Raw genomic sequence first — 72,089 nt, forward strand, 5'->3', positions numbered from 1 at the left:
AGGTTATATTAAAATTTTGATTACAAAATTTTAACGTTTAAATAGTTAATTAATTGAAAATGACTAAATTGTAAAAGATGAAAATTGATGTTTATTAGTTAAAGGTGTTAAATAGTTAAATAAAGATAGTCATTGGGGTTTATGTGACAATAATACCATAATAGGAAATAGTTTGCACGGTTGGACCCATTTTAATTAATTAATATGTTATAATTTAATAAAATAATAAAGTAAAAGTATATTATCTTATATTAAACAAAAAGAAAGATAAAAATTTCTACTTTTATGCTCTTCTCTAGCCGAATATCACAATTGTTGAAGGTGAAAGGTTCGACCAAGCTCTCCCTAGTGCTTGGTTACATTTTTAAGCTTAGTTTTTAGTAATTTTTATGTTTTTGTTATTGTATTAGTTTAATCTAGTTAGTTTGGGGGTTAATTTGTAAAATTTTTAAAAATTTAGGGGCTCACCATGAATGGTTTAAGTTTTTTTGTGTATTTAATTGATAGGTTATTAAGCATGGTTGTTAAACATAAATATTTTGTTAAGTGATTTTAGTCGGTTTTAGCTAAAGGACTAATTTGATAAAATATTAAAATTGACATGGAATTCTTGTGAATTTTGAATAATTTTGGATTGTACTAAAATAGAAATAAATTTGTCTAGCATGGGTATTTGAGAAATTTTGTTAGATTTGGAGTTTCGTGTTTAAGGACTAAATTGAGTGAAACATAAAAAGTTCAAGAAAAATATGTAAATAATAATTTAAGGGTCATATGCATAAAACGAGTTGGAATATGTATTTGAATTTGATATATTGAATTTAATCATTATATAGATCAAGAATTTAATCGTACGGAGGTTAATCGAGGAAAAGAGAAAGTTGTGGATTCGTCCTTACGAGTCGAGCGAAAGTATAATTTAGGTAAGTTCATAGTATTTATATGTGTATTTCTTTATAATTATATTATTGTTCACTAGTTAATTGCACAAATGTGAAATTTCATTAGTTTGTAAATATATTATTATATGTTTCAATTAAGTGTAACTGGAAGAAAAAAGAATATTTAGTAATGAAATTTATTTGTGAATTGTCTATAATTGAGTGTAAAGTAAAAGTGTACTATTTGGAAGTTGAGAAATAGTTGTGAAATATGAATGAAATTTTCTCGAAATGGATAAAATAAATATATGGTATGTGTACAGATAATGTGGAAATGTCTCTAATTTTGTTAATGTGATGGATTCAGATTAAATGCCCATTTAAACATAGTAAACTTTTAGGATACGATTGACTTGCCAATAGAGATATTTGCGCACTATACGGGTTATATGTGATGGTACGAAGAGATTACTGATTATACCAGAATCTAGCATTTTTTACAAATTACCGAGTTATACTGGTGTGGTGGAGGGATGTATTGATACTGATTATATGATGCCTACGGGCTCTGCACTTCGGTGCTCTGGTGTGTTGTAGTTTGAGCTCTTACAAGCATTTCGATGTGGTGTAGTTACCCATGTATCTGTATTTGTTTATTATAGTTCATCGGGCCATATGTTGAAAATATGTAAATGTATTGAATTCATGAATTATTTGGAGATGATATGTTTATATGAATATTGAAATGTTAAGTGATGAAATTAAATAATTAATGATTAGGTGTTTAAGAGTTGTTCGAAATTATATTAAAACGACTTAAAGTTTATAATTTTATGTATGAAACACTTACCTTGTAAATGCGATATTGGTGACAAAGTTGTGTATGTATAAAAGAAATGGAATATGAATATGAATTGACATGATCAATTGGTTAATACGATTTATATGTTGATTCTTTCCTAATTGAATGATACTGAAAATATGTTGTATTGAATGATTGAGAGGTTATACAAATGATATATGAAGCACTCACCTTATTGTTGTAAATTTCTTGACGGAAATACATATTAAATTAGTTATATTTTTTTACTTAATTGTAAATTGAGGTAAGAATTTTGTTTAAGTAAGTATGAACTTACTAAGCTATATAAGTTTACTCTATTATATTTACTATTTTCTTTAGTTTTTGTTTTGTGAAACTGGTCGGACGGATCAACTTCAAGGCTCACACTATCAAGCTTTTGTTTCGGTATTTTTGACTTGGTTATTTCGGTTTGTGGCATGTATATAGGGTTTTGAAATTGTCAAATTTAAAGTTTTAGTTAAATATGTAAAATAAGTGAATGTTGGTACATAATGTAAACTTGAGTTTCATGTTGATCTTGTGATGAATGTGGAGTAAATAGTAGAATTATCATGTTGATCTCATTGGTTTGAGTGTTTTTTGTGTCATTTGAATGGTAGGCATGTTTTGGTTTTGATATCTTGTGAATTGATATGGAAATGGTCATTTAGTATTGGTAACTTGTGGTTATGGAAGTGAGTATATTTGCCTTTGTTAAGTAGCATGAATGAGTGATTTTGATAATTGGTATTTGAAACCTTATTGATGATGAAATAAGTTTCATATAATGATTGCATTTTAGTTAAATTACTTGTATGTATAATTGAGTTTATATTTAAATTTGTTTGTGATGGTGCCAAATGATATATTGGTTAGTATTAGGATAATGGTGCCTTTGCATACTTAGATATTAATTATAATAGATAAGATGATTAATAGATCATGGTTGAATCATAGCATGTTTGTAATGGATTGAATGAGTTTTATGCAGGTCATATGTCATATGTGTTTCTATTTACATTTATGAATTAAGATATAGGTTTGAGCATGAAATGAATTTTCAACTTGTAATTTTTGTACCATATGAATAAAAGTATCGATACCAAGGACCAAGGTATCAATACTTGACCAAATGAACAGTGTTTTCATATTACAGATTGCCAAAATGGTATAAATATCGAATTTGGTATCCTATCACAAAATATCGATACTTGTTTCTTTAGTATCAATACTTAGTTCAAAGTTTTGAAAAAATAATACAGTTTGATATTTTTTCATTCCCGAATCTAATCTATTGTATTTAAAATCTCGATTTAGTCCCATTTGCATTTTTAATAATTAATGTGTATTAATATGATCATTCAATGTTTTAAATTACACGTGATTGTTCCAGAATTATTCGTAGCATCTCGTAGTTAGGGTCCAACCATCGGACTGGGTATGGGGTGTTACACTCACTCTTAATAGGCTATACTTCATTCTCTTTATTGATCGTGAACATCTTTGGTCGCTCTAAACAGTCCCACATCTTATGCGAACCACAACACAAGAAGCACTTTACTGACTTCTTCTCATTCTTTTTGACTCTTTTGGCTTCGACAGAATGCACAATTGAACCAAGTCTCATTAATACTTTTTCTTGTTCATCACCCCCTTCAATGGCAAAAAGCTCAGATTTATTTAGATAGACCCTCACCATATGCGGACCATCACAAATGAAGCATTTCACTAGCCCATTCGGTCTATTGTTGGGCTTCTCCTTCCCATTAGGTGGTTTCTCATTGCCACCATTCTTACTATTGCCATTGTTGTCATTTCCATCTTCCTCATGGTCTCCCTCACCATTGCCCCTCTCTTTGGGCTTGGAAGACTAAAACTTGTCTTTCCTTGGGCCAAGCTCGACAAAAGATTCCGCTTTGACCATGGCTATAGTAAGCTCAATGATATCTTGTCGACACAACTCTTGTTTCGACCAAGGCTTCAACCCATCTTTAAACTAGTAGAAAACTTTTTTCTCATTCAAGTAAGAGATTTGAAGCATCAACTCACTGAACTCTCAAATATACTCTCGAACAGTGCCTTGTTGCGTAATTCGACGCAACTTAGACTAAGCCTCCTTCTCGGCATACTATGGGTAAAACTGCTTTTTTAGTTCCTTCTAAAAATCCTTCTAAGTTCCTATTGAGGTGCCAACTCGTCTCTCATCTGTGGACCTATGACGCCACCATAAAATAGCGACATCGGTAAAATAAAATGTAGCATTGCTTACCTTAGTGGCATCATCCTCGATGCCTATCACATGTAAGTATTGTTCCATCCCCTAGAGGAAATTGTCCACCTCTCTTGCGAACCTCGTCCCCTTGAACTATTTTGATTTAAGAACATCCATTCTATGTTGCTTCAGTCCTGAAGCCAACATCCCATTACCCAGAGCAACTTTACAGATAATGAGCTCCCCCTTAAGCTCTGCAACTTGTTCCTTCAAAGTCGTTACCATGACTTCAAGAGCATCATTCTTCTTTGTCAACTTCTTGGTTTGATCATCCATGCCAACATTGAGGGCCTCTCACATCGCATCCCAACTGGAAATGAAAGCCTCCGCAACATAGTTCCTGAGTTGCACTCTCATTGAGTCTAACTCATCAGTACGTCACTCAACTACCTCAAGTGTTTCCTTTGCACCACCCATGGATTTCTCAAGATTGGTCACTCGACATTCCAATGCTGACAATATATCCTTCAATCTGCTATTTTTCCTAGACCTCCTACGAGCCTCCATCGAGACATTTTGTTTATCTTCTCCTTTTGTCATCTCGAATGACACCTTTGAACCTTAGCTCTAATACCAACTGTCACAGGGCTAGAACTTTAGTTTGGCAAAATACGCAGCCTTAGGCTATTTCTTGGGTTCAAATCTTACCTAAGTCAACCTACTCTTGAAAAACGATAAAAAAAGTTACGAACTAACAAAAAACCACGAAAAAATAGTGCACACCAATGTTTGAGTAAATGCTCTCAAAAGTAATCTATTACTTTGGATGTTTACAGTTGAGCGAAGGGGTGAGCAAAATTCGATTCGACTCGAAAAAAAGTTCAAATTATTCGAATCAAGTTAATCGAATCAACTCAAATTATTTTTCAAATTTCGAGTTCGAATCAAATTAAATTTTTAAATTTGAATAACTCGAATAAACCAAATATTAATCTATATTCTTTTAAAATTTAAATTTATATTATACCAGCCCAAACCCTTTTACCTTATTTCCCTCCAAAGCCCAAACCTTTTTACTCTATTTTCCCCCAAAGCCCAAACCCCATCCCCCTCTAAGCCTGTCTACCCCCAACCAACCAACCCGACCATTTTCCCAATTTCCCCCAAATAAAATTGTCTATCCAAACCCCTAAATTTATGTTTCTTCTTCAAAAATCCTTAAATTAAACCCCCAAATCCATTTTTCTTCTTCAAAAATCCCTAAATTAAACCCTCTATTCTTCTTCTTCTTCATTATTTCATTCAACCCCCAAATTAAAATCCCTACCAAATTCATTTTTTTAATTTAACTCGAACAAATATATTCTATTCGATTCGAGTTCCATCTCACTCGGCTTGATTCGAGAAAATTGCAAATCGATTTATGATGATAAAATAGGATTCAAAAATTCGATTAACTCAAAGTTTTTTCATTCGATTCGATAGAACGTTCACTCCTAGCTGAATGAATACAAATGAGGGGGAAAGACTCTATTTATAGTTAAGCTCCCTCAAAACCAATAGTATAGATTAAGTTACATCAACGGTCGAGATTTGTGCCTATCTACAAGATGTTAGTCTTAAAGGATTTAAACTTTATACATTTTTATCCCTTTTGATTTTTGTTAACTACCCTGGTAACTCTAGTTTTATTAGACTATTTCTTTGGGCCACCAAGGCTTCAAGTTGATGAGCTTCTCTATATGTTGCACAAGTCAGGCCAGTTCAAGCGGGTCAAATGAACCCCATTTAGTAAATTGATCTCCATGGGATATTTTTTCCACAACGATCACGGGTTTTAATCTGTGGCCTGTGACGCTATGATAGAAAGGATAATGACAATGAGTGAGATGATTGAGATTATTCCTTACTTAGAGGTTGACTTTGGGTTCAAGAACGCTTGGGGATTGATTAATTATCATGTTGATAGCAAACCGCCCCTACGTGTTTATTAAAGGAGAAAAAATAGGACATGTGACAGAAAAGAGGGGGTAATTAAACTGTTATTGGGATTGCATTACTCATTTTGTCAATTAGAAAAAGAGGCCACGTTCCTAAGTTGTGGAAAGTGTGAGTACAAGTAGCACTCCTTTATTTTAGCCTTATAATTAGGAGAGTTATTCTACTATATATTTAGGGATTTTTCTGTTTTTAGTTAAGATTTATTATTGGATATTTCAAGTATTAGATTGGCCTTCTCCAATTGGACTCTTATTTGAAAGTATATACTAGCTATCTTTTTAGTCTTAAAACTTTTTATTTCCCTTCATCCATCACATGTCCTTAATCGACAAGCTTGGCAAAGGAAAGCGTAAGATTAGTAAGATTGTGACATTGTCAGACATATGTCTACCACAATTGTTGGGGAGTGAAAACTATGGATTTGAAGGTTGGTATGTGATCTCTAAATTAAATTACATTTGAGGTCTATAGTTTAAGGTTGAAGTCCAAAACCAAGTCAGAGGTTAAAGCTTAAAGGCTTGGTTTGAGGCTAGGGCTTCGAATTTAGGGTTTAGATTCTTGCCTTTAGGGTATGAGATCTAAGGTTTGGTTTCTAGAGTTCTTTATCATGGTATAGGGTTTGGGGCTTGATGTCCTAAACCAAGTGTCCAAGATCTAAGGTCCTAAGGCTCAAATTCTAATTTACGGGATCCTCGAACCTAGATTTAGGGTCTTAATTTTGAGGTTTTAGATTTGTGGTCTAAGGTCTAAGATGCAAGCCAGGAGTTTGGGTCGAGGCATGAGACTTGAGTTTGGGTTTTTAGTCTGTTACTTGGGTTTGGGCTCTTATCTCAAGGCCCAAGTCAGTAGTATTGGGCCTGTGGCCCTGTTCACTTGCTAGAACCCGGTTTCCATGCTTACAAGTGGAGCCATTCATGCCGTGTGCAGTATTTTATGGCCTCAAAATTACAACTGAGAATATGGGACACCACTAGGCGGATAACAATGGTTGAGAATAATGCAAGTGACTTATTCGCATGAAGAAAAATTGAAAGAGGAAAACCTTAAAAAAGCCATATCATGGACAATGAAATGGGGTATTGCTTTTACAATTGACAAGTAATTAGAAACCAAAGGGGAAAATAGAAAACCTATTGCAGTTAACGCTCTCTTTGCTTTTTTTTTTTCCTTAAAATTCTAGTGCAGGGGAGTTGAAGTGTCGGCTATTACATTCTGAGCAGTCATTGCTATAGCAGGGGACAGCATTGGATCGGCAGCGACTATTAATTCACCATTAACTGAAAGCTGTGAAACCATAAAAGAAATGTTAGCAGTGACATGTGCACAAATGTTAGGCAAATGGAAAGCGTTTGAACAATGAAATTATCATTCACATTATATCCTATGTTCCCCATATACATGATTATACGACCTCCAAAGATTCTCCACTCCAAATACATGAAAAAACTTTGAAAAATTTAATCATGCCCAAATTCGACACTCACGTACGAATCCGAGTAACTTAAAGTAAATCTATTCACCAATCAGTAAACTAAAACCACATTATTCAAAATAAAACACCTTTCTTTCTAATATCCGAACAACATATGCCTATGTATATATAGATTCTAGGTCAGAGGTTATTAATTATTATCGTTTATGAGTTTGTTCAAGAGTGTGGTTAACAAGGAATCCCTTCTCTCAGCTCGGCTCTCTTCTCTTCTCCTCATCTCCTCCTCCCTCTCCCTCCAAGCCTTTTCCACCATCAACCTTTCCCTCTCGAGCTTCTCCATCCAATGCTGCCATTCTTGCTCAAACAACTGTCTCTCCTGGGCACGCTTCTCCATCATCTCCCTCCACTGCATTTCCATCCTTAGTTGCTGATCAAAAAATTCTCTAAGCATTTCCTGGAGGCCTGTACTAGTGCCAGAATTTGGTCTAGGAGATTTATCCAATACAGTACTGTCAGATTTTTTCCTCTTGTGTGAAATGCCTCGAGCTGGCTTTTCTTCTTCACTTTCATCTTCGTCCTCGCCTTCAGAGAATTCATCTGAGGATCTTTCCGTGATTGTTCTCTTCACCTTTTTCTTTGCCTGGGTGGAACCGGAACCTGCTTCGGGTTCAAGTAGGCGGCGCTGCATAGTCTTGGCTCTTTCGGTGAATACTGCATGTAGTTCCTCAAAGAATGGAAATTGGCAGCCATTCTCAGGATCAGATGTCTCCTTCCCCTGCATAAAGATGACATAAAGATGACAAAGCAACATTTACACCTATGTTACCAAAAACTGCTATTTCCCCTGCATAAAGATCAAGATGACAAAGCAACACTTACACTTCTATTACCATAAATCACTATTTCCCTATCAATTTTCCCCTGCATAAAGATCAAGATGACAAAGCACGTTTCCAATCACGAACACTAGGGATCCAATTCAGTAAAACTAACATCCCATTAGCATATAATTTATTATAAAATTATTTGAGTAAAGCAAGCAAGTCACAAACTTCAAAATTTGTCTATCACAAAAACTATAGTATATATAAGTCCGAAGAAAAACATCTGTATTTCATTTACTAAACAAACTGAAGAAGATCACCATTATCGAATTGCATTCTGGGTTTTGTTTCTCATTCGAACCGTTTCAGGTAACACTGATTTATACAAACATACCTTCATATTTTTAAAATAATAATAAAATGAAAGGAAGAAGAAAGAACAATTTAGCATATTACTCTCGAGAGTCTAGACAACTAAACCATTCATTTTGAAAGCAATTTGGAAAGATTGCATGCAATGTACAATATTGATGATAGCAAAAAGGGGTTGTTTGCCTGGATGCATCCAATGCAGTGACATTACTCAATAGGAAGTTAAGACAGGTTGGGAGGAATGACAGGGAACAAAAATAAATATATTATGAGTAGATGACAAATCAGGAAACTATGATTGAGCTCGAATATTTTATATTCATCCTTGAATTCTACAAATGTTGCAGTTGGAGAGTAAGTAAAGAGGGGAAAGGGGAAAGAAGAATGAAAGGACCTTGTATCGATTGAGAAGATTTTTCCACTTGGACTTGCACTGATCAGGGGTTCGGGTATAGCCTCTATCCTTCATTCTAGCACTCACAATCTCCCAAAGGGTCTTGTTGTGCTTGGCGGCGGTGAAGTCCCTCTCAAGCTCACCCCGTATGAAGATCAGCTCCCGAGTCTCCTCCTGCCCCCACTGCCCGCTCCCTAACATCCTGCTCTGCTTAATCTACCAATCCGTCTTCCTTTATTTAGGGTTTTCTCAGCCCTTTCGCCAAGCAACTTTAACTTTGTCAAGGTCTACCTGATGGGCTGATCTTCTTCTGAAACTGAGTCGTCCAAGCTTGGGTGTTTTACCCATCACTGTGGTTGTGGAACCATGGAGGTCCCTAAGTCCTTGTTCCGTTTCCCAGCGCTTGGAAACTCCAATTCTATTTTGTTCACAGGTGCAAATTGCTGAAGCTAATTCTCAGATATGGTGGGTTCTTCACTAGGCTATGTCAGCTAGCTAGTCCATTCATTTATAGGCCCAAACTTAGATTACATATAAAAGAGGATAGGAAAACGTTGCTTATACACTTCCCACAGCTACTTTTTAGTTTTCATTAATTAAAAAAGGAAGAAAAAAAATGCTTAATTAAGGGTGGATTTGGGTGAACTTATCTGCTATTAGTGTATCAGTGAGTTTAAATACTATCAATATTATAACATGATATTAAATGCAATGCACTGCATCGCACTCTATTGCCCATCCAAACTGCTTTGAATAGATGTTTCTGGTGGAATATGCTAATTTAAGAATTCCAAGTAAAGGCTTGTTACCAAATTATACACCTTGTATTTATACTGGGAAGTGTAGATTTCATAGAAAAGCACCATAGTCGTCTACAAACTTGTAGAGAAACGGAAAAATGAATCAAACGTTTGTAGCCTCCGTTTTCACGATATTCAAATTCTTCCTAAAACACATTACTCTATTTTGCTTGGACCACAACTACATTCTCAATTTATGCATGTATGCAGCTACCAAGATCTTCATATTTGTGTTTGTATGCAGCAACTACATTTTCGATACAAAGTTCTACTTAACAAAACCAAAATGAAAGACGAGCCCCATTAAAACATTGTGCCTCCTGGCATTGCATGCCCTGAACCAAGCCAATCTAGTATATCTCATCATCTGGAATATCAGGGGTCAAGAATTTCCTAGGATCTTTGCTAATTTCCTCGTAGTTTAAGCTTGCCTTCACTCTTTCCGGCACTGGTTCCAATGGAATGATGCTATCTCTATCGATAACACCATCTATTATTCCGTATTCCACAGCTTCTATTGGAGACATATATCGATCCCTATCAATATCCTTCAGCACTTGTTCAAATGGACGCCCAGTAGAAGCAGAAATTATTCTTGTCACGTTGTTCTTGTTATGCATAATTTCCCGTGCTTGGATTTCCACATCTATAGCTTGGCCACTAGCACCTCCTAGAGGTTGATGAATCATTATTCGTGTGTTTGGCATTGCAAAGCGCTTGCCTTTGGTGCCACCACCAAGGATGATCGAAGCTGTTGATGCTGCAATGCCGATTCCAACTGTGGAAACATCAGCCCGGACAAGCTGCACTACATCATATATGGCCATTGTAGCACTGATACAAATAGCAAAAACAGCAGATCAGCAAAAAGAAAGGATAGGCAAGCAAGGTGATACAATCAGAAATCAAATAGAAGACAAAATGTTAAAATGGAACCATAACGGGGAAGTTTCTATTCTTTTGTACATCACCAATGGGAAGGAAAATAAATTTTTTTAAAGAAAAACAGAAAGAAAAGAGTAATTTAATTATTAGCCTTATTTGGATTGCACAAAGATAAAAACAAAGGAAGGTTGGGCAAGCAGTCTTATTTGGTTGAGTGGAAAGGGTAGGAAATGGAAATTTATCATGTTTACTAGCAGTTATAGTCTTCATATATTTAGTGGTTTTCTTTCTTCTTGTGTGTGCGCACACGTGCAAAGTGATTATGTCAGTACATTAGACAAATTATGAGGAACCGTTCACCAAAATCTTCCATTCCTTCCCCATCAAGTGAAACGTTTCCCTTGCAAAAGTGGGTACCCTTTGCTTCAAGCCTCAATGGAAACATAACATGTAAGATTGCATACATGTTTTCAAACATAAATTGATGACCTAAACTGCATATAATGCCAACTGCTCTAAGCTCCTAAAGATTGAAGAATATGAACACTTCCAACTGGCCCTGCAACAACCTAAGTTATACCCAAAGATTGCATAAACAGAAGGATCAGAGCTGACTCCTAATCCAGGAAACATCTATTGCGCATAATTTGCCCATTTTAAGGAATTGAAAAAAAATAAAGCACACTAAGAAACTTGACCTTGGTCATTAGAAGAAAAAAAGAATAAATAATCACACACAATTGGACAATAAGATTGTGAACTACCACACATGCTAATTTAATGATGAAGCAAGACTCTTTATGCTTGGACGAAGCAATAAAGTTTCCATCCTCGAGCTGATGCTGCAAACCAAGAGTTGTAGCTTGCTGGACATTTATACCATAGGCTCAGCCATGACCCAATATCCGTTTTAGGCTACTTGAGTTATTTTTAGTGGTTAGACTTGCTAGCTTATCAAGCACTAAGGTTCGGAAGCATTCTATAAGTACTTTAGAGATGCTACTCTATTAAATGGGGTTTACAAACAAGATAGATCTTTAAATCATTGCTATCATGCTCCTTCAATAAGAAATATCAGGAAACAATGATAATCCATATCCAAGGAGAATACCACTCCAATCAAATAAAAATTTCCATTTCGTTTCCAAGAACCTAAACAATGATGTGTCCTAGTTGAAGAACAAACAGAGAATTCATTATTCAGTTTGTTAGGGGAATATTAAAGCGATCAAGATTAGAGAAATGGTACCTTCAGCCAGAGTTTTTCCAATAAAGTAACTCACCCAAGTCATGACTTGTCAGTTCAAGATTCATAGAAAAATAATCTTAATTAAGAAAATGCCCATTGATAAAATCATCGGATATGAATTTCCAAGATTCACACGCAGACTAAAATGTTCTTTCTTTCCCAGAGAGAAAACAATTTCACGGAACAGAGCAGAAGTTGTAGCAACAATGTGTTCTTTGCATTATTATCTTTGCTTAGGGTTACAGGGCAGCAGAAAAAATATAAAATCCTAGAAAAAAAAAAGGGGGATACCTCAAAGAACCACCAGGGGAATTAATGAAGAGTCTGATATCTTTAGTGGGGTCCTGAGCGTCCAAAAGCAGCAACTGACTTATAATGGCATCAGCCACAAAGTCATCAATGTTGTTACCTAGAAAAACGATTCGCTCCCTGAGCAACAACCCCATAGCGTCGGCCTCGGCCCCTCGCATGGCGGTGGCGGGGCTCTGAGGGGCTGACAATTTGAGGGAATTCGCAGTAGGTTTCAGTTTGAGAGATGAGGAGAGGGGCGTGGATGTGGGTGCGGAGCACACAAAGGAAGGGTTTGGGAAAGTAAGAGAGAGTTTATGTTTAGGTTTGAGATGAAGAGAGGAGAAGGAAGGGGTTAGAGAAGATGAGAGGGATAGTAAACCCATGGCGCGTTGTGATGTTGGTGGTGCGTCGAGAAAACTCAGTCACAGATAAGCAACTACTCCGACTGAAGCCGCCACCCCTTTGCCCTTCGTTCTTGATATGATTTCTGGGAAATACCGTTCCAATATTATTATCCTACGCTATGATTGGATAGGCAAAGGTTTAAATATGTGAGAGGTCTTTATACTTTTGAAAAATGTAAACTTTAGTCCGTATAGTATTGAGTCTCAAATGATTTAATATTTTTTAATATTATCTAAATTTACCTAGTTACTTTATTATAAAATAAAGGATAAATATTAAAATTATATATAATTTTGGTTTAATTTATAATTTTATGCATAAATTTTGATTTTATGTAAGTTTAAACATGAATTTTTATTTGATTCGCTTCTCATAAATTATTAACATAATTACTAATATAGCTTCATTTTATGTTTATATATATTTCATACAAAAATACTTATATTTATCCATATAAAATATATCGATGTATTTATTTAAATATGTATGATTGAATCAAAATTAAAGTTTCATGTATACATTTGAACCACAATCAAAGTTCCACATATATAATTGTACCAAATCAAAGTTCATGTGTAACACCCCTATACTAGTTCCGACCTTCGGGACCTGGTATAGGACTATTACATTTGGTGCTAAAGTGATCTTGACTAAACAGTAAGCAATTTCAAACATTAATTATAGCATTTTAACTTATTTAAGTCTTTAATTTTTATCTTAAATGTTTGGGGTCATCATCGGTCAATCGTTTACGTTAAAAAGTGATTTAAAAATGATTTTTAAGAAAAACAGAGGCAAGTATTAGTAACAAAACATAGGGTATCGATACCTTAACAAGGTATCTGTACCCTTGACCAGTGTTGATACCAAAATGGCATTTTGGAACTCAAAATTTCAAAAATTTCATGTAGGTATCGATACCTATGGCTGAGGTATTGATACCAAAGCATGGTATCAAACCAAATTAGCATTCTATTTTTCAAAAACTCAATTCCAAACACCAAATATCGATTCCTGACCCCTGGTATCGATACTTTAGGTCAAATTTGTCAACATTGGGAAGTATATAATGATATATTAATTCAATAAAGGACTAAATCGCAAAAGTGAGAAAATTTTTATGGCCCAAGAGTAAATACTCAAAATTTGAGGGGTTAAAGTGTAAATACGAAAAAGTTGAAAGACCAATAGTTCAAATATTTTAAGGGTAGAATGATCTAGAAATTAAGGAAAATGGATGAATTAGGACCAAATTGAATAAGTGGAAAAAGTATGAGGGGTTAAATCACAATTTTACCAAAGTGAGTGATGAGTCAATAGAGGAATTTTAAAGAATAATTAGCGGCAAAATGGTCATTTAGCAAGGAAGATAATGTTGAAGAGTAATGATGATGTTAGTGATATTTTAGATTAATTAAATAAATATTAGGTTATTAATATTTTGATTTGATTTTTAATTATATTTTTTATTATTCTATTTAGTATATAAGAAAAGAAAGATGAAGAATTCTCTTCATCTTTCCATGCTACCAATGTGAGAAGAGAAAAGAAAGAAAGAAATTTTCTTTTCTTTATAATTTGGTCATTTTACCAAAAATTCACCATTTTCACTTAGAAATCAAAAGATTTTCCATAGCTACCAAGAGAGAAAATAATAAGGAGACTATGGGGAGCTAGAATATCAAGTTAGATTCAAGAAATAGAAGTGGAGGATAGAGAAAATCAAGTTAAAGATTTAAATCAATAGGACAAGGTAAGAATATAAAGATTTCAATATATTTTTAAGTTTGATATTATTGAAAAAACATGAAAATGATGTTAAAGTAGAGTTTTCTTATATAAGGTTCTATGTTCTTGATATGTTAGTGAAGGGAAATAAGAGGAAGTGGTGGGAAATATTGTCGAGAAAGGATAGGAGGGTGCTATAAACTTGGTTATCAACATTGTGCACTAAAACAGTTTTGGATAGCAGCAGTAGTCTGAATTTGAAAATTCACCAAAAATTGTAGAAATTTAACTAGAGGTTAATTAAAGTATTAAATTAAAGTCTATCGAGTCTAGTTTTACATAGAAGAAATGTTGTAAGTAAAATAATTTCATATTATGAGATATATGAATTTTTGTAAGACAATGTCAGATTGATTTTGGGTTCCCCTGTTCTGAATTTGGAAAATCATCAAAAATTTTAAAAAAATAATTATGGGTTTAAAATTATATGTTTAAATTCTTAATGAGTCTATTTTCAATAGAAACAAGCAAAAACATCATCCAAACCCCGTACTAAGAGATAATTAATTGTTAGTAAAGAAAGGTTGAAGTCACAAACAATGTAATGTGGATAAATTTAAAGATTTTACTGTACTTATTGGCTAAATTATAAATTCTAAAATTTTATGGTAGAGATATATTTGAGTCTAGTTTCAAAAACATCAAGAAGATCTTAATTTAGAATTCTGTAGCTTAAGATATAAATAATTTAGTGACTATGATTCAAGTGGACAACTTTGATATGAACATATAAGTTCATAGTGGAATTATAGATAATGTTACGTATAAGCATGTTATATACATTAAGGATGTGGAATGGAGAGGAGGAGGAAAATATATGAATATTCAACTAGCATGGGCTTACATTAAAAATAGCTAATTTACATGTTTTAGGCTCGGGGACTAAATTGAATAAAAGTAAAATTTTAAAGGGCAATTTTGTAAAAATGTAAAAATGACCAAATTGCATGAAATGATTTTTTATTGTATAAATTAATATATTGAAATAAAGTATTAATATCAAGTGGGTTTAGAGATTTAAATTTGTTGTATGGTGATATTATAAAGTGATTTTGTTAAATATTGATGTTAGGATCAAATTGCGAAAATGGTTAAAATATTAGGGTTTGATATTAAATTTATATTTTATTAAGGTTTATATGATAGCCTATAATATTTGGATAAATTATTAATTGAGGAAAATTAGTGATTTGATAGATTAACTAGTTAAGGGACTAAATTGTAAAAGTTGTAAAAGCTAGGGTAATTATGTAAATTTGAAAATTTGAAGGATATAAATTGTGAAATGAATTGGAACTTAAATATATGCTAATGAATGAGAAATTTTATATTTTAGATCAAAATTTCGTCGATACTCGTGAAAAGGGAAAAATAACGAAATAGTCCCTCAACTCCTACAATTATTACAACTCAATTCAGGTAAGTTCATGGGGTTTATAATTATATTGAAATGATGAATGATATTATGTATTTAGTATATTGTTGAAAAATAGAACATTGTTAAATTATCATGTATTTAGCATGTTGTTGAAAAATGGAATATTGTTAAATTATGAAATTGAATTGAATGTTCAAAACGAGTGGAATGCGGGATTGAGTATAATCGTTCTGTGGCAAAGGATGAATTGATGGTAAATTCAAAGGATGAATTAACGGTAAATGCAAAGGATGAATTGACAGTAAATGCAAAGGAAGAATTGGCGGTAAATGCAAAGGATGAATTAATGGCAAATTACCCAAGTAAACCGAGGTTCAGCATTTGTTGCGAACTTTCGTGTTTACTTTCTTTTTAGCTCTCATGAGCTTCCATTAACTCATATGAGTTTCCGTTCAACCCTTATGGGTTTCCGTTAAGCTTTTTTAAGCTTCAATTTAACCCTTATGGGTTTCCGTTCAGCTCTTTTGAGCTTCAGTTTAACCCTTATGGGTTTCCATTCAGCTCTTTTCAGCTTCAGTTTAACCCTTATGGGTTTTCGTTCATCTCCTATGAGCTTCCGTTCAACCCTTACGGGTTTCTAATTAGCACTTATGTGCTTCAGTTTAGCCTTCAGGCTTCTAAAAATGATTGTACTCATATCCGTAAGTCGTTCTTTGAATGGCAAGTTATTGAGAGTTGTCTTGGATGATATATGTATATGAAAAAACAGTAAAAGATGATATGTATCATGTAATGAGTATATATATCAATATCTTGATATGTTGAAACATGAAAATTATGTAAGTTGAGATGAGTAATAAACTCAAGTGTGACATGTTGAGATAATAAGGTTATTGATGTTGAAATTAAATGAAATATGTTCAAGTACGCTAACAAGTGTTGTTGTTTGATACTTAGGCAAGTGCTAAACTACTGGTTGAATGGTAATATGTTTAAATTATAAGATGCATTGAAATGGTAAGTGTTCAGATGAAAATATGCTTGTACTTATGAAAGAGTGGTAAGGTTTAAGTTATGCAATTTCTTATGAAATGATTTATCATGTGATTAATTCGAAAAAGGTCCATGTTTAAATGCACTAGCTTGTAGCTATGATGGAATGACATGTTTATGACTGATGTGTTATGCATACGGAATGAATGTGGAAAGTAAAGAAATGCAAATGAAAATAAAGAAATTTGGAAGAGTTAAAGTTGTTTAAAATCCTACTATGCTAAGAATAATATGTATAAGTGATACTGTAGATGTATTCACTTAGTGAGTTGTTAAATATAACTTCATGAGTATTGTGGTATCAATATTGAATTATTCTTGATATGTTTAAATTTCATATTTGAAAAGAAGTATTACGATTAAAGGTTATACGAGCTTACTAAGCATTCATTGCTTATGTATTTGTTTTCCTTTACTTTTCAGATTATCGGAAGCTCAATTGGGTTAGAAGCTTGTCGGAGTTGTATCACACTATCCATCGGTTCTATCAGTACTTCGAACGTTTTGATTTTGGTTATAATGACATGTATAGATATTTTGTTTAATGATGACCTATATGTAATTTATTGGGTTTAGCCACTTATTTTGGCTTGTTTTGGATGTCTAATTATGGCCTTTAAAATGACCTATTTTCATCCAAACGGGCAGAGACACAGGTGTGTGTCTCAACCGTGTGTGACACATGACCAGGTGACACGGCCGTATGTCCCACGTATCTTAAATTTGCACAAAACATAATGCTCACACGGTCTAGCACATGGGTGTGTGACTTGGCCGTGTGACCCAAGTCAGTATACTCACATGGGCTGAGACACGACCGTGTGTCCCTATTTCGAATGCCCACATAGCCTGAGACACGGACGTGTCTCCAAACACCGTGTGAGTCACACGGCCGTGTGACCTCTACAGTGTTGAAAATTTTAAATATTTTCGAAAAATTTTATGAGTTTTCGACTTTGTTTCTAATGCATAATTTGGGCCTCGAGGGCTCGTTTAAGAGACAATATGTATGATTTTGATTGGTTTCTAAAATATTGAGGATAATATCTTACTTTCTTACTATAGTAATTTTCAGGGTATTACAAAATTTGCTCAAAAATATTTGGAAAATTTGCTAAAAGCCTCTTGCAAAGAGTTTGAACCAATTCAACACTTAAAAACCAATTTAAAGCAATTCTAAATCAACCATACTTAACCAATAATCATACCACATATGCATACATACATTTAAACTCTTATTAATTCATTTTCAATAATGCTAAAGTACTTAATTAATTTACCTAGAATAAGTAAAACTTTTAAAGTTTACAAAATAACCTCTTTTTACCAAGTTCCATACCACACCACCTATGTACATGTCATTCTAAATAAAAAAGCAATACATACACTTTTCGGGCTTGGCGATGTGATGAGATGAGCAGTTGACAACCTCGACTCTAGCTCGTCGGATTTAACTGTACCTACGCGTTGAAATAAACACGTTAAGCTAGTGAAGGCTTAGTAAGCACTAAAAGAATAAATGAATATAACATATAATTAAAATGTTACTAATATATATTATACTTCCACACATGAATATCTTTATGACTAGACATTTATTTCAACAAATTTACTTACCTTGAGTAATTTCCATACTTGCTTTGATACTTTAAATACTTGTGTTTCTTGCCTTCACACATTTTCCCACAGTAGACTATTTAGAACAATTCAGGATATACAGATCAAGTACAGGGGTGCAAATATATGCACAAGTAAACGGAGAGCACCAAGGTGCTATACGAAGAGCACAAGCGTGCTAAACAGAGAGCACTAATGTGCTAAAAAATAAAGAGCGCGTTGAGGATCCTTAATGGCATGCCACTAGTATCCTAATAGTTCTAATTCTGTCTACTTAGGAATTTAACATAATTTCATACAAATGTTCATATTATAACAAAAATTTGAAAATATTCCACATTTTTCCATATTTCACAATTTAACTCCTAATTAATAAATTGCATGCATAACATTATTTTCCATGCACATTTCTTTTTCTCAACATAAATATTAACATTCAACCAAATGCACCATTTTATATTTTACACTTATAATTCCCTTAATAAATTTCATAGTATTACGATTTAGTCATTTTATTTGCATAATTTGTAAGAGCTCGTTTTTAGTGAAATCGGAACAGTAGTTTCGGGACCACAGATACGAGGTTGGAATAAAATTTATTTTAATATTATTTTATGGTCTATAGTATGATAGAAATATCGTATGAAAATTTCGTTAAGAAATTTTACCGCTTACATGCCTAGCTTGATAAAAAGGACTACATTGCATAAAGTATGAAACTTGAATTCTAGTAGTTAAAAGTATCAAATAGCTATGAAATTTAAAATTGGAGGTCCTTATATATAAAATAGACCATTTAGAGTAGTTAGTAGATAAGAATGATTATTCATCATTGGAAATTTAATAAATTAGTAAGGTTAATTTTGGAAAGTTAATAAAATAATGAGGATAAATGAATTAAATAATTATTATTATCATTCATTCTCATATCTTTCATAAAAATATGGAAACCCTAGCCATGGAAGCTTGAGTTTTAGCAAACTTATTTGGCTTAATTAGGTATGTATTTTAGTCTCGTTTTTAATAATTTTTATGTTTCCGAGATCGTAATAGCTTAATCTAGCTATCTTGGGGATTAATTTACAAAACTGTTAAAGTAATAGGGTTTTTCCATGGATGAGTATAATTGAATTTTGAAGTTTTATGATAGAAAATGAAAGGTTGTTGTTAGATAAACAACTTTTGTAAAGAGAAATTTGTTAAAATTATCAATTAGGGACTAAATTGAAAATATGAAAATTTATGGAAAAATTCTTAATTTTGTGAAATACATGGGCTGCTATTGATATGTATGAAAATAAACTAGGCTTGAATAAGGATTAAATTGTATGAATTTCATTTTTCGAGCCTAGGGACTAAATTGTAATTAATTAAAAGTATAAGGGCAAAATAATAATTTTTCCAAAGATGTGTGTTGGATTAAATTGAATATGAATTATATTAAATTGAGTTAAATTCATTCGTATAGATTCGGATAGACCTAATACGGAGTTAGATCGAGGCAAAGAAAAAGTATCGGACTAGTAGCCTTCGTATCTACGAAAACTTATCGAGGTAAGTTCGTGTAACTAAATTGTATATTTATTTGTACAAATTTCCATGTATAATTATGATAACATATCCGATAATTATCGAGTCGCCTTTGAACCTTAGAAATTTGAAGGATACGAATGACATGTCATTAGGGTTCCCGATATAGTTGTGATCCTGCATATGTTGCAGACACACCATAGCTCTCTTGAGCTTCCCGATACTTGGCTCGCAAGAGCTTTCTGATATATAGCTCGTATGAGCTTCCCGTTACTTAGCTCACATGAGCTTCCCATTATATGGCTCGGAAGAGCTTCCCGTTTACATGCTTGTATAAGCATACAAGTAAATGAATTGATGGATTACAGATTTGCACACTTCGTGTGTACTACCAGTGTATCCAATGATATTTTAAATGGTTCAACGGGCAAAGTTCTGATATGAAACAATATGAGTTCAAAATGAACAATTACGGGTATATACTTGAATTGCATGGAAATGATATTACATGATATATTGAAATATGAGATGGATGATACATGTATGCGAATATTACCTAGTGATTATGTACATCCATGTTTATTAGTTATGGAAAGTGTTACATGGCTAACATGTTGAGGATATGTGTTTAGGCTTTTGGCCAAATTGGTTTGGTTATATTAGCATGCTTACCTTAAGTGTGATTAAATGGTAAGTTAATTTCCTTGTTATACAAACTTACTAAGCTTAAATGCTTACTCTGTGTTATTTTCCATGTTTTATAGTAATTCAGAAGCTCATTTTCGTTGGAAGCTGGTCGGAGTAACTTCACACTATCCATCAGCCTTTTCGGTATAATTAGTAAATTAATTTTGGTTATAATGGCATGTATAGGTTAATTTGGCTAATGATGGCATACAAATGTTTTGTTGGAACTAGCCATTTGAATGGCTTGTGATGAATAAATTTTGATGTGTATGTAAGTGGTCTTATCATGTTTGATGTGTGTTTGAAATGGTTGAATGATAGAAATCTTATAAGTATATTAATAGTTGGGTTGAATAGGTATATTTGGTAAATTATGCATACATGTATTTGGTCATGTAGGTGAAATTGGTTATTTGATTGATATGAGTTATGTTGTCATTTAAAGAGCCTAAGGGCATATTGTTGGTATGTGATAGTATTACATGTTTAAGAATTGATTTTGGCTTGATTTGAATGCCTTGTTATGGCTTCTTGATGTCCAAAATGTTGATTTAGGTTGATGACAAATTGGGTGAGGAATATGGCTAGGAAAATGACCTAATTTTTGTCCACACGGCCAGAGACATGGGCGTGTGTCCCTTGTATCTTTAATTTGCACAAAACAGAGTGCTCACATGGCCTAGCACATGGGCGTGTGGATTGGCCGTGTGACCCAAGTCAGAGAGCTCACAAGTTTGGACATGGGCTGGGACACGGCCATTTGTCCTTATTTCGAATGCCCACACAGCCTAAGACATGGGTGTGTCCCTTGATCGTGTGAGCCACACGACTTGACCACACGGGCGTGTGTCCCCTGCACCTTTGAAATTTTTTGATGTTTTTTAAAAAAATTCTTTAAGTACCCGATTTAGTCCCGACTTATTTTCGATGTGTATTTTGAGTCTCGATGACTCGTATAAGGGACAATATAATTGATTTTGATTGGTTTTTGACATGAATGTTATATGATATGAGATGTCTGAATATTTGGTCCGTAAACTCCGGTAATACTCAGTAACCCTGTTCCGGCGACGGATATGGGTTAGGGGTTAGGGGTGTTACATAATTTCCTACCTTACTATCCTAGTAAACTAAAATATTATAGCATGAACATTTAGAGAAAAATAATGGTAATTATTATAGTACTTACAATAAAATGGTTGAGATGATGTATTTTCTTCTTCCTTCACTCATTGGCCTTCTATTTTCCTTTTCCTTTTCCTTTAATTGGGTCCTTTTCTTTCTTTTCTTTTTCTTCAATTTCATATCAAACATATAATATTTACAATCCAAAACAACAATCATATAACTTTACTATGCTAGATAATGAAAACAAACATGTATGACACGATGATTTCACCATCACTTACCTTAACTTTTGATTTTATAATCTAACCCTTATTTTCTCTCTCCTTCTACTCCTCTATGGAAGCTCTTCGCATGAAACTAAGGTGTTTACTAGTCTTCTCTAGTGTTTTTACTAAGGAAACATCAAAGAAATGGAAGATTTGAAGCTTGGATTTGATCAAAAATGGTGGAAGGACCTAAATGGAATAAAAGCAAAAGATAGATGGATGGAGAAAAAGGGAAAACGGTGGCTTCCAAGAAAATATGGAGATTTCTCATCTTTTCTTCACTTTTCTACACAATTCCAACAAAAATCTCATGATTTTTACCTAAAAATGGTCAAATTGCCAACTAGTCCCCTTGCCTTACGTCTTTACACTCTAACCCCTAATCATTATGTCTAATAATATCTACTTAGCTAAGTACCATTTTATCTCTCATCATCTTTAATAATCCCATAGATGACTCAAAAATATCTTTTGGTAAAATTTCGCTTTAATCCTTCCTTCCTTTCTACTAAAACTACGAATCTACTAACTTTTCTTTTTCCTACTTTAGCCACAACAATTTCTATTCTACTACAATTTAACCCATAATCTAAATTAATTTTTCTAATCTAGAAAGCATTTTCTGAATCTGTAATACCCAAAATTTTTACAAGAAGATATTATTTTGATATAGTAAGGAAAAAAGTGACAAAAGGAGAATTTTGAGTTATGACAACATTGGGAAGTATATTATGACATATTAATTCAAGAAAGGATTAAATTGTAAAAGTGAGAAAAGTTTTGTTACCCAATAATAAATACTCAAAATTTGAGGGGTTAAAATGTAAATATGAAAAATTTGAAGGATCAATAGTGTAATATTTTAAGGGTGGAATAATCTAGAACCTAAGGAAAATGGATGAATTGGGACCAAATTGAATAGATGAAGAATTATGAGGGACCAAATTGTAATTTTACCAAATTAAGTAATGACTCGAGGATGGAATTTTAGAAGATCTAAAGGGCAAAATGGTCAATTAGAAGAGAGAGAAATCTAGAAAATAATGATGATGTTGGAGATATTTTAGATTAAATAAATATTAGTTTATTATATTTTGATTTGATTTTTTTTCTTAATGATATTTTATTATTTTATTTAGTGTATATATATATGTGTGTGTGGAAAGAAAGATGGAAGCCATCATCCTACCATTTTTCCATGCATCAACGTGAGAAGAAGCGAGAAAGAAAGAAAGTTTTGCTTTCTTTACAAATTGGTCCTCACACCAAAAATTCACCATTTTCACTTAGAATTCAAAGAAATTTCCATAGCCACCAAGAGAGAAAATTGATAAGGAGATTATGGGGAGCTAGAATATCAAGTTAGATTCAAGAAATAGAGGCTGGAGGAGAGAGAAAATCAAGTTAAAGATTGAAATCAATAGAGCAAGGTAAGAACATCAAGATTTCAATATATTTTTGAGTTTGATATTATTGAAAAAGTATGAAATTGATGTTAATGTAGGGTTTTATTATATAAGGTTCTATGTTCTTGATATGTTAGTGAAGAAAATAAGAGAAAGTGATGAGAAATACTATATAGAAAGGGAATAAGGGTGTTATAAATTTAGTAATCAACATTTTGCACTAAAACAGTTTTGGATGAAAAGAGAGGTTAACTTTGAAAATCACCATAAATCATGGAAATTGAATTAGAGGATGAAAAAAATATGAAATTAAAGATTATTGAGTCTAGTTTCTCATAGAAGAAACGGTGTAATCAATGAAATTGTAAATTATGAGATATAATAAATTTTGTGAGACAAGGTTAGAATGAATTCGGGTTCCCCTGTTCTGAATTTGGAAAATCATTAAAAATTGTACAAAAATTATTATGAGTTATAATTTATTTTATTAGAATCCTTAATAAGTCTATTTTAAAAAGGAACAAATGAGAACATCATCCGAATCCTGTACAAGGAGATAATTAATTTTTAGTGAAGAAGGGTCAAAACTGGCAGACAGCAGAATAGAGATGATTTAAAGAATAAATTGTACTTATTGGATGAATCAAAATTATGAAAATTTTATGGTAAGAATATATGTGAGTCTAGTTTCAGATAAAATTTATGGATCTCAATTCGGATTTCTGTATCTTAAGATATAATTAATTTAGTGACTATAAATCAAGTGAACAACTTGTTATGAGTAAACAAGTAAATAATGGCAATATATATATCAAGGATGTGGAATGGAGTGGAGGAGGAGGAAAAATAATATATGTGAATATTCAGCTAATATGAGTTTAGTTTAAAATAGCTAATTTACATGTTTTAGGTTCAGGGACTAAATTGAATAAAAGTAAAATTTTAAGGGTAATTTTGTAAAATGTCAAAATGACCAAATTGCATGAAATGAATTGTTTTATCATTTAAATTAATAAATTGAATGAAATATTAATTTAGATCAAGATTTGGGTGGAAATTCGAGAAAAATAGAAAATTACCAAAATGTCCCTAAATTTTGATATTTCTGCAATTTTGCCCGATAAGTTCGTGTAACTTGAATTATATTCTTAGATGCTTGAAATGTATGTTATTGACGAAACATTGATATATTTGATAAAAATAAAAAAAATCCCGGTTGAATGGAAGGAAAATTCGATGAATCTCTGAAAAGGAATTGACGGTAAAAAGGATCTAGCCTGGACGAGTGATCCTATCCTGATATAGCCCTCCCGAAGAATATGTGTGAAAAAGATCTAGCCCGGATGGGTGATCTTGATATAGCCTTCCTGAAGAATATGTGGAAAATGGATTTAGCCCGGACGGTTAATCCGAATTAGGGTCTGAATTTAGCCTGGACTGGTAATTCAGATCCAAGCTCATTAGAGTAATTGTCGTTGCGTGGATTTAGCTCGGACCGTAATCCAGACAATACTCTATGAGTTTATATTATCGATTTAGCTCGATGGAAATCCATTGTAAGAAATGAGATTCATGGAGTGTGCTCTCTTGCGAGGATTTAGCTCGACCGGTAATCCTCATGAAGAAATGAGGTTTATGGAGTGTGCTCTTTGAATTGAAAATGTGCGCACATGAATATGAATTGACGGACCAATTTGTACACTAAAGTGTACCCTTGAAAATCCATCGAAAGTCCAAGAAATTCAACGAGATAAAAATAGAAAATGATAAGTACATAAAATCATGAAATTAAACTTGAAATACATAGAAATGATAATTACTTGATATACTAAAATATGACATGGAAAATACATGTATGTGAAACTTGCACGATAATTATGCATATTCAATATTATGAACTGCTCATGGAATAAATATACATTGAACTTATAAAAAATTATGGTACATGAAATATTGTCATAATGAATTGAATAATTTATATTTAAGAAGAAACAACAAGAAAATGATATGTATCATGACATGTAAATATGATACTATCTTTGATACGTTGATACAAGGAAAATTATGTGTATTAAGACGAGTAATAAATTTAAGTGAGACATGGCGAGAAAATAAGTTTGTCAATATTAAAGTACGCTAACCAATGTTGTTGCTTGAAGTTTAGGCAAGTGCCAAATTATTGTTGAATGGTAATATGTTTAATTATAGGGTGCATTGGAATGGTAAGTGCTTAGATGAAAATATAATTGAGCTTATGAAAGAGTGGAAAGGTTTCAGTTATGCAATTTCGTATGAAAAGATTTGTTATGTGATATGCCTGTATGAACCCTGCACCTAATTCGGAAATAAAAAAAATTTAAAATCTATATATATATTTAGGATTCTGCGAAAAATTCCCTATGATTCCGATTTAATCCCAGTAGGTTCCTAATAAATGTTTTGGGCTTCGAGAGCCCAATAGAGGGACGTTATGATTATTTTCAGAATATGAATAATAAATGATTTAGAATTATTGAAAATGTTCAGTAAACTCCGGTAATGCCTCGTGCCCTATTTTGACAACGAATACGAGTAAGGGGTGTTACAGAATCACTATCGGTTCTAACTATTTTCTAAATCATCACTTTAAATTCTTATTTTTCCCTTTTTAAAATTTCCAATTAAACCCTGACCCAATTCCTCTCTATACTCGGCTCCAAGGCCTAATGCGGATGTTACACCATGTATAATTTTAAGATTTATCTCTAAAATAAATTAGCTCCCAATATTTACATTTTTATTAATTTAGTACTTTGTAAGAAAGTTTTAAAAGAGTTTCATAAAAATTCCTAAAGATATAATTTATTTTTAAAAAATAAAAAGTTATGAAAGACTAAAAAATTTAAACTTCAAAAATAAAAAAACTAAACAAATTTATTTCAAAAATTATAAAAATTTAAAAAAGTTTTAAAAATATTATTTGCTTATTGAATGATATACATGTCACTCCAAAATTAAGTTATTCATTTGGTTGTATAAAAAAAAAAACAAGTTATCATTTGGTATGTATTTGTTATATCCCTACCTCGATTGGGGCATGTAGCAAAACAAGAACCAACCTAAGAGATCCGTAGGCAACCCTCAACTTTTATCATTCGGATGGTCACTTAGTGATAGACTATCGGCGTGCCTCATACCCCCTCACAGGTGGATCGTTCATCCTTAACCACCCAATCAAATCCTTTTTTAAGCCATCTATTACTAATGGATGCACTCTTCTCAAGGGGACCACCCGAGAACTCTGACCAGCCTATAAATACACCTTAAACACAACATAGAAGGATGCCTTTCTCTCTTTTTCTTCCAAAAATCCCAAAAGGTTAAACCCTCATCTCTCATCTCTCCCTTTGCATTCACCTCAACACTCTTTGACTTTTCTGGCTCTTGGCCCCAACATTGGCGAATCGACCCCCACCAACATCATCACATCCCTTCCTTTTTCTCTAACCTTGTTGATATTGTGTATCAATAATGGTGCAGTGAGCGCGGAAATTTCATCCTGATGAACGCTTTCTTTGATCTCTTTCATGGTTACCAGTGTATGCTAATCGCTAAGTTTTCCTCTCCCCCTTTTCGTCTCCCTTTTTCTTGTAATGACCTGAATTTCAGTAGTGTCAAAAATACGATTTTGGAACCTCATTTTCGTAAAATGAGTTCATAAATATAAAATAAGTATATTTATAGACTTATTATGAAAATATATTGAAGTTTGGTTAAGTGATTTAACCGAAAAATTAGTTAATTAAAGCTTAGGGACTAAATTATAAAAGTCCAATCGCTGTTGAGTTTTAATTCAGAAATTGCTTGAGGACCTATATAGAAATTGTCTAAAGGACCAAAATTAATTAGCTAAGTATGATTAATTAAACTAAAAAATGTTAAACTAAGTATAAATATTAATTGAGTGGGATGACAACCAAATTGTCATCATATTCAAGCTTTCATCATCTTCAAGAAACCTTAGGTTTCATTCAAACATTCGACCATCTATTCAAGTAAGTCCTTAGGTAATTTTTCTTTGGTTTTATGGAAATTGAGTCATAGGAGCTTGATTTAGATACCTCATGTATCAATTATTTCAATTTTTAAGTTTTTATCAAGTTACCATTATAGATAAATTGATTAATTAGGCTTGAATTTGATAGTTAATAAGATTATATCATGATAAGGACTAAATTGCAAAGGTTATTAAGCTTGTTAGATACCTTTGAAATATTAGAGACTAAATTGAATAAATTGAAAACTTGTCATTACATCATGCTATGAATGGAAGTATAAGGCCTCTAATGAAAGAATGTGAAATTGGATTTTGATATGATGCTAGATATCGAAAAATATGCATATCCTGAGTATAGGGACTAAATTTAATAAAATAAAAAAATGTTTAGTTTTGTATTTGAATGTTAGCTGAATGTAAACTAATATTGTTTCTACTGTTGAATTATTGAGCGTAGCTAAAGACAGTGTTAGGCTGATGCGAGAGAATAGAAAAACAAGAGTCGTTGATGAATGATGAGAGAAATTTAGTTTGTGCTTTTATGATTCAAGATCATTGAATATAAATATATATACATGTTGATTTGTTGCAATTTTTTGTAGAAAATTAAACTAGTTTTCGTGCTTAAGGAGCTTGAATATAAGCAATTTTATTATGCTTTACTAAGTTTTTCGATTTTAGTTCTCGATTAATAAAAAGTGTGATTTGAGCAGTTTATATGACCTTAGGGGCCAAAGTAGGCCTAAAGGAAGGCTAACATGTGTGGTGAGTGTGCAGGACATCATTCAAAGGCATGAGAACATGAGACTAGTCATTATATTGACAACACGAAGGTTCGACGTCGCAACATAATGAGTAGGACACCAAAATAGCAAGATCGCCTTCGGTGTCGCGACATAGCCAGAGGATGTTGTGACACAACCCTGAATCCAAGCCCAAGCAAAGTAAACTGCCATTAGTGTCGCAACATAGGGCAAAGGGTGTTGCAACCACTGGCCATGTACTTGAAGAATTAACGAGCTAAAGGCATTTTGTTCTATACAATGAACTTTAATGTAAAAATGTCAGTCGAACTAGGGCTAGGGACGAAGACCAAACCTAAAGTTATAAATAGGCCTCATTAAACACTTTAGAATCATCTTTTCCTTATCTTAGAACTTTTATTTTATTTTAGGTTACAACTTTTATTTTAGTTTTTAGTTTTAGTGTTTAGGATTTTATTTCAGTTCTATTTCGCACTTTTGTTCGTAGAGAATCTAATTTGTGGACTCATCAAACTCTTGTGGATTTCTGCACTTTCAATCATCAATACAATTCAGGTTTTCTCTTAAACTCTTATTCTTGATCTACTTTTCATGTTTATTTCTTTTATCAAGTTTATGTTGTTTATGGGATCCATAAGGAACTAATCCTCTTATGGGGGATTAACGAGTGGACGTGGGAGTAATTAATTTCTATGTAGGGTTTCTTAGCGGATCAACTAGTTCGGATAGTAAGAACTTAAACCCTAGGCCTGAAAACCCTAGTAAGTCATTTAGGTGGGAATAAACCCAAAATTGGTATTGCCTATCTGTGAACCCCTTACCCCAATCCAGTCTGGACAATAAGGTGAGAGATAATTAGTTCTTGTCAAATCGTTAGTTTATTGGAAGATCGAGAGATGTTGTTAGGTTAATGACTAGTTGATTGAGTAGACCCCAAAATAGGAATTAGTTAGGACCATTGAAGCGAGTTGGTCTCCCATGCTTAGATTTGATTGAGTCGACAATTTAGTTTTTCATTTTTATTCTTTTATGCTATTTATTTATTTTCCTATAAAACAAATTGTTTTCACTTTATGTTTTATCGTAATATAATTTAAGTAAAATACTAATTAGATCTATTAACGTTTAAGTTAGTATTAATTTAGTACTCGCCTCCCTTGGGTACAATCTTTGAAGTTCTTCCATACTTCATTGTAAAAACTATATTACAACCTGACCTGTATACTTGCGGAAACCGACTAACTTTCATATTTGGTTGCAAGAAATTTACTCTAAACGTTAGTACGTCCGAAAGCGGTCAAGTTTTTGGCGCCGTTGTCGGAGAGGCAGCTCCACTAGATTAATTTTAATTTTTACGTTTAATAGAATAATTATGAAAATTGTAAATTATAGATACAATTTTTATTTTATTTTTCTTCACTAACGTTTTTATTTTTCTTTGTTGTTTCAATGTATGACTCACAGTAGGGGCACACCTATACAGACACCCACCGATCCAAAAAGAATTTTTTAAAAAAAATCTTCGGCAACAACAACAACAGATGCAAAATAACCCACTTGCTGTGGGTAACTCACCACGAGAAAATATGTTGTTCAACGAACCTGACGAAGCTAACATATCAGACTTACCACCACCACCACCACAACTACCGTTAAACCCACAAATGGCACAAGAAGAAATGACATTAAGAGATTATGCCCTACCAAATCAGGAGATGGTACAAGGTAGCATAGCAAAGCCAACCATTACAACAAATAATTTCGAGATCAAACTAGCTATGATCCAGATTATCAAAAATAATTTTCAATTTAGAAGAACAATGACGGAGGACCCAAATCAACACTTAAAACGATTTCTCCAACTTTGTGATATGCTTAAATTTAATAGGGTCATAGATGATGCTATTTGTCTTTGGTTGTTCCCATTCTCCTTAATCGATAATGCTTTCTTTTGATTAGACTTACAGGCACCAGGATCTATTACGACATGGAACGAACTTGTGAAAAAGTTTCTACATAAGTTTTTTCCCATTAGCAAGACTGTCCAACTCAGGAGGGAGATTTCCATATTTAAACAATTGGAAGGAGAAAATTTTCACAAAGCTTAGGAGCGATTTAAGATGTTGATCCAAAGATGTCCGCACCATGGTCTGCCTAAATGGTTGCAGTTGCAAATGTTCTATAACAGGTTGGATGCACATGCACGACCAGGGCTAGATGGAGTCGCAAAAGAAGCTTTAATGAACTGGAAATACGAGGATCTATATGATCTTATAGAGAACATGGCAATGAATTCCTACCAGTGGCCAACCAAAAGATTTACTTATGGCCAGAGATCATGTAACATCCCGATTTCGGGCCTAGTCGAAATAGTGGTTTCAGGACCACAAATTCGATGAGGAAAAAAATTATTTTATTATATTTTTATGGTCTACAATTTCACGGAATGATTTTGTGAAAATTTCGTTCAAAAATTTTGACGTTTGGGCACTCAATTTAGTCAAAAGGACTAAATTGTAAAAAGTGCAAAAGTTGAGTTCTACATGTTAGAGTTGTCCAATTGTTATGAATTTTAAATTGGAGGTCCTTAAATGGAAATTAGACTATTGGTTAAATTGTGGACAAAAAAGGACATGAGATAAGTGAAATAGGATATTTTTAAGTAAAGGGTATTTTAGTCATTTAGTAATAAAAAAGAATTAAAAAGGGGAAAAGATGGCAAAATATGCTCATCTTCTTCATTTGGCCGAATTTAGCAAGGGGGAAGCCATAGTTAGGGTTTTCAAGCTTCCAAGCGCCATAATCAAGAAGAACGAAATCCGAAGTTAGCCGGGGAAAGAAAAAGGTTGAAGACTAAAGTGCTAGATTTGATCATATTTTGTACTGAGGTAAGTTTACGGTAAATAAATGCAATATTTTGATAATTATTATTAATGCTATTATTTTTCTGCAATTATGTATTTATTTCATGAAAATATCTAATGTTGACTTAAGTATGAGATGACAGAGAATCAGTGATAAAAGCCCCGTTGAAACATTGGGAATGTATCGGACACAAATGTCATGACATTAAGGGAATGAGATCCCATGTAAGACCGTGTCTGGGACATGGCATTGGCATCAATAAGATTATGAGAGGTCTCATGTAAGACCATGTCTGGGACATGGCGTTGGCACCGAGATGAGAGTTCCCATGTAAGACTATGTCTGGGACATGGCGTTGGCACCGAGATAAGAGGTCCCCCATAAGACCATGTCTGAGACATGGCATGGGCACCAATATGAGAACTCCCATGTAAGACCATATCTGGGATATGGCATTGGCAGTACAGAAAACATCCCATGTAAGACTATGTCTGGGACATAGCTTTGGCATGTATTATCAGACAGGAGACCCGAGTATCCTTAGTATTCCAAGTGATTCAACGAGATAGTAAATAGACCATGTTACATGAAAGTTCAGATAAAAGCATAATAATAAATTCAGGTGAGTAAGTTATAATCATGAGTTATTTAAGTAAGCAACTAAGTAAATAAGTAAGTGAGTAAGTAAAGAAGCGAGTAAAGATTCTAATTTTTGATGAAATTTATGAGTATGATTATTTATGATAAATGTTTTTATTTATTTACTTGTAAATTTACTAAGCTTTATGCTTACTTTCTTTATTTTTCTTATTTTTATAGTATCGCCCAGTCAGTTCGAGGATCACAAGGACGTCGAAGTTCGTCTCACACTATCTGCAAACATCTCGGTATTATGTGATTTTGAAACGTGTAAAGCTATGGCATGTATAGAGACTTAGTCATTTTGAGTGTGTTTATATGATATGGCTAATGGTAAGCTATTGAAATGGCTAATTAAGAACATGTTTGGTGTTATGGATGCCTAAATGATAGTAAATACAAAGAAATTATAAAAGAGTAAAAATTTGCAATGGAACAGTTTTTAGACAACTACAGTGACGTGATTTTGAAAACCACCAAGGATAGTAGAAATGAAATTAGAGAGTTAATAAGATATAGAATTAAATCTTATCGAGTCTATTTTCACACGAAAGAAATGGTGTAGGCAAAGGAATTTTATATTAGGAGATATTTGAGTTTTAGTGAGACAGATCATTAAAAATTGTACAGAAAAATTATGATTCATAATTTATATTTCTAGAATCCTTAGTGAGTCTATTTTCAAAAGAAAGAAACGAGAACATTATATGAATTTTTACAATGAGATAAATGATTTTTAGTACAGAGAGGTCAGAAATGTCAAATAGAGAAACATAGGAGACTTTAACTAATAAATTGTACTAATTGGCTAACCCAAAAATTCTGGAAATTTTATAGTAAGAATATATTTGAGTCTAGTTTTAGGAAAAATTTACAAATCTAAATTTTGAGTTTCGTAACTTGATTTATAATTAAATTAATGACTGTCGCGCGAGTGGACAGCTTTACTGTGAATAGTGATATAAGTTATTTTTTATTTGTTTAAGTATTCGAAAATTATTTCTTGTTTTCATTTTGGACTCAAATTATTTCTGTTGCATGTTTTAGGGTCTCGAGGGTCATTTTTAGGGACATATTGATTAAACGTGAGCAAATTAATTTTAAAAGAAAATTTTTATGCTCCGAATTGGTAAGTTAAATCAGATAACGCCTCGTGCTCGACTCCGGCAACGGTCTCAGGTAAGGGGTGTTATAGATCATTTGCGGTAAAAGCTGTTAAGAAGGGTGACAAGTATCAACAAATTTTGGACAGACTTAACCGGATAGAGTCAACATATAGTAGATCTTCAATATTTGGCAGAGATAAACCTTTTAGCCATTATTTTGATAACCCAACCGAGAACTTGAATTATATTGGAAATAGGGGTGGAAATTCTTATTCAAACACTTACAACCCCGTCAAAAGAGATCACCCGAATCTGAGATGGGGCAGAAATCAAGGAGGAGGTAATAATTCTAACCCTGTTAAACAAAACGCTACTTACCAACCTACATATCTACAGAAGCCTTAAGAAAGGGCCTACCCAATTGACCATACTATATATGGTCAAAGACTAGATTGAATCAAGGGAGAAATGCAGTCAATGCAAATAAAGTAAAACAAGAGTAGTCTAAGTGCACCCAAACAACAAAGACATTGACAAAACTCAAAGATCATATGAGCCAATTGATGAGCATGATAGGAGATATCAAAAGGCAAATTGGCATCGGGATCCCAAATAATATCGAGAATAATCCTCAAAAAGAAGAGAATGAGCATGTTAAAGCAATTATACTCTGTTCGAGTAAAGTACTGAGTAGCCCAAAGAACCCAACTCAAGAGGAGTGTAACACCCTACACACGGCCTAGATGATAAAGCCAAGTTTGGAGAGTTACATCGAAAATTACTTAAAACATAACTTCTAAATCTTAGTTTAGCAATCTTTCCAAACAACGTAGAATTTAACAAGCAGAATATGTAGTACATAATCTCGTATCTTAAACATCATATGTTTTGAAACTACTGGAAATGAGTCAATGATAGTAATAATAATATTAAAGCTAATAAGTAGTATGACCGAGTTCCTGATCTGCCGACCTGGTCAAGTCTATGGTTTACCTATAATTCAGTCAACAGAAAATTGAATTAATGATCCTATAATGAAATAACTATATGTTCAAATAGGTTTAGGTTAGAACCAATAAAGTCCCAAATTCAAGTTCGGAACGGAAATAGACCCAGAAGGTGAATCATTTAGTTTATCATATCAGAATAGTTTAGACAGACAGTAAGTCAGATTATTCTCAGACACAGAATAGATTAAAATGGATGTTGTTTTCCTATTCCCCACCCGCTACACACCATCTTCGGCTAACCCAACACACCATATAGGGTATTGAATACCCATCCAACCCTACACACCATACAGTATCAGTATGACACGTTCCGATAATAGTAGACTGGCTGCCGGATCAGAGTACAAATACCAGTGATTTATCCATTTTCTCAGAATATATTACTTCCTTCTTTTCTCAATTTTCCACCCAATACAGATGCAGATTCCAAATAATTAAAAATATAGAGGCTTATACGACCATTCAGATACAATTCATACTCGTACATAATAACTCAATATCATTAATGGTTTTCACACGCAAAACACATACAGTTTTTTAGTACTCAATCTTAGATCACAGAATAACAATTTATAAAGTTTAATTTAGTTCATACGGACTCATAAGCGGCCAAGATTCATGTTAAATGACGCTTGTGGCTTGAGGAAAAATTCTAAATATTGGTTCACACGCCCGTGTGGTTTCACACGGCCTGAATAATTAGCCCTTGTGGTTTCACACAGTTTGGCACACAGTCATGTGTTCGCCCATGTGCCACAAACGAAATGAAACACGCCCATGTCACTTGCCTGTGTGGCCCTAATGAACAAACAGTGTGTTACACGGCTTGGACACACGCCTGTGTCCTTGGCTCATGTGAACCCTGCACAAAACATACCCATACACAGTCTAGACACACGCCCATGTCCTTAGTCCGTGTGTCTCTAATTTTTTGACAGTGAGTTACATGGTCTGCCACATGGCCTAGCACACGGTTGTATGGCTTACACGACTGTATGGCTCACATGGCCTGGCACATAGCCGTGGCATTGAAGACATGTTTTTTGGAGTTCAAATTTCGTAAAAAGTTGGGTTTTTAGAACGCACCTGTTGTAGTTTTGACGGCAGAATAATGCGGAAAAGTCCCGTAACCTAAAATGACCATGCATTGTCCAATTAAATGACTTAATTGAAAATTTTCACACAGTTCCACTTAAAAATCTATATCGAAAACCTTGACATGAAAGTTTTAATGAAACTAACGCTTACCGAAGAATCAATGGAGTTAACTTGAATTAACACGTGGGAGAAATATATATTCAGTATCTATGCCTAAAAGAAAACCAACGATTACTTAAAAAAGAATTCAAGTGCAACAACAGAAAAATATCCAATTTTGAACACATGAACAAAACCAACAGACATTTCACGAAATAGAAAGGAATGACGACAAAACTTACTCAATTACTTTCCAATCGAAGCGGCACCCTCAATCACACACAGTTACAACTTATCAAAGAAAAATGGAAGAAAAAGAAAAATAGAAACAGAGAACAATAAAAAGAATAAGTAAGAAGGAAAGAAGAAGAAAAATAAAAGGGAACGTAACTAGCGTTTTCTAAAACTAATAACCAAAATTCTGATAGTTAGTAAAATATTTCTTCTAGCACGTTCTGTAACTCGAACATAGGACTAGATAGAATATAGAAGCTTAACTGTCAAACCAGCAGACTCATTCTTGACACAGATTTACACAGAATTAAACTTAGGTTGATAGATCAGGGATAGGGATTCAATCAAAATAAAATAGTAGGATCTTTCAACAGAGCAACTAAAACCCTTAACCTCGAACACATAAATGAAGCACTTAACTACAGATATAGAGACTTGACTACGACAAAATTCTATAGCCAACAATCAAATTTTGAAGGCATTACAAGGAGGACAAAGAGGATGTCGATGATTTTCAAGAAAAAGCTCTTTGACACAACGACGTCAAACATGAACCAGAGTAGGTAGCCAAGTCAACAGCTGAGTCGGTAGTTGAGCCAAACAGAGAACTGTAACATTGGGTTTATGCAAGTGTACACAGTCGTTTTCAAGTATAAGAGTTATCGTCTCTACAGGGACTGTATATGTTAATCAATATTTTGCAAAATTAATGTTTTACAATTTGGTAATAAAAGATAATAATTTTGTTTGTTGGATGTAAAAATAAATAAATAGATGCAAAATGACCCCTAATGCAAATTTACCTAAGTGTAATTAATTAAAATGGATTAGATGGATTTAGCATTAGAACTCACAAGATTTCAACAATGATAACATGAATAGGGTAAAGTAATTGCGTCATTTGACTTGGTTCATTCTTATCATGCTCACCGTTCCAGAAAATATTCCATGTCAACTCAACTCTTTCATGAAGTTTTTAAAACTAGTATTAAGTCCTTTCAGAATTTTGTACTTAGAAAAACATGCATACTACCATGATCATATTTAAGTAAGGGTTTCTTAGATTTTATGTGAAGTAACAGGGATAGATTAGGTTTGAGACAATTTAATCACACAAATATAAAAGTTATGCAAAGTAATATAGATCTCTCAAGTTATTAAGAACCTTTAATTTAATCAGGCTAGGATCTAAATTAAGCATGCACCTTTCAATTATTGCGTCTATTAATCATCATCTAGCTAGGATTGACCAACTAATTCTAATGCATTCAATCACATCTTAATGAATGAAATACGTGTATGATTTTAATTGAAAGCAAGATCGATTGAGGTACAGAACATTATGAACATAATTCAAATGAACTTCATCAAATTAATGTAATCATTCTAGCTAAACAAAATTAAGCAATCATTGTTAATGAAAAAAATCAAAGCAAATTGCAAACATGTTGAACAATAATAAAGATTAAGGAAGAAGAAACTTTGACAACAGTCCTTTGGAAATTGATCTTGGTGGCTTCTTTCGATCCTTGTAATTACTCTTTCATAATATGCTCCTTAATGTGGCCAGCCAATAGAGAATTTTCTTAAGAAATTGCTAGCTAAAGGAAATGTGATGGTTTATGTGTGAGAAGGAAAAGAAAGATGTGAAGTGAAGGATTGAGAGATTATTGAATGATGAGGGATGAACGAATGGGAAGTAAATGGTGGTATTGTAATAGAGGGATGGCTAATAGGTTTACTAAAAATAGTTTCAAATTCCCTTAGGTTTCTCTCACTCTTGGCCGGCCATGAATTGTAGAAAAGGGAGGTTGTTGGTTCCTTGATTCATGCTTGATTTCAAGCATGAATTGTAGAAAGTGTAGGGACCTCTGGATAAATCTCCCAAAAGTATATTTTGGGCTACTTAGATTCCCTTACTGGGTTGGACTTTTTTCCTTCTTGCTTGGACAGTTTTGTGACCTATTAAGTTGTCAGACTTGTCCTTCAATTAAATCATCTTTAATTGGATCAAAGTGACTTCCTTTTGACTCAATTTGCATGCCTTTGTCATCCAACTAAGGTAAAATAAAGCTTATGTCCAAGCAAAATTAAAATAAGCTTCACAAATTATTAATTTCAGGTCCTACTACAACAATTAAATACAAGAAATTATTATGTAGCATGAAATAATTAAATTATGCATAAATTTAATACAGAAAAGTTATCACATATTTGGGATTAACATAATTTTTTAAGTAAAAAGGTGTCATAAACAACTATAAAAACTCTATATAGTTTAGAGTTTACAAGAACCCGCACTAACAAATGTACCATTCCCCTCTCAATTAGAGGATAAGTGGAAATAGGGTGAAGCAAAATTTGTAATTTTTCTAAACTTATTCAAGTCACTTAATGTTAACTTGCCTCTAATCGAATTAATTGAAAAAGTTATTAAATACACCAATTATTTAAACGAAATCATGTCTAGGCATAGGAAAATTAAAACATGAGAGCAAGTTACTATAGACGCATCTCATAGTGCGATAATTTCTAAACAAATGCCCTAAAAACTGAAAGACCCAAGGAATTTTGTAATTCCTATAGAGATAAGGGATATTCACTTCAGTAAGGCTCTATGTGATCTAGGAGCCAGTGTAAATTTGATGTCTTTATTTATATACGAGAAACTCGGGTTAGAGGAACCTAAAAACACACATATCACACTACAATTCGCTGACAAGTCTTCAGTACAACCAAAAGGATTACTTGAAGATGTGTTTGTTAAGGTGTGTAAGTTTATCATCCTGGTTGATTTTGTAATCATGGAATTTGAGGAAGACCGTGAATACCTATCCTGTTAGGTAGACCATTTTTAGCCACGTCTAGGTCTACCAAACGTGCTAACCAATAGAATGGGTGAAGTAGGGAAAAGTTAGGGAGATCATGTTATGAAATATATCTAAAACTCCCTAACTACCTTGAGCCAAAAAAGGCATTTTCTGTGATTAGTGCAAGACGGAAGTGCAAATTCAATGAGCAGGACAAACGGAAAAAGGTGGAGTGTCATGATGGATGCTAGACCAATATGGACAGAAAAATGACAAAAGATGCATCCATGTATACATTTACGGAGCTGATAGACAGATCCGACACCAACACTTGACGAACTTTTTTTTAAGATAAACTTTTGTATATTATTGTATTTTAATAGACTTACGGATAGTTTAGGACTTAATTTTGTTTAAACTATTTAAAAATTATTTCAAACACTTTGAAACTCGATAAGAGGGGCCAAAACAGAGTCGGTGTCGTAACACAAAACCTTCGTGTCTTGACATCGATAACAGTTTTGAATAATCGAGCACTTCAGCTTAAGGTCACGACACAACACCTCTGTCTCATGACAAAGTAATCAGACTACCCCAGAATAAAAAGATTTCAAGGTGTGTCACGACATCGATATCCTACCAAAGGTGTTGCAACATAGAACCCCTGTAATATCCTTAAACCGGGTCTAGTAGTTTCAGGTATATTTTTTAGGTTTCAAGCGTGAATTTAGGAATTTATCGGGTTAATAGTAATTTTAATTTAATTTAGGAGGTCAATTTCATCTAAAATCGATTAAACAATAATCCAAAAAAATAAAAATATTTTTGGGAAAATTAATTTTAAAGTAATTAAATAATTATTACTGAAAATAATTAATTTGGGTCAAAAAAAATTTAAAAATATTTTTTATTGGGGTTAATTTGAGTTAAATTTAAATATTAATTAAATTGGATTTAATTGTAAAATAAGGAAACTATGGAGTATTTATTTGGCAAATAAACCTTTAAATTCAGTTTTAAACACAATGCATCTAGCTTACTTTTCACACCATTTACATCAGATTAGAGAGCTGTAAAATTCGTTTTCTTTGCATGGTTTTAAAGATCTATCATCAGGGAATAGATTCACCAAATTTCCTTCTCAAAATACTCTCTCTTTTCACCCGAAATTATTCACAAAAGTAGCCAAAAATATTCTAAAATTTCTCAATATTCTTGAATCAAGATTTTTAATCAAAGGTAATTATTATTTCTAAACTTATTTTTATGATGATTAGAAGCATATTTACATTATTTGAGTGATAATTACATGATTTTTTTATCAATGTTATCTTCTTCAAAAGCTTAAGGTGTTTTAATGGTGGATATTAAATTTTGAAGGAAATCCACAAATCAATGGATGTTCCAACTCAAAATGGATATATTAGAAGGTTTTTGATCTTATTTATCAAGATTAAACATGTTTTGTAAGGTAATTTAAAGAAATGTGAATTTAATCATCTTCAAGAACAGGTTTTCCAGATTTTTGTGAAATTGATTTAAATGTGAAATTGATGCTTAGTATATGTTTATTTGGTCTAGTCTTGATGTTTGGAAATGATTAGGAGGGCTGTAGTGATCGATTTTCTGAGGAATCGAGTTTTCGACTTGATGACACAAATTCGATAAGGTAACTTTGAGTGAGAATTTCGTGTAGCCTAGTTGATAAAAATTTGTGTTTATTATATCTTTTGAAAGGTGGTAATATCTATTTTATCTCTGTTGAAGGTCTGAATCTTGAATAGGATCGAGCTAATCGAAATTGAAGCTTGGATTTGCTTGGTTGATCACTTGGTTATTGTTGAGTTAGTTGTGTGGTGAGTGTTATTAAAGGGCAATTTGGTAAATTGACCCTCACTTATGCTTAATTGGATGATTAATTACTAATTGCAAATGTTTAATTGATTTTTGGTTGGTTAATTTTGCAAGACTATTGATATATGTTTAAGTGAGCATCTAGTGATTTTACGTGTTTGATTTGATTGATTATAATCATGAACTAAGCAAGTATGCTAGAGTTTTTGGCTCATGGTATGTTGATATTTCAATTGATAAATGAACATTGATAATAGATAATTGGTATGCTAGATTTAATTTGATGTTAAAATGGCTATGTTACATGATTCACATATGCATTTTGGCACTTTAAATTAAGCACATTATTGACTAAAATTATGTCATGATTGATTGATTATAGTGGCATTATAGCATGATAGATCCATCGGATATAGTTGGCATGCCATAGGATTTGTGAGTACTCATCATATTGATATGTTAGTTATGAGCAATGAGGCTCTAGGTGGACTGATTTGGAGTAGATAAGGGAGTGGTTAGCTTGTGTCTCCACTTAACAGGACTAATTTGAGGAAATATAAGGGAGCGTGTGGTCTTGGCTCGCTCAATCTGGGACTGATTCTGATTCTGATTCTGATTCTGATTGGGAGTAAGGAGATCTGTTTATCCGATGTATGATCACCTGATTAAGCCATGATTGTATATGCTAATATAAATGTATGAAATGTTATATGCTAAATTGATGATTATATGCCATCATTAATTATGATTTTTGATACATGGTTGAGCATATGACATCGAACTATTATGGATTGGTATTGTGACTGAAAATTTATATTTGATTGGTTTCGATTTAAGCATGATTTGGGTTCTAATTTACTCGTCATTTTATTAACATTCATTGAGCTTTTTAAGCTCACACCGTCACATTCGTGCAGTTAACCGACGAGATTGAGAGTTCCAAGAGATTAAGGCTCGATAGAGATTTAGTTACACATTTTAGAGATGTTAATCGAGCATTGTGGAACTTTCGGGACTTAGTTTAATTTTGGTTGTAATTGGACTTGGATATTGGACATTTTTAATTTTGGATGGTTTTATAATATCATATATGCATGTTTGAGTTTGATTATTCAATAATTTACGATGTATTGTTACTTGATAGCACGATGATTGATAAGACGAAGTGTGAGGCATGATGTTTACACTAACCATTGTTTAAATGAAGCTTCCACGAGTGGTTTACTAGCGACTAAGGTATGCCACTTGTTTGAATTAACCGGTGGGTGATATGCATGAAATTGAATGTTTAATTCTATTTAATTGAGGCTTAATTGGTGTTAATAAATTCAATTACAGGTGTATGAATATGCATGATATTTAATTGTAGGTAAATCGAGTTTAATTGGCCATTAAAATACTCAAAATCAAGTTTAAAATCGAATTTTTCGCACACAAAAACCGCAGTGGACTGTTAGGGGTTTGAATTCTGGTCTTTTTAAATGGGTTTTATAGTCCATTTAAATTACAAATAAGTCCTAACTTGATAAGTCTAATTAGAGCCTTAAATGATAAGGAAACTTGATAAAAGTTTAGGATTAGACTTGTAATTGATAAAATTTGTTAGGAACACACTCAATTTAATATTCGAGTATAGTACTGATAGTTTGAAATTGTTATGATTTAGCCCTTAATGATAAAACTTGAATTAGACATAGACAATAAACTCGGATTAAGCTAAAATTTTTAGGGCTTACATAAATTAACTAAAAGAGGGTTGTTAAAAGTATAGATATAAATTCGAGCTAGTTTAGTTGTAGGTGGTAAAATGAAAAAATGCCCTTAGGTTAAATTACTTATAAAAAGTTTAAAATTGGTTCACATATTGTTTCCGCATTAATAAATAACTAACAAATGGATAAGATTGGGGTGTTATAAGGTTGGGGTGTGTCTTGGGAGGTCGTTAGTTGGAGAGTCACTTAGGTGGCTAATGTAACTCTTCGAATTCGAGCCGGTCCGTCCCAATCGGGTTTGGGGTGTCACAACCTTTATGTCGCGACATCACTGCAATTTTCTGTAGGGTCAACCCAACCCATTGTGCAACCCATTAGTTTTAACCGTCATTTCACCCAATTTTTAACGTAAAAACACCCATATTCATAACACCAAAACACTTAAAATAATCCTAAGCACTTTCTAACTCTAAAACCTCCGAAACCATTCAACTCCAAAATCGCCCTTTTCTTTTTCTTACTATTTTTGCGGCAACTTTTGTTCCTTTTATTTTGTATTTCCTTTGTGCAAGACTAAAAAATGCCACATCTACGAGGAACGTGCAACGAATCTCTACAAGGAAATACGAGCTTCAAACAAGGTTAAGGTTCCTATTAGATTTTTACTGTTACATTGCATTGTTCTTGTCTACTTTGAAATTTATTACTTGATTCTAGTTAGTTTATTCTAGTTGAGTATCATTAAAAATGCCCCTAGAAAGTCTAGAAGAACTAGTGAACAAGAGTCACCAATGCTCACAAACCCTTCAAGATTTCCAAACGTGAATGCCGAAAAATATATTCTAGAATTACAAGGGAAGAATTCATTCAAGAATGGGATTTTGAACCATCGATGATTCTTTGTAAAGAAATTTGGGCACTAGTTTGATATCATAGATGGGAGCACTTTTGCGTAACCCCAAAATAGAATATTGTTATCCCAGTCGTTCAAGAGCTCTATTTGTCCTTTAGGGATTAAGAGTCTAGGAAACCATATGAGGTCATTTCGGAAACTGCAATGGTAAGGGATACAGAGGTTAATGTCACCCCTTATAAAATTTGTGAATTTTACAATGTTCCATACTATGAGAGTGATTTTCTTGACAACATTAATTTAACTAATTTTAACGACATAGATATGATTAACATTGTAAATTAACTAGCTGAAAACAGGGGTGAATGGCACCACTGACTGGATATCGGGCTTCCCAATTTTAATCAAGCAATTATGTTTCCTATAGCTAAAATGTGGATGCAATTCTTGTGCACTAGAATGACACCCGCCATGAATTTATCTAACGTAAACACTTTTCAAGATATTTTGTTGTATGAAATGTACCTGTCATCGAGTCAGAATTGTAATGTATATAGTCTTTTGAAATAATAGATTGGCATATGTCCATCGCCGTGTTCATGGTGACTCGAAATTTGATGACTTCAATTATTTGCTCCAACATCTTGGACATGAAGGACATAATAGCTTGGCAAGGGGTGGGTCTTCCATGTACTCGTCACTCTCCGTATTACTTTCCGAATAGTAATATGGAGAATATGAATCATGTGAAGGACAATTATCCTACCACCCTTAATCGTAGCCACCCATATTGGTTGCAAATCCATATGAACCATAAGGATGCTCGTATGAACACTCTTGCCTTCCATAATCACCAACATAACTCCAATGGCTCGTCAAATCTCCATTCGCCGAACTTAACAACTCTTCATAATTGTAATTGTCACCCACGCCACCTATATCCATTATTATTAAACATTATTAAGTTAAATCTTCAAAAAGGAAAATTAAAATAAAATATTATACAATAAAATAAAAAGCAGTATATAATTTCCTTGTATTTTGAATAATATTGCCTCAAAAGCAACTAGCTTAACTACAAATTTACACCGTAAAATCCTCGGCAATGGCACCAACAACTTGATCGCATGTGCGCGTGAGAAAAAAACAAACAAATTTAAAGTGTGATTTTAACTGCAAGTGGACAGTGTTAGTTGTAGTATTTATAGTGTCAATGAAACACCCAAGTATTCCAAAGATCGAACCAAAGGGATTGCCAAATTGGTAAATTTGTTATCAAGTTAACTACAAGTTAAACAATTATTAATCTAATCAAGTTAGAAATTATTAGTGCAAATTCAATTATAATTTTTTTATAAACTAAAATTAAACTATCAATTAAAGAAACTAATCTAATTTTCTTCCCTATTGCTTTAGACAATGAAAATAATAAAACAATGGTCGATTGATTCGTTACTCGCTAACTAAGCTAATAAACCTATATAGATTATATTTGCAACGCCCCAAAATTTGCATGTGTGACTAAGAAATGCTAACATAATTAAGTCTCTGTTTCTGTGGTTGTGTTCTACTTATGTGTTCGAGGTCAAGAGTTCGAGTCGCGTCTTTGGGAAGTTTTGTTGTTTTACTTTAATTAATCATCATCCTTGAATTAGTGACTTAAGTTTAATTCAATGTAAATATGTGTCAAGAATGAGCCTGTTGGTTCACTGGTTAAGGTAATGTATTCTACTTGGTCCTATGTTTGATTATCAGAGCATGCACTAAGGAATATTTTTGCTAAATGTTAGAAATCTGATCGATAGTTAAAATTAGAAATTTAACATTAATCTTTTTCTTTTCCATTTTCCTTCCCCTTCTTTATTTTCTTTTTATTTCTTCTTTCCTTTATTTTTTCTTTTTGATTACTTTCGTAAAGTGGTTACCGGGACTAATTGAGGGTTTTACGTTGTTGGTTGCATTGGGTGGAAGGTTACTCAGTAAGTTTTGTTGTTATTCTTTCTATTTCCGCGGTATTCCTTTTGTTCTTCATCGTATGTTCAGGATTAAGTTTTCGTGTGTGTTGTGTAAATTCTCTAATAATCGATCGTTTGGCTTCCCTATTAGGCATAGATATTGAAGGTAGTGAACGTTAATGCTCTAATTCGAGTAATTGTTGTTGGTTCTTCGGTATGTGTTGGTTTCATTCGAAGGTTTTGTGTCAAAACTTTCAACATGGTTATTTCTGCATGTAATTATGTATTATTGTCAATTAAGTTGGTTGATTGAGCTATTGGATGGTTGTTTTAAGCCTCGAGAGTCTTCTACCCTGTTTCTACTTCAAAAATACTTCAGGTGCGTATCCAAAACCTATTTTTTGTGAATTTTAAATGCTAGAAAACATGGCTGTCGTCGCCACACGGCCATGTGGTAAGCCATGTGAATCACACGACCGTGTGCTCGGCCATGTAACTCACTATTCACGAATTAGAGACACACGAGCGTGTGTCCAGACCGTGTGGGAATGTTTTTGTATAGGTTTCATACGGGCGTGTATCTAGATCGTGTAACACACTGTTTGTGTATTAGGACCACATGGGTAAGTGACACATGTGCGTGTCAAGCTGTGTGAGGCACACTAGCAAACATACGGGTGTGTGGACCAATATTTGGTATTTTTCCCTAGGGCCACAAGTATCGTTTAACATGAATATAGGCCTTCTATGGGGTCCATATGAACTAGATTAAATTGTATAAATTGTTATTCTGTTATTTGAGACTGAGTACTAAAAATCTTTATGTGTATTGTGTGTCAAAATCGTTAATGATATTCATTTATTTTGTATGGGTATGAGTTGTACCTGAATGGTCGTATAGATCTCTGTATTAGCTATTATTTAAAATCTTCATTTGCATTGGGTGGGGAATTAAGCAAAGGAGGAAGTATTCTATTCAAAGATAGTGGCTAAATCACTAGTATCTGTATTCTGATCTGAAAGCCAGTCTGCAATTATCGAAATGTGTCATACCGACACTATGTGGTGTGTAGGGTTGGATGGGTATTCAATACCCTATTTGGTGTGTTGGGTTGGTTGAAGATGGTGTGTAGCAGGTGGGAAATAGGAAAACTATATCTAATCTGATCTACTCTGTATCTGAGAATAACTTGACTTATTGTCTGTCTGAACTATTCTGATCTGTTAAACTGAACGATTTACCTTTTGGATCTATTTCTGTTCTGAACTAAAATTTGAGACTTTATTGATTCTAACCTAAACTTATTTGAGCATATAGTTAATTCTTTATAAGATCATTAATTCAATTCTTTTGTTGACTGAATTACAGGTAACCCATAGACTTGATCAGGTCGACGGATCAGGAGCTCGATCATACTACTTATTAGCTTTATTATCATTATTATCATCATCACCATCATCATCATCATCATCATCATCATCATCATCATCATCATTGGCTCATTTCAAGTAGTTCAAGACATATGATGTTTAAGATACTAGATTTTGTACTACATGTTGTCTTTGTTAAATTTTGGTTTGTTTTGGAAAGACTTTTAAACAAAGATTCAGAAGTCATGTTTTACGTGATTTCCAATGTAACTCCCCAAACTTGGCTTTGTCGCCTAGGCTGGGTATTGGGTGTTACATCTAATGGTTTCAAAGCCAAGTTTATCAACACTCGAGATGTGTACTGGGCTTTCAATTTGTGTAATAGGGTGTTTAAATGAAAAAAAGCTATCTAAGTAATTCTAAAAATTGCTTTTGTAAAGGACCGAGTCTCCGACACTAGCCCTGTTAGTATTTCTATTCAATTCATCTTATTGGTTGCAATATTATAGTAATTAAATTGTTGTTTGGTTAAAAATTCTAATGTGAACTCGCATAAGAACTATGATAAAAGCTCTGAACTGATCTGTGCACTTCTGATATTGTAGATAAACTGATATTATGAGTTCGCGCGGTAGTCATGGACATGGTTCTCATGGATGTCGCGGGCGTCGATGAGGAGTTCGAGCATATTCATCCTCTATGGGTAGTATGCCCAATTTGGAGACCAGCGAGATTATTGGTGCTCCTACTACTGAGACTGGGTCTCAGACCCCAACAGCTAGGGATGACACATTGTCCCTGGCTATGAGTCACGTGTCAAAGAGGTTTATTGTGACCCATTCTGAATCAAGAGGCTGAGGATCGGTCATTAAGTGACTCCGGTCAAATGGTGTTGAATTATTTAGGGGTGTCATTGGAGTTGCCCCTACCGTGGCCTAGTATTGGTTAGAAGCCATTAAGTGTATTATGACTGATATTGACTACACTCCCACTCAAAAATTGTGTGTTGTATCTCTACCCCGGGACGAAGCCTATTAGTGGCTGCTGACGGTTGAGCAGGGTGCTTAGCCCAAACAGGTTAATTGGGACTACTTTAAGAATGCCTTCCATAGTAAGTATGTAGGGGAGAGTTACATGGAGGCTCACTGACATGAATTTATGAGTCTGGTACAGGGTAAGAGATCTGTGGCCGATTATGAGGCCTAATTTCTAAGATTGAACAGGTATACTCAGGCTTTGGTAGTATCTGATTATGATAAGTGTGTGAGGTTCAAAGAAGGCTTGCATTATGATCTGCGAGTTCAAATAGCTCCTTAGAGGAAGTGGGTTTTTACAACCTTGGTTAACAAGGCTAAGATAACCGGAGGAAGTAAAGCGCAATGAGCGCGAGAGGCGAGACCGAGAGAGAAGTTAGTGTAAGGTTAAGAGGGATTTGGGTCCCTCTAGTTATGGACAACACTCTAAGAAACGGGTGAGGTTTGATGGGCTTTTGAGGACCGAGGTTCCAGCTACTGATGTGTCGTTGAAAGACCAAAAATAACCTATCCCTAAGAAATAACGAAAAAAATAGTATAAGGGAAATAGGGTCAAATCCTTAGGTCTTGAATCGCTACAGCTTATTGCTTCTCGAAATCTTAGGCATAGTCGTGCCCAAGAAAAAGGTTTGATCTGAGGAAAAAATAGAATTAGAAATATGGACTAGTTGAAATTAAATAAATTGAAATCTCAATTGTAAAAAGAAACAGAGTTAAGAAAAGGGGTTTTTCGATTTGAGGGATTCCAACCTCCGGTTATCTCGATCCTCCTTGGATTCAAATCATAGGCTTTTAGGTGATCCTTCTCATGACCAAATAGGCCAGTTATAGTGGAAAAGGACGCCTATGAAAACCAACTCGACTGAGCTTTTAGCCTTACAATTTATAGCAACCTGACTCTAGTCAACCGTCACTTTTGTGGGACCGTCTTACACTAGATCTTCATTTCTCAATGGCGGATGCCACACCATTTCGTCTCTTGGGCTTGACAACCACTAACGCAATAAGTCAGTGAACCGATTGTGTAACCTTCCCAAAACATACAAAGCTGCTACCTTTGCACAAGATGAAAAGATTACTTTTGGAAGGACATGTATGGAAGCTTCAGTCCCGTAATGCGGAGAAATGATGAATACTCATTGAGAAGGGCTAAGTGTGGGTTCTAAGCCTCATGAATTTTTTGGAGGAATCTTGATAACCTTTGGCTAGATCAGTTTAGTGGCTCATGCTTTTCAGGAAAAAAAATCAAGTATAATGGAATGGAATTTTGTTGGAAAATAAAAGGAACAAAAAGGCTAAGAGCCTTTAGGGGAAAGAGTTTTTTTACAGAAATGATGAGTCAATATTCATGTCACTCCATCCCATATTTATAGTACATAAAAAACCTAGTTTATTCCTATTTAAACTCTAGATGATAATGTTTAAAAGATATTTATAGTACACGCCCGTGCCTTTACCCGTGTGGACAAAATTAGGCCATTTCCAAGCCACATTTCTCACCCCATTAGTCATCAACCTAACTTAACACTTTTACACATCAACAACCTATATCATAGCATTCAAATCAAGCTAAATCCAAGTTTTATACATATATTATCATCATATATACTCTAGTATTCAAACTTATCAAATTGACCAAATTCACATATATGCATACTTGTATTAAGTATTAACATATCTATATGAGTATCATCAAAACATGATATAACAAAACATGATATAGCCTCTTATATGCACATCAAAACATGTTCATCACAAGCTATCCTTATGGTTAGATATAACAAAACATTAATAAGCCAACATTGGCCAAATTAACTTATACATGCCATTATAACCAAATCAAATCATCCAAAATTACTGATAGAACCAATAGATAGTGTGATATAACTTCAACAAGCTTCCAACCCGTTCGAGCTTCCGATAATCTGTAGGGTAAATAAAAACAAATACGTAAGCAATGAATGCTTAGTAAGCTCGTGTAGTGTTTAATCATATTAATTCATTTCAAATATGAAATCTATACATATCAAGAATAATCCAATACTGATACCACAATATTCATGAAGTTATATTCATTAATTCACAAGGTGAATAAATCCACAGTATCACTTATACATATTATCCCAAGCTTAGTAGGATTTTATATAACTTTAACTCTTCCAAATTTCTTTATTTTCATTTGCATTTCTTTACTTTCCACAGTATCACTTGCACAGTATCACTTGCACATATTACATATAAATTCAACATATAAATTCAACATAGATAAACTTATTTTCTCGACATGTCACACTTGAGTTTATTACTCGTCTCAACTTACATAATTTCCTTGAATCAACATACCAAAGATAGTCGCGTATTTACATGTCATGATACATCTCATTCTCTTGTCGTTTCTTCATGAACATATATCATTCATTTCATAATATCAATATTTCATGTACCATCATTCTCATGAATTTCGTGCATATTTATTTCGGTAACAGTTCATAATCATGAATATACATAATTATCAAGCAAGTTTCATATACATGTATTTTCCATGTCATGTTTCAATATATCAAATAAATATCATTTCCATGTATTTCAAGAATATACCGGTAATAGTTCATTTCGAACTCATGTTATCTCATATCAGAACTTTACCCATTGAATCATTTAAAATATCGATGGATACAAGGGTAGTACACATGAAGTGTACAAATCTGAAATTCGTCAATTCATATTCTGGGGTGTTCATTTGAGCACATAATCGAGAAGCCTTCTCTCAAGCCATATAACAGGAAGCTCATGTGAGCCATTAACGGGAAGCTTACCCGGGCTACATAACGAGAAGCTCATAAGAGCCATAATTGGGAAGCTCGTACGAGCCAATAACGGGTAGCTCCGAAGAACCATTAGCAGGAAGCTCCGGATAACCACATATCGGGAAGTTAAAGCAAGCCATATCGGGAAGCTCCGGAGAGCCATTAATCAGGAAGCCCACAAAGAGCCTTTAATCGGGAAGCTCGCGAAAAGCCATATAACGAGACGCTCATAAGAGCTACGGTGTGTCCACAACACATGCAGAATCACAACCGATCGGGATGCTCCGAAGAGCTATTAACGGGAAGCTCGTAAGAACCATATAACGAGAAGCTCAAGAGGGAAAATATCGGGATGCTCTTTCGAGCTGTGGTGTGTCCGCAGCATATGTAGGACCACAACCAATTCGGGAACCCAATATCCATCGAATTTTATTTATTCAAATGAGACTTTATATTTATCAGACATTATCAGATATGTGATCAATTTCATATATATGACATTTACACAAATTCACAAATACAACATTCAATTCAAACATATAAATATACAAAATTTAGTTACACGAACTTGCCTGGCTAAATTGTAGAAATACCAAGATTTAGGGGAATTTTGGTAATTTTCTATTTTCCTCAATTTTCTACCTAATTTTGATCTAAATTAATAATTTTATTCAATTTATTAATTTATACAAAAAATTCATTTCATACAATTTGGTCATTTTGACATTTTATAAAACTACCCTAAAGTTTTACTTTTATTCAATTTAGTCCCTAAAATCAAAACATGCAAATTAACCGTTTTTGATAAAAATTCAAGCTAGAAAAATATTCATGGCATTCAATACAGCCCATTTTTCAATAATTTCAAAACAAACTCTTGTATTTTTACCATTTCAATAATTTAGTCCCTAATTGAGAAATTTATCAAAAACACTTAATAAAATACTTTTAATTAACAACTAATATCTCAAATTCATCTTTTAACATCAAGAATCATATATTTTCATCAATGTAACATCCAAAATCTTTAACAAAATCAAAAACAAAGGTAAGGTTTAGTTGGACTTAATTGTAACAATCTCAAAAACATAAAAATTACAAGAAACGGGTAAGAATTGAACTCACATGAAGCAAAATTGAAGAACTAGCTCAAGGAGCTCTCCCATGTCTGTTTTTGAACCGAAATTGAGAAAGATATGTCTAGAAAACCTTTAAATCTAATTTGTTTACTTTTAATTTTAACTTATTTATCATTTTGCCATTGAATGGCTTTTTTATTATTATTTTCCATCCTTATGCCGCCTCACCCTTTTAATTTTGGCGTAATTATTTCTTAAGTCCTCCCTCATTTATTAATTAAGTCATTTAGTCACTTTATTATAATTAGTAAGTTTTGTACCTTTTTCAATTTAGTCCTTTTAATTAATTAAGCTGTCAAAAAGTTAAAAATTTTCAAACTTTAATACTACCTTAATGACACGTCGTAAATATTTATAAAAATATTTACAACTTGGTTTATAAATTGAGGTCCTATTAGCTCATTTTTTAAAACCACTTGAACCAGGGTTTTATCACTCAAATGTAATAATTCATTATAAGACATAAATTATTAATTCAAAAAAAATTTTAAAACCATATTTGACTCATAAATATTAAATAATAAAATTTACGAGCTCACCTGCTGGATTTAGTGATCTCGAACCAATGTTTCCAACACCATTGAAAATTGGGCTATTGCATCTCTTCTTTGAATTTTTGTCCCAAGTCTTCCATACTTGTATTTTCGGCACCACTTCTTCCCTACTTTGCATGTTGAACCAAATTTTCTTTAAATTTACACTTTTTGCCCCTAAATTTCCTTTTGCCTTCAATTTAGTCCCTACAAGATAAAAAACCATAAATAGCCCAAATTAATAGGATCATACTCAAAATATATATGTAATTAACACATAAAAGTATGTCATTTTAGAGTATTATCAGCTGCACTGACTAAGATTCAGCTTTGTAATGACTGCGGGAGGTGCCATCAGGGCGAGTTTTGGAGGAAATTGGGAGCTTGCCTCCATTGTGGGTCGATGGAGCACCGTGTTCAAGATTGCCCTCATCGATCGGATCAGGTGCCTATTGCAGCACAAAATCCAGCTTCGAGTCCCGTTTAGCCTCCGAGAGTCGCTTAACAACCCCCTAGGGGCCATGGAATGGTCAGGGTGGTAACGGTTCTAGTAGGGGTCAAAGAAAATCGGGTAGAGGTGCAAGCCAGACTAAGGCAAGATAGCCTACACTAGTCTATGCGGTGAGACGCCGTGAAGATAGAGACGACACCGACGTTATAGCGGGTACGCTCTACACACTTATACATAGCTAGTACTTTTTTTATAAATCTAGATATATTTGTTGAGAATACTACTAGGGAGTTTTCTATGATTAGTCCTCTGGGTCAGCCGATCTGAGTTAATAAGGTATATAGACGGGTTTCGTTAGAGACTCAGAGTGTGGTATTTTTGACTGACTTAATGAAGTTACCTTTCGGCAAGTTTGATCTGATTCTGGGAATGGATTGGCTCGTAAAACATCGAGTCAGTCTGGACTATCCCTCTAAGAAAGTTACTCTAAGAACTGACGAGAATAGTGAGATTGTTATGATTGGTGACCGTCAAGATTACCTCTCCAACGTAATCTCTACCATTGTAGCTGAAAAGCTAGTTCAGAAAGGTAGCAAGGCATACCTTGCTATTGTGTTTGATTATATACCTGTGAAGTTTTCTATAAAAGATATTCGTACTATAAGGGACTTCCTAGATCTATTTCTCGAAAAGTTCCCAGAAGCACCTTTAGATAGGAAAATTGAGCTCGGTATTAATTTGTTACCAAGTACTGCTCCTATTTCCATTGCATCCTATCACATAGCAACGAAGGAACTTGAGGAGTTAAAAGCTCAGCTCTAGGAACTTTTCAACTGAGGGTTCATTAGACCGAGTGTATCTCCATGGGGAGCACTAGTCCTATTTTTTAAGAAGAAAGATGGATTGATGAGAATGTGTATAGATTACCGTTAGCTAAACAAGTTGACAGTAAAGAATACGTATCCGCTACTGAGGATCGATAATTTATTTGATCAGTTTTGAGAAGCATCTATGTTCTCTAAAATTGAACTTCATTTCGGTTACCACCAACTCAAGGTTAAAGAGATTGATGTGTACAAGACTGCCTTCTAGACTCGTTACGGACATTACGAGTTCCTAGTTATGCCTTTCGATTTGAAAAATGCTCCAGCTGCATTTATGGATTTAATAAATCGAGTGTTCCAACCGTATTTAGATTAGTTTCTTATAATTTTTATTGACGATATTTTGATTTATTCCACGACTGAGTCTAAGCATGACAAACACCTTCGTACTGTCCTGCAGATACTCCATGAGAATCAGTTGTATGCTAAGTTTAGCAAGAGGAATTCTTGTTGCAGGAGGTTATATTTAAGTGGAAACAACCAAAGAATGTGCCTAGGCTTTGGAGTTTTCTGGGTTTAGCAAGTTACTATCGGAGGTTTGTTGAAGGATTTTCTCTGATTGCGTCTCTTTTGACAAAGCTATTGCGTAAGAACACCCCGTTTGTATGGTCTGGTGAGCAGCAGTCAAACTTCGAAAAGCTCAAGTCAGTTTTGACACAAGCTCCTATTTTGGTTCAACCTGAATCAGGCCAAGAGTTTGTGGTTTATGGTGAGGCGCCGCACATCGATCGAGAGGAAATATTGAGCATTAATCCGTTAGTCCCGATTTAGCCGATGAGATCGAGAGATAAATTTAATTAACTTGTCTAATTTGGTAAAATTGGGACCGAGAGGTAAAATGGAACCATTTTAGGAGTTTAAGAAAATTAAAACCCTAATTCGAGGATGGGCGAACCACACGAAAATCAATCAACCGCCATTTGTTATCTATTAGTTAATTCGTAATTTTGCATATTTTACATTTTAATCTTCGGTAGCTAGCTTGTATATTAGCATCATTATTCTTGACTTTATGCTTTTTTGTACTATAATGTTTAGCGATTAGTTGGTTAGACTCTTTATTTTTCATGTTCATTAGTACAAATTGTTCAATCACTAACTCTCTTGGGTTTGATCCTCGGAGTACTTCGTACCCTGTTGTGCAATTATATTACAATTGACATGTCACACTTACAGACACTGCATGTATTAGTTCTATTCGATTATGGTCTTTATTTATTGATTTCTCTCCCCCATTCGCAAGAGTAGGGGAGAGGTAGTCAAGTATGGTCTACCATGTAATGTTTAATGAATGTAAATGTTATATGAGTTTTGCGTGGTAACCTCCTGTAACTCAAGTCCGGCGACTGGACCAGGCAAAGGGTGTTACCCTTCCTATATGTATGCCTACATTTTTTATTTTTTATTTTTTATTTTTTATTTTTTTTTAAAAATGTGTGAATTTAAGAAGAACGACAACAAGGAAGCCTCATGAAGGTACCTCTTGATGTACATATATATAAATATATTATAAGCTTAAAAATAGTAAATGTGAGTCCCAATTAAGGTGACTCTACAAGGTGCAATCCCTTATGCTTATCTTATGTTTATTTAAAAGAAAATTAGTAAAGTAAGCTGACATATAATATGTATACAAGTGGGGTGTGAACCTGAGGGTGTTCAACACTCCATGTACGTTACTTTATATATTAAAAAAAAGAGTGGTGCCACGAAATTTATAAGGTGTAACACCCACTTTCCATGCGTATGAGTGATACTCCACGAAGGTTGGGGTTATATGAGTCTTGTAGGAGTTTAAACCTTATACATATATATTGTATTGCGTGCTTAAAAATCAAATTCATAATGAACCCCAAGATGTATGTGTTGACAAGAGAAAAAAGAAAAAGCCCACGAGAGGCTCATACTAATCCCTACAAACGGTTATACTCCAACAATGATTATACCTATTCTACGCACTATGGGAAAGTTCAACATTCATTCCTCACGCAAATCTGAAATGAATAGTCTTGGCCAACGGTAGTAATTTGACATAGTTTTCATCAAATAAATCCAAGCCGAGCAGACTTGGTTGAAAATTGTGATACGACGCGACATTGTAAGCCTCTACCCATGTATGGGAACAAAACCTCTGTAAGCCTCCCCCCATGTGCGGGAGTAAAACATTCGTTACTTTTCACATAATTTTGGTCTACAAAAGCCAACAGTAGTGCGATCGACATATGATACTATTGGGAAATGTGCCCATATTGTAGTAAACATGTAATTATTTTCTATGTATTTGAACGATTAATAAATAAAGTTAATTTCACATTTCACTATTATGTCTTTTGTGTTTCTATCTTTCATGTTTTGCATCATAACGAAATCGTGACAAGCAAATATTAGCTCATTGATTGTCTAAGTTCAAACTGATGATAAATGGCACTGTAAGAACTTTTATATTGCAAGAAAGACAACTTACTTCAGTAGATAATCTGAATGAGTATGTAATCCCTTAAAAGAATCAAAGTTAGCATTTGATTCAAATACTTAGAAGGATTATTAATCTACAATTCCAATTGGAGAGATGGTTAGTCTTGGCTATCGGAGTAGTTGAACATTGGACTAGACCCAAGATGAATTCATTCTGAATCCATTTATGAATTAATTCACTTTTGACGTTCATGGTGTGATTTGCCTAAATCTTGAGTTAGTCACTAACCATGCGTATGTAACTCGTATGTTTTGATATAAATGGAGGCTTATGCTCTAAAGATGATCGAGACCATAGCTGGTATGTTGGGTATATGACTTGTGTAAGGCATGACTTTACTAGCAACAATAGAATTTGTAACTTGATTAAAGAGTTAACGATATTCTCTCATTGGCATTGTGTGGATTGATAAATATAGAACGTGACCACAAGTTGCTTATTCTCGAATGAGCAATTTATCACAGTCATTTGTTGATAGTGGTCATATTAATTATTAAGAAGACAAAATGGTGACAATGAGTAAAATAAGATTGTTTTGAGTGAACAAATTTAACTCGAAGGAATCAAGGATATTATATGAGGGTAACACACACATGACGAGGTCATTGGACGAAGCAGTTGGATGAATTACTTTCATAAATAGTATACAATAAGGAGTTTTCAATCATAGTACTTCTTGTGGACTGACTCCATGATTAAATAAATTGCGAATTATCGGAAAGATGCTTCTGGACATAATTGTAATTACTTGAGCCTAATTTTATATGTCCGATTGGTCCCCCGCTATCTCAACAAAAGCTCGATCAAATTGCATTTATATTAGAAGAAAATTCTACGATTTTGGAAATGATTTAATTGAGTCAATTTATTCTATCTGGAATTAAATTAGGCAATCGTGAGAATTATTCAACTAGAGAATTTGATTAAACAATTTTCTTCAAAAATTAATTTGGAAAATCTAAGTGATTTTGGGACAATTAATTTTGATCAAGTAAAATTAAATTAATCAAATTAATTAAAATTAGTATGATATTTTTAGAAATTAATTTTCAAGTCAGAAAATTAGCTCAATGGGCAATTGAACTTGAAAATTAGATCCGAAATCAAAAATTAGGCCCAAAAACCCAAAACTAATACCGAGACCCAAAAATTTGGTCGAACTGAGCCGGCGATCCAACTAGTGGATGGCCTGAACCGGTTGGATTGTCATTAGCCTGGACCAAATCAGTAATACCAAACTGGCTCAGGGTGCTGTGAGGGTGTCGTACCTACGATGGCACCACTGGACACAATGATACCGATAACTGCAACGACAGCATTTCGGTGGCCGACGAATGGTCAACCGTGTGGGTCTTTGGTGGTTTAGCAGTGGAAGAATTACACTCCTACTAAACTATGCCAGAGATTTTCATTTCAATTAAATATTCCATAAATGATATTATTTTAATAGATTTAATATTAAATTTAATTTATTACTTATCTTAATAGTATTTTGTTCAGTTAATATTAAAGTGGTTATCTTAATATTAAATTTAATTTAATATATTTTATTAATTTAATAGATTTAATATTAAATTTAATCTAATATTTATCTTGATAAGTATTATATTAATTTAATATTAAAGTGATGAAGTTTAATTATAGTTAAACTCTCTAAACTCTCCTATATAAAGAGAGTCTTGGATCATTATTTTTCACAGATTTAAATTCAAGTGAAAGTTATAGAGTGAAAATTCTCTGAAAAAATTGTTTTAGAATATTTCCGAAGATATTTTTGTTATTGAAAAATTGGCCCAAAAGTTTAGAGAAATTGTAAAATTACCCCACTGGTAATTTCGTGGAAAATTTCTGCTTCGAAGTGAGTCCACACTCCAAGGGGACTACTCTGTCAAAGCGTTCATCCTGAACAAATCGAAAAGGTACAATTTTGATTAAGTGTTTATTACTTTAGATAACAGAACTAAGTTCTAGTTTTGAAAAACATTTAAAACTCTGGTTTTCCCTCAAATCTATTTTCTATTGCATTTTCTTAACCCGATTTTCCAACAGATACCTCCCATAAGCCTCCACCATGTGCAAAAGTAGGACATTCTTTGCTCTTCACATAATTTCGATCAGCGAGAGCCAACAGTAGTGCAAGCGACATATGATACTTCTCATAAGCCTCCCTCGTTACTCTCCATGTAATTTCGATCTACGAGAGCCAGTGATAATGCGATTAACATCTGATACCTCTCGTAACCCTCTCTCAATGTGTGTAAGCAGGACATTTATTACTTTCCAAATAATTCTAATTTGCAAGAACCAACGGTAGTGTGATCGACGTATGATACCTCCCATAAGCCTTCCTCATGTGCGGGAGCAGAACCTTCCATAACCCTCCCCCTGTGTGTGGGAATAGGACAGTTGTTACTCTTCGAGTAACCTAGTTTGTGAGAGCCAACAATAGTGTGACTAACATATGAGACCTCTTGTAAGCCTCCCCATTGTGTGGAGAAAAATCCCCATGAGCCTCCCCCCATGTGTGGGAGTAGGACCTCCCGTAAGCCTCAACCCATATGAGGGAGCAGGACCTCCTGCAAGCCTCTCCCCATGTGCGGGAGCAACACATTTGTTGCTCTCTATGAAACTTTGGTCTATGAGATTTAGCGATTGTGCACTTAATGTATGGTATATTTCGTAAGCATCCCTCCATGTGTTGGAGCAGGACCCTTGTAAGCCCTCTTATAACAGCCCGTTTTTTAGTAGTGTTAGAAACAATGGTTTCGGGGCCACCAAATCCGACGAGTAAATTCGTAAATATTATTATTCAATATTTACGAGTCAAATGTTATTTTTAAAAAGGTTTTTGATTTGATAATTTATGTTATATAAGTGATTTATTAAGTTCAAGTGGTTTTAGAAAATGAGGTATCGAGACCTTATTTTTATAAATCGAGCCGTAAATATTTTATAAATATTTACGAAGTGTCATTAAGGTGGTATTAAAGTTTCGTTAAGAAATTTTAACCTTTCGATGGTTAATTAATTAAAATGACCAAATTAAAAACATGCATTCCCAAGACTCTATTCCATAAATCAAACTTGTAAATATTTATTAAAAATATTTACGAAGCTTGTTAATGTAGTTAATTAGGTTTTGGTTAAGTGAATTTACTTGAATTAAAAGTAAATTAGGTATAAGGACTAAATTGCATATAGGGTGAAAGTTGAATTATAAATTAAAGAAAAACTAAAAGGACTAAAAAGCAATTATGCAATTGTTTCTTTATGAGGTGACATAAGGTAGATTTTTTGTGAAATCATTATAAAACTTTAAGTTAATATATATTATAATATTTACTTAAGTATTAAGTATATATATTATATTATATTATATTATATTATATTATATTATATTATATTATATTATATTATATTATAATAATATAATAATATAATAATGTATAATAAAACAAATAAATGAAAGAAAAAGAAATAGAAAGTGAAACGAAACAGAAGGGAAAAAGAGAGAAAAAAGGAGAAAGAAAAGCTAAGGGTTTCAATCGTTCAAAGCTCAATTGGTTAGTTAATTTAGTCCCATTTTTAATTTTTATGTTTTTGGAATCTCGGAATTAAATACTACCCGACCCATGTCAAAATTTTAGAAATTATTGAGTTTTTAAATGTTGTTAATGTTGAATAATTTTAGTATTACGGATTAAATTGATAGATTTTTAAGTTAGGAGTGAAAAAGTTGAATTGTAGAATAAATTGTAAATTTTGAGTAATAGGGACTAAATTGTGAAAAATTTGAAATTTATGGATTTAAGTGAAACTAGAGAGTTAAATCTAGTTTAAACTGGAAATTAAATGAAAATATAAAATTGATTGTGAAGAAATAAAATTAGTCTCAGTTTAGGGGCTAAATTAGAATTTAGACAAATGTTGAGTAAAAATTGAAATATGCAATATGAAATTGAATTTTATTGTGTTGATGAATTTTAATTGTTTTAATTTCGTAGCTAACGTCGTACCGGAATCCTTAACTAAAAAGGGAAAAGATAAATTCGACGAGGAATAGCTCGGAATTTCTTATTTGTATTTCTATAATCTGAATTTAGTTGTTAATTGTTATAATTCAATTTAATGTATATCGTAGGTGCTGAGGTGAGAATTATTGTGTTTTGCAATTGAAATGGATTGATTTAGTATGTGATAAATTTATTGAATTTATATTGATTGAATTGGTATATATATTGAATTTATATTGATTATTTGAATTGAATTGAATATTGGTTGTGTTTGAAAAAGTGAATTGAAACCCTATTAACTGTATCGGATTGAGTCGGATATAGATGGCATGCCATAGAATTGGAAGAGTTTAGGGATTTCTTCGACTTCGATTCGATGAGACACTGGGTGTCAATTTACTACTTCGGATTAATTCGATGAGTCACTAGGTGCCAATTTACATCGGTTTAGCCGATGAGACACTGGGAGTCAATTTATTACTTTGAATTATCCGATGAGGCACTGGATGCCAAATTGGAGTGTTTTGGTTGGATCCGTGTATCCGTTCGAGTTCGAGTAGTGTTAATAGGGCTAAATGAATAATAAAGTTTTATAATTGATATTGAAACGGTATGGTATGAGAATTAAAAGTGAAATAGTGGATTGAAAATAGAATGTGAAATATGTTGCAAATATATGGAATATATGAGTTATATACTCATGAAATGACTATGGAATGGATATTTCAATTGTATAATGACATGCGAAATAAATTGGGAAAAGCTATTTATATAGCAAGTATGAGAATTGAGATATTTGTGAAACAAATGAAATATGATATGGTTGCTGTAATTATTAAATAGTAATATGTGTTTATATTTCAATTGTATATTTGTAATTTATTATCTTTAAATATTCAGATTTTAGAAATACCACTGAGTTTATACACAGCGTACGATTTTGTTTCCCGTGCACAGGTTAGGTACTTAACTTTTGATCACTGATTCAGCATCCAACAACGATCCTGAACTCAAATTTGGTGATGTTTATCCTTTGTGTCGGCATGTACCTAGGTTGCCTAAATAATAGTTATTTTGTGGTTTGATTGTAAATGAGGTTATAAGTTTATTTTTGGTTGGTTTTATACATATAAATATGCGTTGGTTTTTAAAGCCATATTATGGCATAATAAATTGAACTAAATCTAGATAGGTGCACGTGAATTTAATTCTATGTTTAAGTGCTCATGAACTTGGCAAAATTGATTTGAATTTGATATGTTTATAATTTGGATTAAAATGATGCTTTAATGACTTGTTTTGATGATATGAAATGTTTGAAATTTCTTTCTGTTTGATCTGCAAACTCCAGTAATGCTCCGTAACCCGGTTTCAGCGAGGGATACGGGTTGGGGCTGTTACACTTCCCCCATGTGCGGGAGCAGTGATCGACCTCAAAATTAGGTTAAAAAATAAATTTTATAACTATGAGCATACACACTCAACACTAATTCATTTTTTACTCGTAAAAAGCTCAAGCCAAAAGTTTTACTTGCTACATTATTTATAATGAAGGATAGTCCTCCTGTTCATATTTTAATGAATAGTTTGCACATTTTACATTTTATATCACTAACAATAGTTTGTGCATTTTGTATCACCAATAAAAAATTAGCAGACCTCTTATATTTTATATTGCCAAAGATGACTTAAACCTCCTCTATTTTACATTTCCAATAGTCGTATCCATGATATATATACAACACATCCATGGTATAACATACCTCTCGACTGGAGGACTATTGTTATATCCCTACTCCGATTGGGGCATGTGGCAGCATGAGAACCAACCATAAAGGCCTGTAGACGACCCTCACCTTATACCATCTAGATGGTTACTCAGTGGTCGACTACCCACGTGCCTTGTACACCTTCACGGGTGATTCCTCCTTCCTTAGCTACCCTATCGGATCATTTGTTAAGCCATCTGTTACTAACGGGTACACTCTTCTCAAAAGGACCACCCGAGAACACTCACCCACCTATAATTACCCCCAAAGCACAACATAAAAATGGGGGCCTTTTCTCCCCTTTCCCCCCAACGAATCCCAATGGGCTAAACCCTCATCTCCCATTTCTCCTCTCTCTATTCACCTTAACACTCTTTGACTTTTTTGACTCTCGGACCTAGCGTGGATGAACCGACCTCCATCAACACCACCACACCCCTCTTTTGTCTCCAACCTCGTTGATATCATGTATCAACAATATTAAATTGAATACGTTGTGTAAAAAAGTTCTTATTAAATTGGGCACATTATGAAAAAATTGTTACAAAATCGTTAAATTTCTAATGCGAGATGCTAGACACTAGCATAGCATCCTATGTGACAATTCATGTGTACTTTATTGCTAATATGACATTTTGTTGGCAAATAAAACAGATTCAAAAGAAACTCAATTTGTCTAACATCACGGTCTTCCATCACATTATTCCACAGGTCACTGTCTCGCTGCTATGTTTTCATGATAGTTGTCGAAGGTTGATCAAATAAACAAATGCTTGCTTGAGATTGCTAACATGGCATTATTTTATCTTATACGTGATGTTAACAAATAATGTAAACTTTCATAAATTATAAATTTTATAAAAATTCAAAAAATTGAAAACTTTTTAAAAAAATCAAAATTTCAAAAAATAACATATTTCTTTAAAAAGATAATAAAGTTTTATATATATAATGAAAATCAGTTTAAAATGTATGAATATTTAAAAAATAAAGGATTTTATTGAAAGTATGAAAACATTTTTTTATTTTTAAAGAATTTTATATACTTTTAATGAGTAAAGATCAAAATGATAAATTGCAATGTTGAGGTCTAAAATATTATTATAAGTTTTAAAATTACCAAATGTTGACAAAAGAAAATAATATATGAGTACCTTTTTATTGTATATGTATTTTATTTGTGTAAGTATAATTAGCAAAGAAAAGACAGAATCCATTCTGATAATTTTTAAATATATTTTCTTATAAAATAACTTACAAAAAATATGAAGAGAAAACGAAATCTAAACTAAAAACACAAATATTAAGTAATTTCATTTAGTTTTGCCTTCAATAATTCTTTTTGCATTGGAAATTAAATATTTGTTATTAAATAATAAAATAAAAGAAAACTAACAAGTAAATAATAAGTGAAAGACAGAGAAAATTTTCTCTCGTATGTCTTTATTCACTTACAATGGTGCAATTTATAAGTTTTTTTGCTTTCAATTAAGCACAAATAGGGTTTAAGAGTAATGAATATCGATATTTAAGTGATTTATAATATTCCATTTGGATGTTCATTAAAGAATTATGTGCCTCATTAAAGGAATAAGAGTATCTCATCGCATTTTGTCTCGTTAAAAACTTTTACCAGGAAAACTCAATTGGACAAAACATTGGTTAAAGAAAAACAGTGCAACATATTTTGGACTCGCCTAATGATTGTCATTTATCATTTTTGAGTCAACGCATTTCAATTTTGTACACCGGCCTTTCAAATGTTATGGTTGCTAATGTCTTGGTAAACAAATCTGCTAAATTATCACTGGAAGGAACTTGTTGAACTTAAAGATCACCTTTCTTCTCAAGATCATGAGTGAAGAATAATTTCAGTAAAATATATTTTATTCTATCCCATTTAATGTATCCTCTTTTTAATTGAGCTATACACGCTGCATTATCTTCGTATAAGATAATTGCGCCTTTTTCCTGCAGAGGTAAATTACACATATTTTGGATATGTTGAGTCATTAGCCTTAGCCAAACACACACCCGACTAGCCTCATACATTGCAATTATTTCTAGATTATTTGAAGAGATAACAACTAATATTTGTTTTGTTGAAATCCATTACATGGTTGTACCTCCACAGGTAAATATATATCTGGTTTAGCATTGACCTCGATAAGGATCCAATAAATATCCAACATTTACATAGCCAACTAATTGAGAATTTAAATGATTTGAATAAAATAACCCCAAATCAGTTATTCCTTTGAGATATCTAAATATATGCCCAATGTCATTCCACTGTCTACATGTTGGAGAAGTGCAAGATCTTGCTAACAAACTTACAAAAAATATTGTATCAGGTCGTGTGTTGTTTTCTAAATACATTAATGCCCCTACAACACTAAGATATGATATTTCATGACTAAGTAGCTCTTCATCATCCTCATAAGAAAAAAATGGGTCTTTATTGACGTCCAATGATCTTACAACCCTCGGGCTACTCAATGGATAAGCTTTATCCATGTAAAATTTCTTTAAGTTCTTTTTCTGTATGAAACGAATGGTGGACATGGATTCTATCCTTTAAATGCTCAACCTTCAGGCCGAGAAAAAACTTTGTTTTTCCAAGATCTTTCATCTCAAGTTATTTCTTTAAACAATTTACTGCATTTTAAAGCTCTACAATAGTTCCAATAATATTTAAATTATCAACATAAACTACAATTATCACAATTTCTTATCCAAATATTTTTTATAAAAACATATGGGCAAATTAGGTTATTTGTATAACCTTCTTTCAACAAATATTCACTAAGATGATTGTACCATATTCATCCTGATTGTTTTAATCGATATATGGATTTCCTTAATTTGATTAAATAATCTTCTCAGAAAACTTTGTAACCTTCTGGGATACTAAATCCTTCGAGGATTTTCATATAAATTTCACTATCCAATGAGCCTATAAATAGGCTGTAACAACATCTATTAGACAAATATCAAGTTTTTCATGTACTGTTAGGCTTATAAGATATCTAAATGTGATTGCATCCACCACAGGAGAATATGTCTCTTTGTAATCAATGTCGGGCCTTTGCGAAAATCCTTGTCCTACAAGTCGTACTTTATATCTAATAACTTCATTTTTCTCATTTCGATTTCGCACAAATACTCATTTGTACCCACTGACTTTATATCTTTAAGTGCTTGGACTATTGGCCTAAAACCTCACGATTAGCAAGAGAATTTAATTATGATTGCATCTTTCAAATTTTGTCAATCTTTCCTATTTCTACATTCCTCAACAAATGTAAGTTCAAGATCCTCATTTTTTATTGTTATTTCAACAACAATATTATAAGCAAAAATGTTGTCAACAACTATATCTTTTTAGTTCTATCTTTTTCCTATAATGGCATAAATTATCAAGATCTCTTCATTATTACTATTTTCAGGTATCTAAACCTCTTCTAGGGTTTTTAGATCAGTTATGTCTTTGCTCTCGTCTTGGTCACTCGCATTTATAAAAAGACTATTTAGAGTATTTACTCATTTCTTTTTATGATGATTTTTATCTTTGGAACTGATTGGTCTACCACACTTCAAGTGGGGCTTGCTTTCATTTGCACTAGTAGATAGGGACATCAATTCTTATTGGAGCATTTTTACTTGGCATATGAGATTTATTAACTCTTTTTAGGTCAGTAAATGCATCTAGCAACTGATTTGCAATATTTTGCAAATGTATTATCTTGTGAACTTCTTGTTTAAATTAATTTGTTCGAAGATCTAAATGAGATAATAATTTTGCATCCCATGTAATTTCGTTTACTAATTGTTTTCTTTCTCCCCTAAATTTGGGAATATTGTTTCATCAAAATGACAATCGACAAACTGTTTCGTAAATAGATTTCCTGTCATTGGTTGAAGGTACTTAAATATTGTTTGTGTATTGCAGTGGGGCAATTGGAACATATATCACACATCAAAAAATTCTAAGATTAGAAATATTTGGCTCCTTACCTAAAGCCAATTGCAATGGGGAGAATTTATGATAACTTGTTGGTCTAATGCTAGCAAGTGTTGCTGCATGAAAAATAACATATCCCCATGCTGAAACAGAAAGTTTTGTTCTAATAAGTAATGATTTAATAATTAATTGGAGGCATTTAATAAATGATTTAGCTAGACCATTTTGTGTATGAACATGAGAAAAAAGTCTTTCAATTATTATTCCAATAAACATACAATAGTCGTTGAAAGTCTGAGAGTAAACTCACCAGCATTATCAAGATGAATTGTCTTAATTGAATGATCTAGAAATTGTGTCCTTAATTTAATTATTTGTGCAAGTAACCTAAAAAATGGCTAGGTTGCGAGTTGATAATAAACGCACATGTGACTATCTAATAGATGAACTTATCAAAACCATAAAATATCTAAATGGTCCACATGGTGGATGAATGATCCCACATATATCACCTCGAATACTAACCAGAAAGGTAAGGGATTCTATCCCAATCTTAAATGGTGACAATCTAGTAATTAATTCACCTTGAGAATAAGTAGCACGTGAGAATTCCTTGAATTGAAGAATCTCCTAGTTCTTCAAAAGATGACTATGTAAATTCTCAATTATTTTTCGCATCATTGATGATCCTAGATGGCCTAATTGATCATGTCAAATAGCAAATGTATTTGAATCAGTAAACTTCTGGCTGACTATAACACATGTTTCAATTGTACTAATATTTGTATAATATAAAATTGAAGTTAAGGCAAGTAATTTCTCTAAAACACATTTATTTCCTAATGTAACTGTTATAATTTGCAAATACTCAATATTTTTCTTATTTGTAGTCTCAATATGGTATCTATTTCCATGGATATCTTTGAAAATTAACAAATTTCTCCGAGATTTTGATTAAAATAGCGCATCATTTATAATAAACATTGTCTCTTGGGATAATAATATCTTAGTTCTTCCAAAGCCTTGATTAATTTTGTGTTATCGATATTGTGTTGACATTTCCATTGCTTGCAATTAAATGAGAAAAATATTTTCCATCTTTAAGTATAGTATGTGTTTTAACACGTCTACAAGACATGTGTCTTCATTCTTGATATTAGTTTCAACCAAAAGATCTATATTCTTCATTAAAACAAAACACATCATAAAAGATATTGTGAACACTCAAAATTATAAAAAAACATACTAAAAGCATACTAAAGTCACACAAATATGAAAATAATAATTATAAAATCATCAAAGAAATATAAAATATTATTATACATTTTAAAACTCGTGATTTCTAGCCTCAAAAAAATCATCTACATCAAGACGGGTCATATCAGCGAAGTTTTTAAAAACGCCATCATTGTGAGAAAAATTAGCCTCTATATTATCATTTTCATAAGCCAAATTTGCTTTAATATTCTTTCATTTTCCTTTGGATAGAGGCTTGATAAAGATTTACAAGATCTTCAGGCATACGACAGGTAGGCGACCAACACCCACTTATACCACATTGATGGCACAAATTTTTAGTGTCCTTTAAAGGATTGCTTGGACTATCATCGTTCTCCTTCTTTTCTATTTTATTTCTCTTTTTGTGGTCATAATAATTGTTATCAAATCCATGGCTATGGCCACGACTGCGATTTTTCATTAATAACTCATTATCTTGCTTTGCCACCAAAAGGCATGAGATTAATTCAGAGTATTTCTTAGAACCTTTTTCATGGTATTACTACTACAGGAGCACATTAGATGTATGAAATGTTGAGAAAGTTTTCTTCAATAAGTCCTTATCAATTATTTTCTCCCCCCATATTTTTAATTGAGAACTTATATGTAACGACCCGATTTCCAGTGGTGTCGAAAAAAGTGGTTTTGGGACCCCATTTTCGTAAATCAAGCATATAAATATTATTATTTTACAGAGTTATTATATAAGTGAAATGAATTTTGGATAAGTAATTTAGTTGAAATTGTGTTTAATTACTATATTGTAAAATTCAATGACTATGAATTTTTAATTAAAAATGAATTGAAGACTTAAATTGCAATTAACCACAGGTATAAAATAGTAATTAAACCAAGTATATACATGGATGATTGGACAGTATAAACATGTAGTTATTAGTTTAATTAAATAAAGAATTTTAAGATTAAATTAAAGTTAATTACATAGTTAATTAAACTAATTAGGCTGTATATATAAATTAGTGGATGGAAAGAACATCTTTTCCATCATTTTCTTCATCTACCCAAAGCAAAAGAAAGAAAAACCTAAGGAAAAAGTTCAAGCTTTCAGCACTAATTTGGTATGCACAATTTAGTCATTTTATTGTAATTTTTATGTTTTTGAGGTCATTGGAGTTTGATTTAGCTAGTCCATGTACCAGTTTGTAAAAATTTTAAAGTTCTAGAAAGTTTCCATTGTTGTTTTCTTGATTTTTTAGGTGTTAAATTGATAGATTTTAAGCTTAGATATTAAAAAGGACTAAATCATAAAGCTTAATTGATAGTTTCGTACGATTGGGATTAAAATAAATAAAATGCCAATTTTATTGTAGAAAAAAGAAATTGGAAGTCCCAAATGAAAAATAGTGAAATCAGATTTCAAATTGGAGTTTTAAATTGAAAGCTATGCTAGTCCCGATTTTAGGGGCTAAATTGAATAAATTGAAAAATAAGTATAAAATGAAAATTTATTCTAAATCCGATTGAATATTGATGGTGATATATGTTTATGTTAATCTGTAGCTCACGTCGAATTAAATTCCTCAAAAAAGAAAGGAAAATCTAAAGTCGCCGATGAATAGCTTGAAATTTTCGGTTTGTATTTCTATAATTCAAATCACTTCAATTGTTGCATATTTATTATGTTTTTCATGGTAAGATTATAAGGTGAGTTGAAATTGATTGATTGAATTGAATTGGTACGATTTTCCTTGATTATTGAGATAGAGGACTAAATTGAATAGAATTAAAAATATTGTAACTTGATGAAAATATGAAATTGACTTTGAATTGGGTTGGTTCGTGCTATGATACATATGAATTTATGATTTGGTTGATGAATTGAAAATAATGAATTGTGAAATTGAGCTATATTCAGAATTGGATAATTGGTTACACCATTAATTGTTTGGGAAGAGTCAGATATAATTGGCAAGACATAGGATAGATTGAGTACGGATTACTTCAACTACAATTTGATGAGTGTTTGGCACAATTTTTACTTTGGTTATACTGATGAGCGTTGGGCGTAATCTAATTACTTCAGATTGTCCGATGAGACACTAGGTGCCAAATTAGTGTGTTGGTTGGATCCGTGTATCCGTTCAAGTCAGAGTCAGGTTAATAGGGAATTGAAATGCAAAGTTGATAATGGAATGTAAATTGAATTACTATTTTGAAAATTTATGTGAATCGAAATTATAAATCCGAAGAATTTATATGAAAAAATAGGATGAATTACTCAATTTGATTCGAAAAATCACTTGTTAATATGATGTATCCTATGTTAGTCAATTGAAAAATTATAAAAGTGAATTGTATTGTATGATGACACATTATAACATGATATTTATTACTCATTTTGAATTGTATATTGATTACATGTTTTCTATTCCCTTAACTTGTATTTTATCGATTGAGTTATAAAAATACCACTAAGCTTCATTGCTTAGTGTATAGTTTTGTTTTTCATGTACAGGTTAGGTACAATTCGAGATCTTGAGTATCAAATTCAACATCCAATCAAAATCCTGGACTCAACAAATTTGATGAATCTCTTTTGTTAGTGAAATGGCATGTACCTAGTTGAGTCAAATTTTGGTTTACTTTCTAAGTCAATGTTTCTTTTGAAATTGGTACCTTATGGTGATATTTGGCCAAATGATTAAAGGTGTTATAAAGTATGTGTTTATATGTTTTAAAATGTTGTAAAGAGCGGCAATGTGAATGTGGTGGGATGAAAAGGTATGTTTGCATAGAATCTAAGTGTAGTATATCATAAATGTTTAGTTTATAGGTGTTAAATTCCTAGTGTATAATTATGTATAGAATTTAAAAGTTTATTTTAGTTGAATTTAAGCATTAATGGTATAAATTGACTGTGATTGATCATAGTTGTTTCGACAAAAAATGGGACATATCGTAACTCGGACCTGACAATCGGGTCTGGTATCGAGGTGTTACATTATCTTATATATTGTAGAATTATACTCACACACTATTTTATAATCTTGCAACCTTCAATCATCCAATCATAACGAGCTTTTGGTAAAATTACTATTTTTTATGGTTATATATTCCTTTTAAACTATTCCACAATTCAAGTGGATCTTTTATAGTCAAATATTTTGTTTTCAATCCTTCATGAAGATGATGGCGGAGGAAATTCATAGTGTCGAAACCATTTTTGATAAAACAGGGTCGACTTGGGTTTTGAAAAATGAAAACGAATGTGGGAGTTGCCACCAATCTTTTTTTGATGAGGTGTGATCGGGTCACGTCGTAAAACGGTTGTTTTTAATAAACGATTTAGATTTATTAATACAATGCTTTTGGTCTGCGAAATTTAGAAAAAATAGGTTCAGGAGTCGATTACGTTCGAGGAAGGATTAGCACCCTCGTAACGCCCAAAAATTGGTACCTAGTTAATTAATTAGTGTCTTAATGTCGAGAATTGAAAATTTTGAAGAGATTTAAAATACGATCCTTTATGAAAACTTATATAAAACAAGTTACCCATTAAGACTCTCTCATTTCGGAGAGAGAAAATGTCACACCCAATGAGTTAGGGCATGATATTTCACCTCCTCAAAAATGAACTTGTCCAAAAGAATCGTGCAATAAAATTTAAAAGGATATTCAATTGTTTAAGTCATATGAAGAAATCGCAGTCCAATACATTAGGGCACAATTTCTCAATATTCTAAACATTGAATATTTCCTTCATTATTTTTTAGAAAAATCTTCATCTCGAGAAATCAACGTGTCACATCCAATGCATTAGGACACAATGTATTGAATTCCCGATAATAAGCTTTTTATTTATGTTTTGATTAAAGAGCATTCTCGATTATTCAGATTCAACGAAAGAGTTGAAACCCAATACGTTAGGGCTCAATCCTTTTGAAGATTCCAAATACCTAGTATTGTCTTTATTTTTCAAAATTTTCTCTTTATACGAATTTGGGTAAAAATTATATAATGGAGTAACAATTGTGATAATGTAAAAATAAATAGCATGATCAAGAACAACAACAACAACAATAATAATAATAATGAAAAGATAAATAAAAGAACAAATCAATCATGTATACACAATATCAAGTAAATAAACAAATAAAACCGAAACATTTAAAGAATATAATAATGATAATAATGGTCATGTGAATAAATAAATAAATAAACATCAAGTAAAGCAATAATAATAACAAAGAAAATAGATAAAATTATAAAATATAAAAATATATATATGTACATATAAGAAAAATATATATGTATGTGAATTATAAAAATAAAAATATACATATAAATATGCATATTTTAATATGTAAAATATATATATATATGTATGTATATAAAATTATGAAACATAGAAAATATATAAAAGTATGTGTATATATATTTATAAAATTAAAAAATGTGTACGTATATATATATTATAAAACGTATGTATGTATACATGCATATATAACAAAATTTGAAATTTAAAGGCATAAAAAGTAAATAATAATGATACAAGATTAATGATGCCACATAATAGTATTAATAATATTAAATAATTAATTTAATAATAAAAACTAAAATAACAAATAGAGGATTAAATAGCATCAATAATCGAAGACCAATGAATTTAAAACAAAGAGTATAAAAAATATAAAGCAAAATAAAATGTAAACAAATTTGAAAATAATGAATTTGAAAATGAATAATAAGGAAAAGATATTTGAAATCAACAATATACAAATCAATAAATAAATTATACACAGATCAACAAAATAAGAACAAACCACAGAAAATAAGAACGCAAGAGAGAGAGAGAAATTTGAGTGAATACTCTTAAGAATTATTATTACTCCCAACTCTCGTCTTTTACAATGAAGGGAGAGCCCTCTATTTATAGTTGAGCCTCCCCAAATCCAACGGTAGATCAATTACATCAACGGCTAAGATTAACGGGTATCTACAAATTAAATCTCTAAGATTACAAAATCATATCTTCTAAGATTGCATATCATATCTAAGATTGCATATCATATCTAAGATTGCATATCCTTGAAGATTATGTTTCCATGAGCTTGTAGATGGACCTTCAACCTTTTCAAGTAATGGGTCATTCCGATCGGGCTAAATGATATAATTTTGTACTGGACTTGGACTTTGTTTTATTATTTTGGGTTTATTATTTTTTTGTGAACCCGGGCTAAATTGGCCTATTACACATAGGTTGGGCTTTATCCTATTTAGATGTCTCAATACCTTAGATAATTGTATTCCCAATACCTTTAGCGTCTAAGTGAATTTTAGCATTTAGCATCCATAACAAATAGTTTTTGCTTAATATATTCAAATTCGAGTTTTGCAAGATTTAACATTATATAAGCTAGCAAAAACAATGATAATTAAAATATAAAACATCACATAATTAGTAGAGCCTCAATAAGTGGATTGGATTAATAAAATTAATTGCATGCATATTTAAAGAACTATGCAATATTAAGAATATTAAAGTAAATAAATTTTAGTTAGTGAATTTTATAATTCACAATAAAACATGTATATAAAAAATTCATAATAATCACAGATAGGAGAAATAAAAGAAGTAAATACATTATATTTATAAAGCTTTGGCATTTAAAAATATAAACATTATAGTTATTATTAATAAGATGATCAAATATAATATAGAAATTTAAGGATAAAATAAGAACGAAAATTTGATCAGCTTTGTTCTTTTCAATTGTTTAATACAAAAATAAAAACCTATTGGTGTTTGATAGGTCTTTATAGTTTAGGATGCACATTTCAGATTTGTTGTTAATTGTACATAGGATTAATCTTTACTTTCTATTTATCCTAATATCAATCAAAGAAGATAATTATATTGATAACGTGTTA

The 72,089-nt window shown here is 32.6% G+C and overlaps 2 protein-coding genes and 1 non-coding gene across 3 annotated transcripts; all 3 read right to left on the reverse strand.

Annotated features, from left to right (window-relative positions):
* Nucleotides 1-7,286: 7,286 nt before the first annotated feature.
* On the reverse strand, nt 7,287-9,446 carry LOC105791802 (trihelix transcription factor GT-3b). Its single transcript, XM_012620036.2, has 2 exons — nt 8,961-9,446; nt 7,287-8,145 (listed from the first exon to the last, which is right to left on the reverse strand). The coding sequence occupies exons 1-2, from the start codon at nt 9,159-9,161 to the stop codon at nt 7,561-7,563; spliced, it is 786 nt and encodes a 261-aa protein (XP_012475490.1). The 5' UTR covers nt 9,162-9,446; the 3' UTR covers nt 7,287-7,560.
* A 316-nt stretch (nt 9,447-9,762) lies between these two features.
* LOC105791803 (ATP-dependent Clp protease proteolytic subunit 4, chloroplastic) lies at nt 9,763-12,708 on the reverse strand. Its single transcript, XM_012620037.2, has 2 exons — nt 12,186-12,708; nt 9,763-10,594 (listed from the first exon to the last, which is right to left on the reverse strand). The coding sequence occupies exons 1-2, from the start codon at nt 12,566-12,568 to the stop codon at nt 10,111-10,113; spliced, it is 867 nt and encodes a 288-aa protein (XP_012475491.1). The 5' UTR covers nt 12,569-12,708; the 3' UTR covers nt 9,763-10,110.
* A 17,580-nt stretch (nt 12,709-30,288) lies between these two features.
* LOC128032087 (small nucleolar RNA R71) lies at nt 30,289-30,395 on the reverse strand. The gene has a single exon (XR_008188217.1). It is a non-coding gene; the product is annotated as a small nucleolar RNA R71 (small nucleolar RNA).
* Between the last annotated feature and the right edge of the window lie 41,694 nt (nt 30,396-72,089).

The sequence above is a fragment of the Gossypium raimondii genome, chromosome 8, assembly GCF_025698545.1.
Source record: "Gossypium raimondii isolate GPD5lz chromosome 8, ASM2569854v1, whole genome shotgun sequence".
Classification (NCBI taxonomy): domain Eukaryota; kingdom Viridiplantae; phylum Streptophyta; class Magnoliopsida; order Malvales; family Malvaceae; genus Gossypium; species Gossypium raimondii.

Coding starts and splice junctions, on each gene's coding strand:
- LOC105791802 (XM_012620036.2), bottom strand. CDS start 9,161: ATGTTAGGGAGCGGGCAGTGGGGGCAGGAGGAGACTCGGGAGCTGATC. Junction 8,146..8,960: donor ATCTTCTCAATCGATACAAG/GTCCTTTCATTC, acceptor ATCTTTATGCAG/GGGAAGGAGACATCTGATCC.
- LOC105791803 (XM_012620037.2), bottom strand. CDS start 12,568: ATGGGTTTACTATCCCTCTCATCTTCTCTAACCCCTTCCTTCTCCTCT. Junction 10,595..12,185: donor TCCCCTGGTGGTTCTTTGAG/GTATCCCCCTTT, acceptor TATTTGTATCAG/TGCTACAATGGCCATATATG.